Raw genomic sequence first — 72,089 nt, 5'->3', positions numbered from 1 at the left:
AAACCCACGTCTATCCGAGAACTCGTACATGGCACAATCGATAGCCAGACCTTTATCGAAAACCTATCCGACGTTGTCAAAATAAGGCCAGATTTTTCAAAGTTCGAACACTGCTTGGTGAACCTTCTACTACCTGCCCTGACTCTGCCGTCAACACTATGTACCTGAACTGGGTCCTCAATCTTAGCTAGGACCTATACCTACACGAGCATTATAATATATGTACTATGTCATTGTCACATGGGTTCAAACTGGTCTTAAAGCCGTACAGACCATGATCAAATTTGACGTATTTCGTCTAAGTTTCAACACTATCAGTTGACCTTATAGGACCTGCCATGACCTTTATGGGTATGTCAAATACTCAAACTTGATATTATTCGAAAACAAGGACCTATACCTATTTTATGATATAACATCTATATATACCGTCACAGGCATTCAACTGGGGGTTGAAAACCGTCCCAAGTATTATAAAAATTAATGTCTGTTTTGACTCAACATTCCTCCATAATTTTTAATCATATGTCTTTACCCCCCCTTCCCATATTGTATCCAGTATTCCGCAAAATTGATATAGAACAGTATGTCTATGATCCATACAAGTGCAGATCATATGTAGAAAGGGTATATTGATGACACAGATGCACGAACCAGGTCTAACTTGTTCAGGTTAGATCTAAAACTGATTTTTCATCTTTTTGCTTGTAGTTTGATTTCCATATTTTCATCTCCTTGGACCTCTAGGGTTATCCTTTCACCTTCAACCTACCTTAAAATGTAGAATATTTTTATTTAGGGTACAATATAATTACCATTTATGTGTAAAGCCGGGCTGTTTTTCCTTCTCATCAGATTAAAAATCATTCAAAAACATGCCCCGTTTTATGAATATTCCTTTACCGACACCCAAGTTTTTTCATTCCAGTCACCCATGTGCGTCGTGAAGTTTAGCAGCCTATCAGTCTAGCGGCCTAGTAGCCTATACATTATCTTTCCACTTATTAAGTCACTGGCGCAATCAAGATGTATAAAAAAATATCTGGATTTTAGATCAGCTGTGCACGACTGTTCTCTGTTTCAAATAATAATTATTTAAACATGTATAGGTTAGCTTTGTGAAACCAATCGTGATAATGGGCCGACCATTAGAACTTCTTGTAGGGGGGGGGGGGTGGGGGGGGACATTTGATATTTTTCACTGTCAATATACTCAGATAACTCACACTATTATTTCGATAATTCCAGGAAAATCATGTAATTAAAAAGTATAAAGTTTATGAATTTTCTTTATTCACTTTAACTTTCTTGTCCTTTGTTTATTCAATGAATGTTACTTAATTTTTAGGCATTGTTGTCAATACCTGCAGGAGAGGATTGGGGAGGGGGCGGGGAGGGGTGCGGTACTGGGCTGAAATATTGTGAATCATAGATGATTTCAACACTGAATAATATGGTTTTGTCGGTTACTCTGTTTCTTGTTGCAAGCTTATTTATAGTCGCCACTGATATCCCTCCAGAAACTGTTCAAAATGTTGCGGGAGATAGTGCAAGACACTTCCATTCCAGATTTATGTTTAGGCAAATTGAATGTATTTAAAATTTATATATTAATTGCTCAAATAACTCTATCTTGGCTGCACATCCGGGATTCTAGACAAACCAAATTGAGATACGCTCTAATAAAAAATATAAACGAAGAATAAAGTTTGGCCCCGTTAATTGTCGCACCACCGTTAAATCGTTTAAATCTTTTTTAAAATGTCATACTGTTCTGGAACTACATGTTTTGCTTTTCAATGGGTGCTACAACTATACATACGTTAATGATTGAATAATTGACAGGTTGAGCCTCGACGCGGTATCGCGACAGAACAAGAAATTATTTAAGGTCCTTACTACGGAGTTCTGTTCAGGTAATCGGAAATTCGCGTGTCTGCAACCCCTCGTATGTAGATGCATATGGGTTCTGAACAAAAACGAAACCCTTAGTATAAGTTAAAATACTTTCATGTCTTTTTATATGGTGGTTTGTTAGGACACATTATTTAGAATTAAGTTATCTCGAGGCACGTCGAACATAATATGTCGTGCGCACGAGATAAGATTTCGCGCGCTCGAGAAAATATGTCGTTGCTCTCCAGTAAACTGTCGTGCGATCGAAAAAAGATGTGCACTCGAGATACGATTCTGAGCGCCAGAGATAATGATGCCATATCGAGCGTCGAGATATATTTTTCTGAAAACAAATAGGTCATAGATGACTCTAGATCGATACCTGAGTTTTCACCGCTCGACAGATATTACTACATCACACATGTTACTAGCTAGTCACGGCCACCAGTGGGGTCCATCACATGTTAACAAATCATAGTTCAACAGTTTCCCTGAAATATCGTTTCGGTAAAAATTGTTTTTTGACAAGGCATTTAGAGAAAATAATAATAGCGACCAAGGTTTTTTACATATCAATGTCCTAACCCAGTCGATATATCAATTGAGCGGTCGAATGACGTTTCTCTCCTCACTGTAGATAAACTACTTCATAGCCGCTAAATGCGCAATTGCTAACTTCCGGCGATGTTCCCCCAAATTCATCACTGTGTAAAATGACATTCACGTTACCGTAAAGGGCTTCTAAGCAGGTCATTCGGGCTAACTCTTTCAGCTCGCTGATAACCAGGCTCCGCTTTGATGCTAGGTGGTAAAATTATGAATAAACAATGATCAAAGTTACCTCGGGAACGCTGTCAAATGTTTATTGCGTTACATACGTCACAAGAACGAAATGGCAGAAAGACAGCCACCATATTTTACTAGTATGTTATTGTTTATATGTTTTGTTATTAAAATACGTCGCTCCACGCAAAGCGGCAATATACGTTATATATAAAGGAGGAAGATGAGTAAAATTTAAAGAACATTTTCGGATGTGTGTCAAGGGGTGTAGAGGGGTGGCGGAGTGGTGTTATGTCTCGGTTGGTTGGTGTTGGGGTGTTTTTACGGCGGAGGTGATGGAAGACTAAGGCACAAGAAATGAATTAAATGGTCATTATGGGGAGGTTAATTTGAATTTGAGGGTTCTTGCATTGTCACTGCATAAATCTTCGTGACTAAACCCAGCCCACCTCAAGATCCGGTAGAAGCTTTTGGAACTGAACTTGGTAATAGGTTATAACAATGTATTTTTGCAGTTTCCAGTTCTTTTTAACTTCAGTAAATAGAGAACCCACCGATGACATACATTGGGGAAAGCATTTTATATAATATAATTCGAATGGCCGCCATCCGTCAAATTCAAAACATTTACCTTGCACAAAACTGAAAATCTTTGTAGTGGTGTTTATTCAAGTTCGTATTTTCTTTATGCAGTTCATTTAGATTTGGCATTCACAGTATCACAGAAACGCATGACATTCGCTCGAGATCCCTTGGCAAATTCCAATTTATAGAAACATCAGAACCATATAACACTACTGACAGCCTTAGTTTTTCATATATGGTATATCAGTTGGCTGCTTAGAAACTGAAAAAGGTGCAGTGTATTTGCAATATCATTTTCTTGAAATAACACTCACTTTGAAAAAAAATTATTAGAGAAAAGAAACACAAATAAGTATTTAACAGAACAGTTAGTAACAGCAGAATCACCACCAACAACAACACTTCAAAACTTAAAAAATGAAAAACTGTGAAACAGACAAGTGCAATATGAATATGTTTAGTTAACAAGAAACTTTGTTTTAAACATGTAAACTCATTTTAGACCTGTTGTTACATCCGTAACAGACATATATATATATATATACGATACCAAATTCAAATTACATGAACTTTCAACACACAGAATTAATAATTACCGATGCCGCTTTGTGATGTATTCGATATCTTACACTACATTATAAGGCAAGCAATAAAATCCATATCAATAGGAAAAAGTCAAGAAAAATAAGGAGACAATTAACATTCATTTGTCCGTCCTACCTAGTAAAAAATTTTAAATGTTACACGGAATGTCTGCAACATGAATTAGTGTTTCCCAATGAAAATGCTGTATTAAACATCCCTCTTACTTTATTTTTACAAATCAAATTGAACCTATCCATGTATCCACGTAATTGGAATACAAAATTTAAGCACTTAGTACTTCTCAAATTCTTCTATGAAAGAACAATCTAAATCCGGAAAGCCCTGCTCAGACTGTAAGTTCAGCTCGAGTCAGTCTGCAAACCGACTGGCCACTGTACCTTTTAATTAAGCCCTTTATGTCATAATTCACTGTTCCAGTGTAACACATTTAAACACAAAAAACTTAGACTCACTGCACCAAAAGAGATAACTTATAATAGCAGCCATAATACTTGGCTTCATAATTTATCATTTACGGTTACTTTCGAATACCACATTTATTAGATTTTTTTGAAAGATTTTTGTACTAAATAAATGTTTTTAAAGAAATATATCATGAAAATCTACACTGAATTATGAATAGCAGGTTGACGCTTTCTATATTTACATAATTTTATAGTTGAGACATTCATAGGTAACAGCATACGACCGCTGTACCATTTACATTACCTCCTTATATCCAATTCGTTTGTGCAATATATTGATCATAGTATTATCAATGATATAAGTACAAGACAACATAACTAAAAGCAATATTATAGATGTTAGATAATGTATTTTCATTTTACACAATCAAGTCCCTTTTAACTTTTAACTCACAGTTTAGTGACATCTTAAAAATATCATGTTAGTTGGTAAGGCTGAAGATGATGGAGAAAAAAAAACCTAACACAGAAGTAAACAATCTGTGACCCTTAATTGAAAGTTACACATTTGTTTTCGGTTAGAACACATAATTATAGCACAACTTTCGTTTGCTATGTTTGAAAATTGGCAAATATCATAAAACTCCAAAACTGCATATCATTGTTTAATTTATTATGCAAATTAGAACAACGTACTTCTATAACCATATTGCAATTTCAGTAATACGAAACAAATTAATATTCCTAATATAAATTACATTCAATAAGTTAAGAAAGTCACTTTAGTAAATGAGAGAGATTAGATCGTGGAAGAAGTAAAAAACTCAAATTTTACTAGATAACATGTAAATGTTGAAATTCATAAAATTGTTTTAAGACATTTTCAAATTAATATAGTACTGCCAAAACATTAAATTTGTAAGTGGATATAAAAATACATTGTATCATATTATTTGACCATAATTGGCTAAATTCAGACTAAAATTGAGTTCTCTTCTTTTAAGTATAAAGTAGTATATCTCAAGATACCGGTTAATCATTATATTTCAAGTTCATCTTTGAGGATATCATCTTGAAGTAAAACATTTATTACATGTAATACACAATTGTATCGTTTGAATATAATCCCAAATAATAATATCTGTCATGTGTCAACTAAGTCGGGATAGAAATATCCGTCCCGAGGCACCTACGCATCGGCGAGTAACGAGGCGAACCGAGTTACCGCCCAATGATGTCAGATCTTTATATTTCGAGTCCAGAGCATATCTTCAAAACCGTTTAAATATTTACTTCAAACTCTGCATATGATTAGGAGGCGATGAGAATGATGTACAGAGTCCCATGAACATGATTGTTAGGTCAAAGTTCCAATGTACAAACTCAGTTTAAAATGGCAAACTGTCCTCTTTGTATTTTGTTTCCGATCACTACTATCAAACTATTCAATGTATTGAATTTTAACTTCGGATAAGATAGGTAATAATAATACGATTTGCGCAGTGTGACAACCCACACCACTCTCCTCTCATATACATTTTTAGTCTCTCCCTCCATCTCCCCCCACACAAACAAACAAACACACCATCACCGCCCCACTCAAAACACAAACTGTCACATGCTCCCTCTCTGACTCACACAGCCCCAAAAAGTAGTCCTATGTAGTTTGTGCCCGGAGAAAAAACATTATAGTATCCAGTAGAATAACAGAGAAAAGTAGACGAAGAAAAAACCTTGCCAGTAGGGTATATACAGGTTATATTGCAGTTCTCTGTCCCTATCCTGTGTAAATATGAATCATAAACAAGCATTTAACATGACCACTGAAGCTGGATCTAAGAAATGTAAGGATAATAAGGAGATATTTCCTTTAGAACTCTTTAATTTGATGTACAGAAATTTGTGAAGTAATAATAATGTTTTACGTAAAAAATCCAATACCATGATAGTTTTTTCGTTGTTCCTTATAACATATTTCTCCCTTCAAAAAAGGGGGGCCGGGGTCAGGGGGGGGGGGGGGGGGGTAAAAAACATAACGTCTTATGCAGATTATAAAACTAAATCGGAACAATTACGTTGTTTCGGTGTTTGTAACGTCAAGACGTTACTTCCTGTTTATTGACGTAAAGTTCCAGCGCTTTGTATACGCAACTATAAGAAAAAGTGCTATAAAAAATCTGTATGAATTATTTTTATCTACTGATTGTTATGTGTAGCATGCAATAAAAAGATTCAATCACTGTTTGTATGTGAAGATTGGAATATCACGGCCTCTAAGGAACTAATATGCGGTAACTCGGCAAGAGCTCTCGTTATCGCCAGAAACATTTACCCTCGACCGGATATTCCCATCTGCACCGACTACCAGGTGAAAGAATCTTATAATATAAACAAACGGCAATGCGAAATATATTATAATAATAAAATAAAGAAAAATTAAGTTAGCAGTTAACGTGTTTAAAACGTAAAAGTTCATTGTTATCACTACCCTCCCGTTTATTCATACAAAATCCTTACCGTTTTTTATAGTGCTGTTTAAAAGGCTTTTTTTAAAACAGACTTTGAGCGGTCACGTTTTTCGGGAGACCCGGATTCTAAGTTTTTGCGATAAAGTTGGAGAAACGTCACCGTACTATCATATCTTATACCGCATTTCATTCATATCATCCGGATATGGTTTCCAGCTAAAATTGAAAATGACAGAGATTTAGCATCTATATCCACTATAATATTCACGTTATTCGAATTTTGAAAAGAAAAGATACACACACTGATAAAACGTGGAAGTTCTACCAGAGTGTTTCATAATTAAAAAGGTCAAATGCTAGCTTGCGGCTTGAACAGATTACGTCAACAGAGTGGCAAGCGATGAGATTTTGACGTCACGTTAATCTAAAACATTAAACACCTTTTTAAGTCCGCTATGGCATGTCAAACTGTTAAATTATATATGTATGTAATTATCATTGTATTATTGTTAGTGTTATTAATGTCCTTGTTCCATTCATAATCTAAAAGTCATATGTTAATCCCTATATTTCTTTATTCTTATTGTATCTTTGATATTTTATTGCATGTCGTGTCCTTCATATTCTAAATATTCCCATTAGTTAATGTACATTGTCGTTATTCTTAATGTATGTTCGATATTATTTGACAAAATCACATTGGTGTTCAATATCTGACGTTTCTATTTACAAAACGTGTCATTCTTATTTTTAAGTTATGATGATTGTATTTGTATAGCGTCGCTGTGCTATTTAAATCGCGGGGAAATCGCACATACAATAAGAATAGTCAAGCTTTTAAAAACAATAATGAATATACAACAACAAAAACGTCTTTACAATACCCAAATTGTAAAAGTTGTTAGTAAATTTAATGTTATCAATGTTTTGCCATTCTAGTGCACTAAATGCATTGGCTTCTTTTTTGAAGTTTTAATCAAGTTTTCCTAAGTACAGTGTTTTCTTTAATTTATCAATCTACCCTTACCTTTTGACCAAATTTATGTATTTGAATTAAATATCACCCTTTTTCATAAATAACTAGAGTTTAAGTAAAGAAGGGTAATTCAGCGACGTCCTGGCGGAAGCCAACGTTTACGCATCGCTACTTCGCGACATTCTACGTTCTATAAAGCTGTTGGAAAGAGCGATGCAGGAGGGCGATACACGGAATTTTGTTTTATTCTGCTGGATAATCTTGGTGTTAAGCACTAATATGCTGTGTATGTGCAAGCATTCTATATGACAATGGGTACATTTAAGAATTGTGAAAGTCATTTCTCAAAATTCATATATAATTTTAAGACAGCTGAGGTGTATAAATTTTATTTATCATTCAGATATTTTATAACAGTTGCTGTATTACATACATTCCATAGAAGTTAGCAATCGCATTGTCATAATAAACAAATGGGAAAAATTATGAAAACATTTGAAGTTTTGTGTTCTGTTTGTATTGTAGTAGAGTAATTAAATACTGACAATTTAACTGATATTGTTTTCGAAGTTCGGAACTCCTAACGGGTATACTTTGCTCAACAATTGTACTGACAACATCTCAACAAGTAACAAAAGCTGTAACTTCCAGTTGTATCCCATGTTCAAACGAAAATACTTTATGTCTGACAGGTTGAATTCTTATCCTATACATCTGTCCTGAGTTTGTATAGATGCAGAACTTTCAAAAGATAAATTATAGCAAAACACAAGTATTTGGTTGTAGTCTCACCCCGAATACGTTAAAACTTCACATGCAGAATACTATTTTTAAAATATATGCAACAAACACATTGAAGCACTTAATGAGATACATGTGACACAACTTTTAATATATTTTCGACTACTCAAGGGCCATAACTCTGTCTCCTGACTGTTAGATCAAATTAAAACATTTATTATACCTCTCTTTTGTCTACAATGATAAAATCCCCATTATCCGGTAAAACACATATTTTTACTATCAAAAACATTTTCAACCTTCCTCACTTTTGTATGACAAAAAGATAAAATCCCATTACCCGAGAAAGACATATTTTGACTATCCAAAAACATTTTCAACCTTTTGATACGTCACGCAAGCGAAAGTGACAGTCCAGGCATGTGACCGCGCTGATATTAACCCGAGGGCAGAAGTCAATCCGAGGCGAACTTATAAATACTCAAATGGAAGGTTCTGATAACAATCCTGTTTATGTTGATGACTCTTGGTCAATACTTCTGAGTATATGCCCGACACTGGGATTCAGACTGACGACAGACGACTGGTGGTCTAGGGGCAACACAAAATTACCGCCACCCAAACACAACATTGGATGGAGGGGAGGGGGGGTGCAACCTAACAAGAAATCATTTCATATTGAACATTCTCTATCAAAAGAAAATCATTACCGCCAGTTTGCCACCTTAAAATATACATAATCAACACATCTTCTTAAAATTGTCCTAACATTTTCATGCGAGAGAATAAAATTACGAATTCTATTACCGCGGAATGCTACAATCTTCTAAGTAAGAAACTTTAAAATATCCCACATATATTCACGTATGATAAAGACAACTATGAAATGTATCGTGAATTTTGTACAATTCGCAAGTATGAAAGTATGTTTCAGAAAGTATTAATTTTTTAAAAGCGGTATGGCTAAATATCTATTGCAAACAGCATTTCGCCTTATTAGTAATAATACTTTTGCGGTAACGTCAGAAAAATGCGTGAAAAATGCGTACAACGCCCAAACGCCGTCGCATAAGTCGCATTTGAGACTTTATCTTTTTTTTTCTTTTTTTTTTTTTGAGACTTCGTACTCGAAACTGGGGAGGGGGTAAAGTGTAGTCAGGACTTTAATTCTTATTTGCTGAAAATGCTTTTAAGTAATTGATTATTTTTTACCTCTATGGACCAATCAATTAATACTCCAATTTATACAAAGAACGTCACTTGCGTAGAGTTCAGATTTGGAACAACACATGCTAAGATTTATGGCTACAACTTTTATTAATCACAAAAAAAGGGTCAACTCAAACTTATCAGTTAACAAACTCGTGTGCATCAATGCCATGCTATGGGCTAAAAAATTACTGGTAAAAAAGTGTATTTTTCATGATTTGTCCAGATGATTTTCTAATGATTTTTTTTGATGTCAGAAAAAATGCAAGAAAAAAGGGATAGGGAAAATTTATGACAATACTGGCAAAAACGAAGTCGTACCCGCCTATTTTGTTTGCTCATTTTCAGAAAAAAAATAACTTTGAAAGATATTATTAGTTTCTACGTCCCATTTGCGTAAAAAGTTTGCATTTGACCTTTTCAATAAATAATTGTACATCGGGAGTAAGATCAACTTTTGTCTGTTATTTACTATGTTTTTCAACGATGCAAATTTGTTTTTTTGAAAAACAAACTCATTACACTTTCTTCATCTAATTGAGTCCTTTTTTGGCAGTATCCAAATTGGATTTTAAAATCTTAGAACATGCTTTCAGTTCCAAAATTTTTATGTTCTTTTATATGTCGAGCAAAACCATATTATCTCCGCTTTAAGTGGCACGGTATCTGTTTCTGCCTGCTCCAAGTTTGTGCGTGTACCCAGGGATATTCTTGATAGGCATTTTTACGCGTTCATGTGTTTGGCTGCGGAACGGTCCTTTTTACGACATTTTCGTGTAAGTTTGTTTGATTGACGTTACATCATTGTATTATTAAAGAAAATGAAATGAATTTTTTTTCGGTGGTCATGCGAAATGAACGACAGAATAGGATCGGCAAATCCATGTTTAATTTGCCGATCTTATCTGTCCCGTTCTTTCGAATGAACACCGAAAAAAAATCGTTTCATTTCTATATTTAACATTATAATTCATTTCCATTTTTAGACAAAAAAATTATAAACTGCACTAATTATGTGGCATTTAACATTAAAAACAGCTTCCCGGCCATTCTGTTTCACCAGACGAAACAACCGCGACGTCATCTAAGGACGTACTCACCTTACTATACGCGGACTACGATAACGAAAACGCGACAACACGATGATATAACGCGATACTACGAGTAACGGAAATGTGTGACAACGCGGACGGTACGATGGTGAAAACGCGATATCACCATCGTAGTATGAATTATCGCGTTACCATCATCGTGTTGTCGCGTTTTCGTTTATCGTATTTGATGATTTTCGCGTTTTCAACATCGTATTACCAAGTATCGCTTTTCAGAACAACACATTCAAAGGCGATGTGCCCTAACTGTAATTCACATAGTTTATTAAGAATCTAGTCGCGTGGGCTATTGTGATGTATACTAAGGTCATGAATTCAAATGCTAGAGCGCTGCTGTTAAAAGTTTTATCAATTATACCGATTTGAACATTATCTGCATTAACATCGATATGGCGAATTCATTCGTATGACAGGTTGAGCAACGCTGTGCGATAAACATCCCGTGCAGTCGTGATTTAAGTCTATGTTTTAGCGTATAGTATCTCTTGACGTGCCAATGACATCAATAAGTGTAACAAACTAATGTATAGGCGCTATGCCTCCACTCACGCTTCTATGCCGCCGGTCTGCTAAGCTGCTAGAATATCCTGTGACCTCATTATGTGTTATGTTCGTTTTTTGTAGCTACGACAATATCTGCATTATATTGTAATTATAATTATATTTTGCAGCACTGGCCTTAAAAAATATATAAACCCGACAGAATTTGAATTTTTCCCATGATTTTTGTATATATACATCAGGTCAAGGTCACTTCGTTGAGGGTCCAAATTTATTCATCACTCATTTGTTTAAAAGTTTGTGCCTAGCCTCACTAACAAATATTTTTTATACACCAAACATTAATTTTTTTCGCATTTTTTCAAAGGTTTTTTTAAATACCCACCCCACAAAACATTACCAATCCCGGCCACCTCCCCATAAATTAGTTTAGGGTAAGATATTTTATTTTTGAAGGCAGCTCCGGTCGATGAAAATAGATTAAACTCGTTTTCTGCAAGAAAAAAGAACAACAACATAAATCGGAGACAAAAAATATTTTTTTCTACAATAATCAACAAGGACACTTAATTTTAAAAAAAAAATGTCTCCGATTTTTTTCCAGGAAATCAAGTTTTAATCCCTTGATTGAGACCAGTTAAAGGTACTTGGGTGACCATATGTGTCAGGGTAGGTAGTACATGTAGGTACTGTATTGTTATAATGACACTAGGTGAGATTTTGACCGTTGTTCGAGACTCTTAATCACGGTATCTACCTATACCTTATAATGAATAGGTTGGTAGGTATCTAATCGTTTACATTTAAGCTACTTACAAGTGCATTAATGCCATCATAGCTCAGGAAGGTATCAGTAGATTAAGCCAAACTTTGTTATAATGCGGAGGGTGCCGGCAAATACTAACTTGGTCCAACCGAGGGACCGTGGAGAATTGTCCAATGGGTGTCCGTTGGACTCGTGAAGATAAGTGCCTTCCCTTGACTGCTCTAAAAAAGTTCATATTCTGAGAAAATACCGAACTTTAACCTATGACCTTGACACCTACCGACCGGTTTGAACCAACTTGGGCCTGTTTTCTCTAGGTACTGGCTTGGCCCATTGCTATATGTATCAATTATTTTTAGACCCCGGTACCATAATCCCACACCCTTGGTTCGATTCCCGAACAGCTTGGTCTGCTTTGTCGAAAATAGTTTTTATGGTGGCCATTCATGTACATTTGGGGAATCTCATACCCAAACCGGAAGACTATGCTCCCAACAATAATTAAAAACACAACAACTTTACTTCAGTTAAAAGACATCATGTAATTATTATTATTATCATTATTCATATCGGGCAAATGCCACACAGTGAAAATTTAATTACAGCACTAGCACTTGAATTGTCACTTATTTAAACAGTCATTGTCAATATGCTTATTTCAATAGATAGATCTTCTGCGGTAACCAAACAGGTGACAGATAGATCATATCACTCCGCGGTACCCATATAGGGCGACAGATAGATTCAGATCCTCCCGCAGGACCATATTGCGGACAGATAGATCAAGTCCTTAGAACACTGTTTTCAAATTCATAACGTCTGTCCCCTGGGTATTGCGTTAAAGCGTCCTAATCATTTGTCATGCAGTCCGTTGTGAGAATGTGGCCGCTAAGTAATCCGAAGTCGGCGATAGTAACACAACTAAGGCATAATCTGACTGGCGCGTATCGTAACCACAAGCTAAAGGTGTTAAGTTGACAAACAAAGAATAAAAAACTATTTTAAGCCATCCCCTGATTTGCTTGACCCAGTGTACTAATATGGAAAGTTATTAAAGTTTCCACACCACGCACGATTGGTTAAACCATGCACTACCGTGCCTACACCAAGTACGGACGCGCTACACCATGCCGCTAACGTGCACACCACGCACTAACGTGCTACACATGCACTGACGTCTACCCATGCACTAACGTTCTACACCATGCACTTACGTGCTACACCACGCACTAACGTGCCTACACACACACTAATGATTACACTCACGCAACTAAACGTGCTACACATGCACAACAGTTGGCTACACTATTATGCACCAACCGCTGCCAGGCCCCACAACATTAGCCAAACACAAGATTACTCGAGAGACAACCTCAAATATGCACGAGCGAACCTCGAGGCCCTGGGTATGATCGTTGGTGTAAATTTTGTTTTACGCAGTAACAGGGGAGGCTTAAAATACGTTCACTTTTTAACACGTTTAATGGAAAAGATTTACTAATATTATCAGTTTTAATTTAATTTCGAATAGCTTGAAAATACATCAACTCTAAACTAGAATTTCCGCCACAAAAATGTTTCTCGAAGAAAATTTCTGCCAATTCCTAGCTAGTTTTGCTCTAGCCCTTAGTTCTCTCGAAGTGCGACCGCAAAGTTTATCAAGAGAAAAAATCAAGGCCGGAGTTAGACGAATTGATTCATCTGCGCGAAATAATTCTATCGCTTTATAAGAAATTTCCAATTTTGAGAATCCTGTTACGACTGTTCTGACTATTCCGTATGCCCTATTCCATTTGTACGCGAAATTTATCAAAGGACACGTGAAACGATCACAAGGAGAGGACCATTGTGGTAACCAAGGAAGCATGTGGGAGCATGTGTAACCTGACAGTTTCGAATTGAATGAATTAGAGTAATAACATGCCATCATAACCGTCAACTAGGAATTAGGAATACTTCCATAGGCAAAACCTTGTTTCACGCACTTAAACTGAACCGGCAGAAACACAGTGTAAACCAACACACGAGTTACATACTTTAGGCACAACTTCACATCATATACCACAACACGGGTTTACATAACTTTACACCGTAAACCACCACACAGGTTGACATACACTTTACACACCTTTTACACCTAAAACCAATCACAACGGTTAACATAACATTACACCTTAAACCTAGTTTTCCCAACACCGCGAGTTTACAAAAACCTACCGCGTAAACCAACACACTGATATACTTAACTACATACACTACGACATGTACACTTTTATACCAACTGACATATGCCCTGACACGCCGAGGATATATTCATGTACACGCCCAGAACTGTAACTTTCTTGGATACATTATTACTTAACGGACAATTCTTGCATTTAAAATTGACAAAATGATGCAAGTATATACACAGGACGACACGTCCCTGATTACTGACACGAGACATACTGTCATTGTATACCGCGCAATTACACATACCAACTGACATTGTAATACAATATTACTTACAAGGACAATCTTGCCACTTAACATACCAACAGATGCTAGAAAAAACACGGACACTGACGCTCCCTGATTACGTGACACTGACATTCTGGCATTTGTATACCGCACAACTTACACATACCAACAGACATTTGTTTACATTCTTACTTAACGTACAAGTTTGCACTAAAACAGACAAACAGATGCAAGTATAACACGGTGCACGCCCTGATCACTGACACGGACAAGCTGTCATTAGTTTATCCGGCCCAACTTACACATACCAACCGATTTGGTATACATATTACTTACACTGACAAGTTAGCACACAAACAGACAAACCTGATGGTATAAATAAACACGGAACGGACACGCCCTCTGATTACGGACACGGACACACCCTGATTACTGACACGTACATTCAGGCATTTGTATACCGCACAACTTTGCACATACCAACCGACATATGTGTACAGAATTAAACTTTTTTTTTTACACGGACAATTCCTGCACTTAAACGGACAAAATGATGCCTAGTATAATCACGGAACCCGGACCCGCCCTGATTTTTCTTACACGACATGCTGCATTTGCATACCACACAACTTACACATACCAACAGACGTGTGTGTACATAATACATACACGGACAATTTTGGCACTAGACGACAAAATTTGGAACTGATGTATACACGGGCACGGACACGCCCTGGTTACTTACACGACATACGGCATTTGTATACCGCACCACTTACACATACCAACAGGAGCCTTTGTATACTTTATAGACTTACACGGACAAGCTTGCGTTTGACTGACCTTTAATTTACTACTTTGATATAAACATTGGCAATTGAATATACAGACTGCGGGTACTTCCTTCGGCGGGATGAAGGCGTTTGAGTACGATAATTACTACGGACAATCTTGACGTCCTACCTCTACGACAAACTGCGGTTGTACATACCGATAAATCAACCAAGGCAACTGACTTCTACTGAATGTGTAAATCCTTACTGTACATAAATAACAACCATACACCCGTGAGAAATCCAATCCCGTCCAACGCAAGCATATAATATTCAGTCTATAAAATTAACTAATTAAATTATCAACATATGCGCCGCCCGCTTATCCGTTTTTTCATCTTTGCCACTACGATAACATTTCAAATTATTCACCCGAAAATTCAAGATCCAAATAGCTAACGATCCGAAATTGATGAACGACTAACCAAATATCATTGCTTCAAACCTTAAATATTGTTACCGTGTAGATATTTTAAATACTAAGTATCGGTTATTGTGTCAAGTAAGTCCATTTGAATGGGAATAAATGTTAATCTTTGATCGACTTGATTGATTTCTTTATGTTTTATGTCATGCCAAAATGACTGTCCTCCGAATGATCACATCTTCACAATAAGACCATTATTTGGTCCAAAAGCTTAGATGACATATATTATTGGACAAAAACCACCAGCCACATAAAAGTCAGGTATTTCATTGGTGGCTGCTGCCACCAGTGTCAAAAAGAATACTCAGTTTGAGAAATCTTGTCAGTTCTTAAGACCATCCTAACAACACAACCAAAAATAGTTCACGTGTATGAATACAAATATGCAAATTTATGGTCACGTGAATAAACGATGACCTCATGTCACCTGAACTGGAGCGATGATATTGATTAGCTATTGCATAGTACTGCCCCAGAGGTCACGTAGTTTATAACGTAGAAAAGGTAGCTTATATATATAGAAACCTAGCCTTGGAATCCAGACTGACAATTCAAAAATGTTTCCTAACCGCAGTGTCACATGTATAACTCCCGAAAATTAAGGCTTTATTTGATAAAGATCAATGACTTCTGCTAGCAATAATCCGCGGCTAAAAATAGAAACGGAATTTCAACGGAAAAGTTTCCAAACATTTCCGGTCCATAGTCTAGACACCTCTGATAGTAGACTCTTCCACGCGTTAAATACTACATATTAACTGTATTCGATAAGACAGATCAGTGTAACAGACTACTCTGATAGCTTTTCCAGCAAGTTGTAACACTTTTCAAATATGTCAGAACAATTTTAAATGTTCGTCATAGCTATTAAATTGTAAAATATTATATTAATGCAACCCTAGTGATCTAAGAATGTTACTGAATTTTCGACTGCATTGTCTCGTTTTCGTTTCAAGCACGCAAAAATATGACCCCATGTTAATTAGGCTATTTATAGAAAATCGATAATCACCAGTGATATGGATTTCCTCAGGCGTTGATACTGCTAATTAACACTAATTAGCGCGAATTTAGTGAGATGATTTATGAACAGGACAATAATTTATGGATATAACTTGAACGTGTACAGTTCATCGTTATATCAAGAACAAAATATACTAAAACAAGCTTAGCAATACGAGAGTGAACAAAAATAAAAGAACATTCAGTTAAAATTCATTCGATATTGTTTGCAATGTGACCTGCCGTGATAATCAGTCTCGCAGAGCTAATTACGGTCTGCAAAGATCCCAGCTCTTGACGGGAAGAAGAAGAAGAAGAATCAAAGACATGTATGTTTTCTAAATAATATTCCCTCACGGATAATCTTCCTTCAGCAAATGTACAATATAAGATACTATATGTATGCATAGATACACATGTATTCGGTACAATTTCGTCTGACAAAACACGAATTATCAACGTGGAAACCCACAGGCTGCCCAAGCTGACAAATGTTGCAAGCTCGCTTCGACTAAGTCGTACTACTGCATCACGATTTCGTCAACTTGTAAGCCCGTGAAAGTGGGCGCAGCGATGATACTAATACTCGCCTTTTTGAAACGGCAATCTGTCAGACGGTAGCAAGTCGTCGGATAACAGATTTGACCAACTTAAAAATTGAATTGTTCCAAGACAGATTCTGCTCACTTCAGCTAAATTCATTCGAGTCGCACCATGAGAAAAACAACATAGTGCATTTGTGACCAGCATGGAACCAGATCAAACACTCTGGTCAGGATCCTTGCTGTTCGCTAACGGTTTCTGTAGTTGCAACAGGTTTTGAAAGCTAACAGCATGGATTCTGACCAGACTGCGCGGATGCACAGGCTGGTCTGGATCAATGCTGGTCGCAAACGAACTATGTTGGTTTTCTGATGGTGCGTCTCAATATATCTGGATTGATACAAATATATGTAAAAAAATTAAAACGGTTCGTTTCGCCAGTTACATATTTTTCGACGTTTTTTCCGGTCTGACTAAAGTTGTAAGTTTGTCTGACTTAATGTCCAGCATTTTGCGAAGTCTGCTGGTATGTCTAGCGAACTTTTGAGTATAACAGATGGAGGATAATTAATGCACCTCTAAAATACACTGGCTGCAGAACTGACATTCTGAGATGCATTTGTGGTGCATGTTTGTCTTGTTTTCGTTCACAAAAGTCCCATGAAATACGGATAACTGATACGGACTAAATCAGTGTGTATAATAATTCATGACAGACACTGCCCAAAAGCTTTAAAAAGAAATCTTAAAAGCTGAATGATTTGGAGAAAACGCTTGTATTATTTATTCATAGTAATACATCTTTGATGTAATTTATGTTGTAGTTTTCGTCACAAATAATCAAAACGGATCAAAACTATTCGTTAAAGACTGAATCAGTGTGTATGTAAACCATGACTGGCAGTGAAAAAGGATTAATTTTGAAAACAAAGCCGAATATTAAAAAAAAAATGCAAAAAAAGTTCTTATGGTTTATATTAACAACTCCTCAGTTGTCGCTTTCATTGTAATATTTTAAACATTGATTAGCAGCCACCATCAGCGCTTTGAGCGCTTTGATTTTTTATAAGTTGTAGCTCCATCAAATTACTGCAAAATGTTGTGTAGAAACTGGTTCGTCTTTCATTTTATTATTATTATTATATAATCGGAAGTGGCCTTGCAATAATTCCAGTGAAGGATTCTGGATATTGATTTTAATTTGAAAAATAATCCATACGTACAATGTCGAGTTTATTAAAATACATTTCGAAAAATATGCGATAAGGATAAGCTGGTGCGGGATGCGCGACACTGATCACCCAAATTTCTAATTATGGAAATACATCGAGTGCTGCGCCCTCAGTTTGGAAAGAAATTCAATTTTAAGGGGCATTCTTTATATACCTTTTAAAAACTTTAAGAGCACTTAAGTTTATAGCACTACGATGCAAGGTACAAATTGCTTTCGAGCTAAAATTTTTTTCTAATACTGTATTTAATATCCCCTTTTCCTTTTTTAAGTGGTGTTTTTGTTGCTGCGGTGCGGGCGGTCGACCATAAAAAAAAAACTTGCTTTAATGAACTGAATCGTATCTAATCATAGTACAAAGCCCATAGCTGAAAAATTTTTCACAAAAGGAGCTGTCACTTATTTTAGGTCAACATTTAAAATAGTCCCGTAAAAATCTAATTGAGGGACTTTGGTCTTTCGATAAGATTTAAAGCACAATGAAGTTTTAAGGGGGGAAAAGGAAAATTTCCGAATAGAACTTTATTAAAATGCTTGTTTTTGGTTTTTAAACCCTTAAGTCATGGTTTAGCACTTCGCACACCTGAAGAAAGACAAACCCTCTGAGTATATTACATTTTGCTTTTTCCATTGCGATGTCACAGCTTTTTTTCTACGTTGGCGCATACCAGACTGAATAACAGTGAAAAGTAAAGCAAAATTTAAGGCCCAAATATATAGCCTTAAATCTATTTCTATAATTATATTTTTTCAAAGGGTTTTAACATCAAAATTTCAACATTTGAAAGCAAAAATTTTTTGAAGGATATATTTATAACTATTTTTTGTCTTTTTCTTTTGTGAGCACCGAGATAAACGAACGAGATTTTACATTGTGCTAAAAGCTCTAAGCAATAGGTTCAATTTCATAATTTTTTAAAAAAAAACTAACGTTTTTTTCTATAGGTTTTATGCAGAAAAATGCGAAGAAATTTCTGTTCACGAGATATGAAACCCCCAACAAAAATTTAAAATCTATTTTTTTTCCTAAGAGCAATTTTTTTTGGGAATTCAGTTTATTTTAATGTAATCACTAATTAATTAGAAACGCCTTTTTTTTTTTCGACGTGGCTAATCAGACTGAAATGAAAGTGTTAAAATTTGAAAATGTTACATAATTTTTTGGCCCAATCCATTTGATAAATAATTAATTATCCCCCCTTTATTTTTATCTGTTTCATTTGTTGTTTGTATGCTTGTAAAAAATACAATAAATTTTATTAAACAGATTCATCAAATTTACAAAAGACATTTGGATTGGGAATTTTTAAGGTTACAAATCATCGCCTCACGTCCAAAAAAAATTTTTTCTTTAAACTATTTTTTGGCCCATAACTTAACTGACGCTTTTTTATTCTTGAGGTCCCGTCCATTAAGTTATGGCAAAACCCCTTGGTTAACTAACCATATAAAACCCGCAACATCTCGCACACTTCTTGTGAGAAAGGGATGACGTCATGCAACGTTCAGAGCACGTGTTATTTTGAAATAAAATTTCAAATTTCACTTATTAATCATTTTTTTAATCTAAAAAAACCAATTTCGATAAAAATTCATTAAACATATCCTAGAAATTTAAATTCTCAGAAATTGTCAATAAATAAAATTCTATCCAATATTGGTTTTCAAATGAAGGGGTACCCAGATCAGGGGACAACTGCAATGGGGACACAATATTGCAGACAGGGGTACCAAAATTTTAAACTTTTGTGTATAACTTGGTTCAAATTATTTTTCATGGTTTATTTTACCAGATCAAAAAAAAATTTAATTTGAAAATTTTAAAACAAAAGGTGAGTTCTTGGTTTCATTTGAGAAATTTAGCGGACGACTTTTTGGCACGATTCCTTTTTTTTTTAAATACGGATTCGTTTCACGCAGAGATCCATAAAAGCATATAAACACTCGACTAAAATTTTTTTGGGCCCAAAACCTTGAAACATTAAACACTTCCTTTCCCCATACTTACATGCAGCAAAATTTAAATTTAAAGCATGACCACAGCCAATACGATTTTTAAAATTTCCACCCCCCATATTTGGAGTTTTTGTTTACAGTATTGTTCTTGTATAGTCAGTCGTCTGAAGGGGATTTCTTAGGTTTGATACCCGCTTTAACCGGGAAAAAAGCAAAATAGGGATCTGTTTCCACAAAGGCAGACTCACCACAAAATGACTTCTTACTTGGGAAATATCTTGGTTTTATTTACAAAAATCAAAATCTATAACGTTGCAATCAACATTTCCTGTATGCACCGAATCTTGTGTAACGAACTATCTGCCCATGTTCAGCTAAAACTTCAGAACTTTCTGTCGGACTGGCCTCATCCGTCTTCGATCATTTGCTCTGAGAAGTATTAGGCACTTGTTTATCTTTTGGGCCCGTTCTTTTCTAGCAAGTTTCCCTCCCCATTTCAGCGATTAAATGGGATAAAGGTTTTGTCAGAATTTTGCTAGTCAGGCATTGGCTTCCTCGTGAAAAGAGGTGCTTTTACGTCAGTATTGATAATGACGACAAATTCGGTAATCATCGGCAGTTTCCGCCGTATTCGCTAAAGCGGGAGTGCTATTCTTATAGTAAATTATATTTCATTTATTTATGTACTTATTTATTTATTTAACTTCTGTACGATTAATTATATCTAAACAAAACGAATATCCGCCTTTAATAAACCTGGTTATTTTTTAGCAATAACCCTAATTATTTATTAAAATAGGACATCAGGTTATGAAGATATGACTCCTCTGACAAGGCCAATCCCTATATTTAATATATGAAAAAGTATGCATATTTTCACGAAAAATGGTACATGTTTAGACTGTCCCCCGACGAAACCGTAGTTTGTCAAAATATACAAATTACATGTCTGTTTAGACAATATTTACATTTAATTTATAGAAGTTATTTCATAAAAATATCTCGTGTTTGGACATTTTAGAATTATTTGAAGTTAACACTTACCCTGCTAAATTTCTATAATGAACTTGTCCATCCTTCAATTTGGACAGAAACCATTAACTGTTACAAAGGGTGCAAATCCAAAAAGATACTTACTGAATGGCGAACAGTGCAGATCATGATCAAACTGCACGGATATGCAGGCTGATCATGATCTACACTGATCGTAAAGGCAGAATCAATCTTGTCCAGCAGGTTAAAGGTTATTGAAAAACACGGCTTTTTTCCGCACGGAAAAGTACGGAAATACAGCTGATATCCTAAATTACGTACAGACGAAGGAACAGATAATATTGTCTTTTTGACACAGACTTTCAGATAATGTCATTTTCTATAAAAAAAAGTTTTATTTGCAGTTATTTACCCCAAATAAATATTTCATAAGCACTTTTTCCTTATTGTACGGCTAATATTTTAAGCAAAAATTGCAAAGTTCAGCAATTTTTTCCGATGGCGTGTAGAAAATTGTTTTCATACTCGTTTTTAGTCAATATTTCGTCGGCATTCAATGGGACACTAACCGGATTCCGTAGTTTCCCTTTGTCAACGGTGTAGCAGAAAATTTCACCAACGGTGCTGTAGTGAGAAATAATCCCTATCACCGGGCGACAAAGCGACAATGCGACAATGCGAGATTTTACTAATTCTCGTAACTATGTATATTGGATTTCAATTTCACGATGCGAGGTTTAAAAAAGACAAGCGACAATTAAGACGATAATTGTCGCCCTCTTAACCTCGCGAGGATTGTTAAATCTCGCATGTAAGTATGTTTTCGGACAAGGCGACAAGGCGATAATTATCGCGTTGTCGCGTGTTGGCGAGGCGACAATTTAAGTGGCACGAACAGGATTCCGTAGAATATGGTGATGTGGTTTAGAAATGCCACAGGTACTGCTTATCAGGCGGCGCAGAAAGGTCTACCAACTGCGATGGTGCGACAACAAAAATTCAAAGAGCCAATAAGGGACTCCATCACTTTCAAGGTCGTTTTAGGCTTACGCAATAAGTCTTTTATTATCCCCTCCGCCGGATATAGTTTTTACGTTGTCCGTCCGTCTTTCCGTCCGTCCGTCCGTTCGTCCGAAGCCATATCTAGGAAGTGGTTGGGAATATTTAAATAAAACTTCATATACATGTTCACCACCATAGGGAAATGCAGCCTGTCAAGTTTCAGTCAGATTGCCCAAGTAACACTAGAGTTATGACCGTTAGAAGTTTCTAGTGTTAACTATATAGGGTACTATAAATATGGCAATTTCTGCTTCATTACTTGTGACATATACGACCTAGAACTATGAAACTTAATTTTTATTTAGATCACCATAATGTGGTAGTGCACACACAATTTCGTCAGGATCTCTTTAAAAACTTAAGAGTTATTGTCCTTTAATTGTTTAAAAACATAACAAACTAACCAACTGGTAGAATTTCATTAAACTTCTTTCATTTTTTTTCCATTAACATTTATTATCAACATGTGAAGTTTTGTACTCTCATCCGGTCACCCCCCATCCCCCCCCCCCCCCCCCCCCCCCCCCGCACACACACACACAATTTTTTTCCATTCCTTTTTAAAAACTTTTTTCAAACCTTCCATGAATATTTATCAACATGTAAAGTTGTAACCACACGAATACCCACCCCTCCACTCCGCCATCACCTACTTCCAGATTTCTTACTTGATTGCGCTCTCTTAAGGACATCTGTTCTTTTAAGTTCAAATGTACATGTTAAACAGTGGCACTTGGTGTCAAACTACTCGAATACAATATTTCGTCCTAGTTACATTTCAAGCTCACATTTCAAATAACTCCATATAATTCTAAAAGCTAAGCTTATTACAGAAACATATTCCATTCAAAATGATTTTATTAGTCAGGATCAACGTAACATACATTTATTATGTACACTTTAAACATTCGTTTTCTGTTAAATTGATCCTGACGAATGAAATTATTTGCTTCTTAGTAACATCCTTAACTTTTTGACGGATATATTTCTTTGCCATTCCTCACCACAAACCCATTCGGCAGGGGATACCAATTCATCGAATTTGCTTGTTTTACATATAACTTGTGTAAAATTGTTTTAGAATTTGGCCTGCTGTTTCTGACAAGAACGTTTTAAAGTCTCAAATATATACATATAAGGATACAAGATTGCCAGAATGTCACAATATACGCCCGTCATAGCTAATTTCTTTACACTAGCACCTGTATTTGCATATGGATTTTTTTGGCAAATTATAAAAAAAAGTTATAAGTTATTTATAGTAACAACAAAGGGAAGTTAATCCTAAAAAAAAATCTATATAATATAAGTCCACACAAAACTCCTTACCATGTAAAGATAGGTCAAAATACACCTAAAATTGAATGTAACATGAATGTTGTACCAGAGAAAAGTGGTCTTGATTTTTCCCTACGGCCAGTAATAAATATTTAAAGTAACAACAAAGGGAAGTAATTCTAAAAACAAGGGTGCCTCATGGTGGTGAACATTTGTGCCAAACTACGTCAAAATCCCTCCATGCATGAAGAAGAAATGCTCTGGACAAAGTCATTCTTGTATCTCTCCTTTGACCTCTAAGTGTGACCTTGACCTTAGACCTAGGGACCTGGTTCTTGCGCGTGACACTCCGTCTCATGGTGGTGAACATTTCTGCCAAGTTACATTAAACTCCCTCCATGCATGAAGATGAAATGCTCCGGACAAAGTCATTCTTGAATTTGACCTTTGACCTCTAATTTCATTAAACTTCTTTCATTTTTTTTCCATTAACATTTATTATCAACATGTGAAGTTTTGTACTCTCATCCGGTCACCCCCATCCCCCCCCCCCCCCCCCCGCACACACACACACAATTTTTTTCCATTCCTTTTTAAAAACTTTTTTCAAACCTTCCATGAATATTTATCAACATGTGAAGTTGTAACCACACCCATACCCACCCCTCCACCCCGCCATCACCTACTTCCAGATTTCTTACTTGATTGCGCTCTCTTAAGGACATCTGTTCTTTTAAGTTCAAATGTACATGTTAAACAGTGGCACTTGGTGTCAAACTACTCGAATACAATATTTCGTCCTAGTTACATTTCAAGCTCACATTTCAAATAACTCCATATAATTCTAAAAGCTAAGCTTATTACAGAAACATATTCCATTCAAAATGATTTTATTAGTCAGGATCAACGTAACATACATTTATTATGTACACTTTAAACATTCGTTTTCTGTTAAATTGATCCTGACGAATGAAATTATTTGCTTCTTAGTAACATCCTTAACTTTTTGACGGATATATTTCTTTGCCATTCCTCACCACAAACCCATTCGGCAGGGGATACCAATTCATCGAATTTGCTTGTTTTACTTATAAACTTTTAAAATCGGTATTCTGACCAACATTTCAACTGAATCAAGTTCGAGGCCTAAATATACGAGAACCTCTACCGGGCCCACAATTTTGTCCTCAGCCAATGGAACCTGCATTCATTGTCTGTTTGAATGACTGTAAGACCAAAGCAAAAAGTTCAGTGTTTCTTGCCCCACCGAGGAAATCATCTAAATAGTGTATCTTTTTCTGCTGATTTCATTTTTGATTTGGGCCAAAATTTCAAACACCTAGCAAAACGTTCGAAAGTGATGCAATTTACAGAAGCTCCGAAAGGCAAAGATCTATCGAAATACAGGAATTTTTTAAAACGGAAGTCTAGCAGTTCAAAGTCAGCAGGAGAAACCGGTATCAAACGAAAAGCACTTTTTATGTTTACCTTAAATAACTTGCAATGCCTACCCAAACGTTGTACTACTTTGACAGCCTCGTTGAAATTCGTATATTGAACTGAGCACAACTTAGGATCGATGAAATCATTGACGCTTTGATGTTTTGGGTACGAAAGATGGTGAATCATTCTGAACTCGCCTGAGGTTTTCTTAAGCACGAGGCCGATCGGTGAAACAATAAAATTTTGAAAAGGTGGCTCCTTGAAAGGGCCTGCAACCCTGCCATTTCGGTATTTATCTGTTTTTGTATAATATTTGGATTTAGGTTTGAAGACTTAAGATTAGGTGAATCCCTAGCTTGACGAAGACCGCTATATTGCAGAGAAAATCCGTTTTTGAAATCTTCAATTAAAGATGCTGCTTCAGTTCGATCGAACGTTTTTAGACCTTTTTCTAAAGCTGAAACATTAATTGGCGAAACGCTAACTGTACACATCTAAATTGTGTGGCACCTGCGCAATTTTATTTTGAAGGTTGACCTCGGCCTTGACCCCTGAAAGGACGGAAGTATGGACGGGTACGAAATGGTTGGTTTAAAGTTGTTTGACTATTCCCTTGTGGTATATTTTGTGACTGCTTCTTAGGACAGGTCATCGCAGGGTGAGGCTCATTACACAGCTACATGTATGTGCAAACCTGCAATTTGGCCACATGAAAGAACCTTGATTTAAATCGTTGCATTTGAAACTGAAGGAGGTCGAAGGCCTGGAGCTGTTCCGCACTTGTACACAACACCACCAGAGGTCGTTGTTAAAAACTGTTAATAACTGACCAAGGGGAAGACATGACAGCTTCACGGAGACGAAACTGCTCGTCATAGGTCCTCCAAGCGTAAACCCCCCTGACGCGTAGCACACTCACGAAGTGTGAACATGAAATGAAGGAGCTCATAGATTTTGTCCGAGTGAGAGGACAAATAAATGGACACATAGATAATGAAGGCATCATTCCCATCTTTCGACTGATTTTAACTTTCTCTTACATTTCCTTTCTTGAAGATTTGATATGACCGTCGGGCCCCGGCCAATTTTAGAACAATACCACTACATAATTCTGATAGTTCAACAGCAAATTTCAAATACGTACTCTCTTACGAGTTATTTTTGGAAATAAAGGGGACGTTTGTGGAGTTACAACCGGCGTCGGCCCGGGAGAAAGACTGATTTTGCCGATGTGCAACAGAGCTCCCACCGCCCACTTCAGGTGGTAACACCCCAGAACCATTATAGGATATCAAAATCAATAAAACGAAAACCTACCCGAGTCCGGCTGCAGCAGGACGTTACTATCCTCATCAAGGTCATCCGCAGTCCTTTTCTGGCCACGAGAGTCCTCCAGTGGAAGTGGTTCCGTCTGCATTTGAGCGTTTTGAACAGCAACTTCTGCCTCTCCATCGTTGTCCAGCGTCTCCAAACCTACGTTCGCAGCGGCATTTACGTCGGCAGCTTGCCGGTCCCGACGACGCAGTCTTCCGTTTTCAACGTTGTCCTGGCGAGCATTACGGTCCAAATTTGCAGCATTTATGTCGGCAGCTGGCCGGTCCGACGACGCAACCTCATGTTTGCTTCAATCTCCTGGTATGCATTTAGCCTATTTCCTCTCCAGCAAAATCATCCTTGACCACGTGGCATAGTGTGCAAAACTTTATAAAAAAATTTACGAGTGCGTAAGCTAGATATGTTGTGTTCAGGTAAACGGTATAGAACCAAGTGGCAGTTGCACGAATGCCATGGTAATTATATGACTTTAGGTTGATTCCCGGCCAAGCGGTGTTAGATGATAAGATATAGAATGCTTGATTGGAACCAGACTTTTGGCTTAACGATACGTATCGAGGGTAACCAAATGCATAGCAACGCATCAGAAATGAGTCTTCTGAGAAAAATAAATGAAATTATTTATGAATAGAATAATTTGTATTATTTAGCCTGTTTAATTTTAGGCTAAACGTAAAGTGAAATACCAAGCAAAATATGATGATTGCCATTGATTACAGTCGGGAGATGAAACAAGAGGGTCATTGACTCTAAAGCGCTCACCTGTGTAAAAGGCTTCGGGATCATTGATTTCAACTCATTTAGATTCGAAGATTGAATACTGCTTAAGCCGGTGCTAGGGGGCGTGGGCAGTGTTGCATTTTCCATTACTGCTCATGAACAGACTCAATCAAACCGAGTCTGAAATTTTCACTGTTTGCCTTGTTCTCGGTGCTTCCGAGGGATCTACATTCCAGATTTTATTTACTTCACAACAGCGGGTGTTAAGTGCTGTGTGGTGGCCGTAAAAAGTCGCCCCGACTTCATCTCAGTGTTGTTATATTTTCTGGTCCTTCGGGATCATTGATTTCAACTCATTTAGATTCGAAGATTGAATACTGCTTAAGCCGGTGCTAGGGGGCGTGGGCAGTGTTGCATTTTCCATTACTGCTCATGAACAGACTCAATCAAACCGAGTCTGCAATTTTCACTGTTTGCCTTGTTCTCGGTGCTTCCGAGGGATCTACTTTCCAGATTTTATTCAAGTGTGTTTGTATAACATAATGGTACTAGTACAGAGTTAGGTTTATATAAATATCAAGGCTCTAGCTACTGTGGATTCAGAGAAGAAGATATTCAAAGTTTCTTTTACATTAGCATATATTATATATATGTCACATACATGGGCATGGCCATATTTGAACCTTTGGCAATAATTTGAACAATTACCCCGATATCACCGGTAAATATCCAAGAAACATTTGTGTAAAATTGTTTTAGAATTTGGCCTGCTGTTTCTGACAAGAACGTTTTAAAGTCTCAAATATATACATATAAGGATACAAGATTGCCAGAATGTCACAATATACGCCCGTCATAGCTAATTTCTTTACACTAGCACCTGTATTTGCATATGGATTTTTTTGGCAAATTATAAAAAAAAAGTTATAAGTTATTTATAGTAACAACAAAGGGAAGTTAATCCTAAAAAAAAAATCTATATAATATAAGTCCACACAAAACTCCTTACCATGTAAAGATAGGTCAAAATACACCTAAAATTGAATGTAACATGAATGTTGTACCAGAGAAAAGTGGTCTTGATTTTTCCCTACGGCCAGTAATAAATATTTAAAGTAACAACAAAGGGAAGTAATTCTAAAAACAAGGGTGCCTCATGGTGGTGAACATTTGTGCCAAACTACGTCAAAATCCCTCCATGCATGAAGAAGAAATGCTCTGGACAAAGTCATTCTTGTATCTCTCCTTTGACCTCTAAGTGTGACCTTGACCTTAGACCTAGGGACCTGGTTCTTGCGCGTGACACTCCGTCTCATGGTGGTGAACATTTCTGCCAAGTTACATTAAACTCCCTCCATGCATGAAGATGAAATGCTCCGGACAAAGTCATTCTTGAATTTGACCTTTGACCTCTAAGTGAGACCTTGACCTTAGGTCTAGGGACCTGGATCTTGCCCATGACACTCCGTCTCATGATGGAAAGCATTTGTGCCAAGTTACATCAAAATCCCTCCATGCATAAAGAAGAAATTCTCCGGACAAAGTTTGTGAACGCACAGGGGCAGTAACTCTGGAACCAATAGTGAGATATGGCTGGTGCAAAAATGGAACCAAGATCTTATGGTGACATAAATTGTGTGCAAGTTTTGTTAAAATCAAATCACAAATGAAACCACTATCGTGCAGACAAGACCAAAATAGCCAATGTTTGCCTTTTCAGGAACCCATGTGGGATATGGCTGGTTCAAGACAGGAACCGAGATCTTATGGTGATACAAGTTGTGTGCAAGTTTGGTTAAAATCAAATCATAAATGAAACCACTATCGTGCAAACAAGACAAATAGCCATTTTTTGCCCTTTCAAGGGCTGTAACTCTGGAACCCATGTGGGTTATGGCTGATTCAAAAATAGAACCAAGATCTTATGGTGATACAAGTTGTGTGCAAGTTTGGTTAAAATCAAATCATAAATGAAACCATTATCGTGCAGACAAGAACTTGTTGACAGACACACGACGGACAAGGATATCAAGTGATCACAAAAGCTCACCTTGCGCCTTTGGCTCAGATGAGCTAAAAATGCATCTAGGATCTTTTCTTACTTCTACACGAGTCCTCCAAATTCTGCATTATTTCGTCTGTAGTAGAATCAGCTGTAGCAGTAATCAGAACCTTGTCTAAAGGTATTGCATTCTGAAAGAGAAAACTTACTGATAAGCTTGGTCGTCTTCAGAACCAACATGACTTGAAAGAATTTGCAAAAGGATCACTAAAGAAACATTTATGTGAAAATTTTCAAAATCTGCCAAATATTTTCTAAGGTGTTTAGCTTACTATTTAGAAATATTAGTACAAGAGGGCCACGATGGCCCTATATACCGCTCACCTGAGTACCATTCTTTTTTAAATCACACATGTAAGTTAACTTGTCCAGGAAAGAATTTCTCTATTTTTTTTTGTAATAAACCCTTTTCTACGCTACACTTATATATGATATATTCCCTCAGAGCACATGTATCACATTCAATTTTCATATAATCCAATAATTAAACGTTTCTCCATATGTGGGTCAAAAGTTCATTTAATCCATGTATCTCTAATACACATGATGTGTAATGAAATGATGGAATTTTGGCAAAGTTGAATGTTAAACATGTGGTTCCAGGTTGTGTCATATTTTATAAATGTCCAATATACAATTCTACAAGAATTCTACACAAACGATCGAAGCATTAGCACTTACAGGTTCTGACAAGAACATTTTCAAAGTGTAATATTTTACACAAATAAGACCCCAAGGGCTTGGCCAATTTTGACCCATTGGTAGAGGTTAACTAGACTATGCTACAAACTAAATACATGTATCTAGGCTCTTGGCTTTATAGTTGTTGACAATGAGCGTCTTAAAGTTTCCTTATACATGTATAATTTACATATTATTTGATCTCAACAGACTTTGTAAGTCTAGCTATATGGCACCTATTATTTTGTTACAGACACTAAAACACATGTTCTGTAAAATTTGAGTCTTGCCAAATCTATCTTTATCCGATTATATCATTTCTGATGTTTTCAATTTAATTGATGAAGAAGTCGATGAAAGCTCTTTGGAGTAATCAAGAGGACAAGCAGCATCTCCACTGTCTCCTAGTATCATTATTGTGGTCACCATCACATGACTTAACCCTATTAAAGTATTAACGAAACTCAACAAAATCCAGGGCGTACCTGGGCAATTCACAATTCGACACCGGGAAAATAAACAATCTTGAAATGCTAAAGTGCAATAAAATGCAAAGCCTAACGGGGTTAGGCGGCTATTTAAAGTTCTTCATCTGCACGTTATCATCTGAATGAGATTTTATCAAAATCGTTTTTGAAATATAAAATTCATTTGCTTTTGCAACTATCGTGTAAATGTAAGGGAAGTTTTCCTGAGAGCATAGTGCCTAGCAAATAGTCAGAGCCGCATATCACCAAATATTCCTGCCATAAATAGAAACACACTCACACACACACGTGCGCGCGCACGCGCACGCACGCACTGAGCGAGAACAAAACGAATCCACCTAGGAACGGCCAGGTAGGCAAAACATTCGAACGATACATCTATTTGTATTTTTCTTTGTTCTAAATCATATATTGCTTACAAGATGAAAGCTGACCATATTGTGTTTCATTTCTGTATATTTGCAATTTCGTCAATTTTCATCAGTTAATTATTGATTATTGTACCCTATAATTGTATGTAAGTAACTGATGTCGATCGTATGATGTAAATAAATCTAAATATTGTATATTCTTAATTTAACTTGTAAAGACAACCATGTCATATGATTTTGTTTTACAAATGTGTATGTAGGGTTTCCGATATGTCTCACAAGAAGCAAAATTTCTGGCTCCCTCAGTAGAAACATTCGAACAATAAAACTAAACAAGTGAATGAAGTATTGCCATGCAATACAAAGTCCCCTACTGGAATGCACCTACTTTTCCCTACTACAGTATAACATAATGAACTGATATCTGTCAATGATGTATAAACAATATTGTATTATATATACAGTATGTTATAACAAAACAGTTGGATTAAAATTTATATATATAAAAACCTACAGTTGTTTTCATATGGCATTTTTTGGCTGATTATCAAAAAAAGGTGTCATAAGTTATTTATAGTAACAACAAAGGGAAATAAATCCTTAAAAAAAACTATATAACATAAGTCCACAAGAAACTCTTTACCAGGTAGAGATAGGTCAAAATGCTCCTAAAAATTGGATGTAACATGCATGTTGTACCACAGAAAACTGGTCTCGATTTTTCCTTACGGCCAGTAATAAATAAGTTACAATATAATCTATTTATAGTAAAACAAAGGGACGTAATTCTAACATCAAGGGTGCCTCACGGTGATGAACATTTGTGCCAAGTTACATCAAAATCACTCCATGCATTAAGAAGAAATGCTCTGAACAAAGTCATTCTTGTATCTGACCTTTGGCTTCTATGTGTGACCTTGACCTTAGACCTAGGGACCAGGTTCTTGCGCATGACACTCCGACACTCCGTCTCAAGGTGGTGAACATTTGCGCCAAGTAATGTTAAAATCCCTTTAAGGATTGTTGAATTACAGACTGGACAGGAAAAAGCCCTTTTGGCCTTTGACTTCAAAGTGTGACATTGACCTTGCAACTAAGGGCTCGGGTGTTGTGCACAACATTGTCTCATCCAGGAGAATAATTTTGCAAACTGATATTTAAATCCTGTTTTGCATGACAAAGTTATAGACCGGACAGGAAAAAGTCCCATTGACATTTGATCTCAAAGTGTGACCTTGACCGTTAAGCTAGGGTTCTGGGTGTTGCGCATGACACGTCGCCTTATCATGGGGAACATTTATGCTAAGTAATATTAAAATCCCTTCATGGATGGCAGAGTTTTGGACCGGACAGGAAAAAAGCCCTGTTGACCTTTGACCTCCAATTGTGACCTTGACCTTTGAGCCAGGGGTCCGGGATTTGCACATGACACGTCGTCTCATCATGGGAAACATTTGTGCCAAGTAATATTAAAATCCCTTCATGGATGGCAGAGTTTTGGACCGGACAGGAAAAATGCCCTGTTGACCTTTGACCTCCAATTGTGACCTTGACCTTTAAACTAGGGGTCCGGGATTTGCACATGACACGTCGTCTCATCATGGGAAACATTTGTGCCAAGTGATATTAAAATCCCTTCATGGATGGCAGAGTTCTGGACCGGACAGGAAAAAAACCCTATTAACATTTGACCTCCAATTGTGACCTTGACCTTTAAGCTAGGGGTCCGAGTTTTGCACATGACACGTCATCTCATCATGGGGAACATTTGTGCCAAGTAATATTAAAATCCCTTCATGGATGGCAGAGTTTTGGACCGGACAGGAAAAAAGCCCTGTTGACCTTTGACCTCCAATTGTGACCTTGACCTTTGAGCCAGGGGTCCGGGATTTGCACATGACACGTCGTCTCATCATGGGAAACATCTGTGCCAAGTGATATTAAAATCCCTTAATGAATGACGGAGTTATGTACCGGACACGAAACAGACCCTGTTCATGCTATGTAAATATTTGACTGCAAAGTGTGACCTTGACCTTTGAGCTAGGAGTCTAAAAGTTGTTAATAACACATCGTCTTATTATGAGGTACATTTGTGCCAAGTAATATTAAATTCCCTTCATGGATGGCATAGTTATGGACCGAAAAAAAGCCCTGTTGACCTTTGACCTCCAATTGTGACCTTGACCTTTAAACTAGGGGTCCGGGTTTTGCGCATGACACGTCGTCTCATTATGAGGAACATTTATGCAAGGTAATATTTAAATCCCTTCATGGATGACAGAGTAATGGACCGGCCACGAAATTGCGGACGGACGGACGGACGGAATGACGGAATGACAGAATGACGGACGGAAAAGCGCATTCCTATAGTCCCCGAAACTGGTTTTCTACCAGTAGGGGACTAATAAAATGTTTAAATGCCATGGAAAAGATGCAGGTTAACCCCGAAACGTTCAGGAATTCTTAGATATAATTTAAGGCATTTAACTTTAGCTTCTGATATTGCCTAGATTTTAAACTCTTTTCATTGTACTACATACTGTTTATGTCACTAAGGATTAATTTCTTCATAATGCGTAATTTAATTCATGTCTTTCACTTCACTGTCTATGTTACATACCAAGTATAGAATTTTAAATGATGTGATAGAAGATCATATTTTAGAGTGGTTATAGCCAAATATGTTATCCTCTTTAAATAAAGTTATTATTTTATTATTATTATTATTATTATTATTATTAGCATCATTATCATTATTATTGAAATATTTATACTATAGTCTAGTATAAAATGATTAATTAAAAGTTGCAATATTTCACAAGTATTTTCCTTTGGACATAATTTTAGGTATGATCTGGTACCTGGATAAAATCAGCCAGCATGATGGTTGACACGCATTAAGTATAGGTTTCGAATATACATAGATACGAGTGGACACAAGCTACATTTGGCCACATGAAAGAACCTTGATTTAAATCGTTGCATTTGAAACTGAAGGAGGTCGAAGGCCTGGAGCTGTTCCGCACTTGTACACAACACCACCAGAGGTCGTTGTTAAAAACTGTTAATAACTGACCAAGAGGAAGACATGACAGCTTCATGAGACGAAACTGCTCGTCATAGGTCCTCCAAGCGTAACCCCACCCCCTTCTGACGCGTAGCACACTCACGAAGTGTGAACATGTAATGAAGGAGCTCATAGACTTTGTCCGAGTGAGAGGACAAATAAATGGACACATAGATAATGAAGGCATCAGTCCATCTTTCGACTGAGTTAACTTTCTCCTTACATTCCTTTCTTGAAGATTTGATATGACCATCGGGACCGACCAATCTTAGAACAATACCACTACATAATTCTGATAGTTCAACAGCAAATTTCAAATACGTACTCTCTTACGAGTTACTTTGGAATAAAGGGACGTTTGTGGAGTTACAACCTGCGTCGGCCGGAGATAAGAGCTGATTTTGCCGATGTGCAACAGAGCTCCCACCGCCCACTTCAGGTGGTAACACCCCAGAATCCATTATAGGAGTATCAAAATCAATAAAACGAGACCTACCCGAGTCCGGCTGCAGCAGGACGTTACTATCCTCATCAAGGTCATCCGCAGTCCTTTTCTGGCCACGAGAGTCCTCCAGTGGAAGTGGTTCCGTCTGCATTTGAGCGTTTTGAACAGCAACTTCTGCCTCTCCATCGTTGTCCAGGGTCTCCAAACCTACGTTCGCAGCGGCATTTACGTCGGCAGCTTGCCGGTCCCGACGACGCAGTCTTCCGTTTTCAACGTTGTCCTGGCGAGCATTACGGCCCAAATTTGCAGCATTTATGTCGGCAGCTGGCCGGTCCGACGACACAACCTCATGTTTGCTTCAATCTCCTGGTATGCATTTAGCCTATTTCCTCTCCAGCAAAATCATCCTTGACCACGTGGCATAGTGTGCAAAACTTTATAAAAAAATTTACGAGTGCGTAAGCTAGATTTGTTGTGTTCAGGTAAACGGTATAGAACCAAGTGGCAGTTGCACGAATGCCATGGTAATTATATGACTTTAGGTTGATTCCCGGCCAAGCGGTGTTAGATGATAAGATATAGAATGCTTGATTGGAACCAGACTTTGGCTTAACGATACGTATCGAGGGTAACCAAATGCATAGCAACGCATCAGAAATGAGTCTTCTGAGAAAAATAAATGAAATTATTTATGAATAGAATAATTTGTATTATTTAGCCTGTTTAATTTTAGGCTAAACGTAAAGTGAAATACCAAGCAAAATATGATGATTGCCATTGATTACAGTCGGGAGATGAAACAAGAGGGTCATTGACTCTAAAGCGCTCACCTGTGTAAAAGGCTTCGGGATCATTGATTTCAACTCATTTAGATTCGAAGATTGAATACTGCTTAAGCCGGTGCTAGGGGGCGTGGGCAGTGTTGCATTTTCCATTACTGCTCATGAACAGACTCAATCAAACCGAGTCTGCAATTTTCACTGTTTGCCTTGTTCTCGGTGCTTCCGAGGGATCTACTTTCCAGATTTTATTTACTTCACAACAGCGGGTGTTAAGTGCTGTGTGGCGGCCGTAAAAAGTCGCCCCGACTTCATCTCAGTGTTGTTATATTTTCTGGTCCTTCGGGATCATTGATTTCAACTCATTTAAGATTCGAAGATTGAATACTGCTTAAGCCGGTGCTAGGGGGCGTGGGCAGTTTTGCATTTTCCATTACTGCTCATGAACAGACTCAATCAAACCGAGTCTGCAATTTTCACTGTTTGCCTTGTTCTCGGTGCTTCCGAGGGATCTACTTTCCAGATTTTATTCAAGTGTGTTTGTATAACATAATGGTACTAGTACAGAGTTAGGTTTATATAAATATCAAGGCTCTAGCTACTGTGGATTCAGAGAAGAAGATATTCAAAGTTTCTTTTACATTAGCATATATTATATATATGTCACATACATGGGCATGGCCATATTTGAACCTTTGGCAATAATTTGAACAATTACCCCGATATCACCGGTAAATATCCAAGAAACATTTGTGTAAAATTGTTTTAGAATTTGGCCTGCTGTTTCTGACAAGAACGTTTTAAAGTCTCAAATATATACATATAAGGATACAAGATTGCCAGAATGTCACAATATACGCCCGTCATAGCTAATTTCTTTACACTAGCACCTGTATTTGCATATGGATTTTTTTGGCAAATTATAAAAAAAAAGTTATAAGTTATTTATAGTAACAACAAAGGGAAGTTAATCCTAAAATAAATCTATATAATATAAGTCTACACAAAACTCCTTACCATGTAAAGATAGGTCAAAATACACCTAAAATTGAATGTAACATGAATGTTGTACCAGAGAAAAGTGGTCTTGATTTTTCCCTACGGCCAGTAATAAATATTTAAAGTAACAACAAAGGGAAGTAATTCTAAAAACAAGGGTGCCTCATGGTGGTGAACATTTGTGCCAAACTACGTCAAAATCCCTCCATGCATGAAGAAGAAATGCTCTGGACAAAGTCATTCTTGTATCTCACATTTGACCTCTAAGTGTGACCTTGACCTTAGACCTAGGGACCTGGTTCTTGCGCGTGACACTCCGTCCCATGGTGGTGAACATTTCTGCCAAGTTACATCAAACTCCCTCCATGCATGAAGAGGAGATGCTCCGGACAAAGTCATTCTTGAATTTGACCTTTGACCTCTAAGTGAGACCTTGACCTTAGGTCTAGGGACCTGGATCTTGCCCATGACACTCCGTCTCATGATGGAAAGCATTTGTGCCAAGTTACATCAAAATCCCTCCATGCATGAAGAAGAAATTCTCCGGACAAAGTTTGTGAACGCACAGGGGCAGTAACTCTGGAACCAATAGTGAGATATGGCTGGTGCAAAAAAGGAACCAAGATCTTATGGTGACATAAATTGTGTGCAAGTTTTGTTAAAATCAAATCACAAATGAAACCACTATCGTGCAGACAAGACCAAAATAGCCAATGTTTGCCTTTTCAGGAACCCATGTGGGATATGGCTGGTTCAAGACAGGAACCGAGATCTTATGGTGATACCAGTTGTGTGCAAGTTTGGTTAAAATCAAATCATATATGAAACCACTATCGTGCAGACAAGACAAATAGCCAATTTTTGCCCTTTCAGGGGCTGTTACTCTGGAACCCATGTGGGTTATGGCTGATTCAAAAATGGAACCAAGATCTTATGGTGATACAAGTTGTGTGCAAGTTTGGTTAAAATCAAATCATAAATGAAACCATTATCGTGCAGACAAGAACTTGTTGACAGACACACGACGGACAAGGATATCAAGTGATCACAAAAGCTCACCTTGAGCCTTTGGCTGAGATGAGCTAAAAATGCATCTAGGATCTTTTCTTACTTCTACACGAGTCCTCCAAATTCTGCATTATTTCGTCTGTAGTAGAATCAGCTGTAGCAGTAATCAGAACCTTGTCTAAAGGTATTGCATTCTGAAAGAGAAAACTTACTGATAAGCTTGGTCGTCTTCAGAACCAACATGACTTGAAAGAATTTGCAAAAGGATCACTAAAGAAACATTTATGTGAAAAATTTCAAAATCTGCCAAATATTTTCTAAGGTGTTTAGCTTACTATTTAGAAATATTAGTACAAGAGGGCCACGATGGCCCTATATACCGCTCACCTGAGTACCATTCTTTTTTAAATCACACATGTAAGTTAACTTGTCCAGGAAAGAATTTCTCTATTTTTTTTTGTAATAAACCCTTTTCTACGCTACACTTATATATGATATATTCCCTCAGAGCACATGTATCACATTCAATTTTCATATAATCCAATAATTAAACGTTTCTCCATATGTGGGTCAAAAGTTCATTTAATCCATGTATCTTTAATACACATGATGTGTAATGAAATGATGGAATTTTGGCACAGTTGAATGTTAAACAAGTGGTTCCAGGTTGTGTCATATTTTATAAATGTCCAATATACAATTCTACACACAAACAATCGAAGCATTAGCACTTACAGGTTCTGACAAGAACATTTTCAAAGTGTAATATTTTACACAAATAAGACCCCAAGGGCTTGGCCAATTTTGACCTATTGATAGAGGTTAACTAGACTATGCTACAAACTAAATACATGTATCTAGGCTCTTGGCTTTATAGTTGTTGACAATGAGCGTCTTAAAGTTTCCTTATACATGTATAATTTACATATTATTTGATCTCAACAGACTTTGTAAGTCTAGCTATATGGCACCTATTATTTTGTTACAGACACTAAAACACATGTTCTGTAAAATTTGAGTCTTGCCAAATCTATCTTTATCCGATTATATCATTTCTGATGTTTTCAATTTAATTGATGAAGAAGTCGATGAAATTTGGCAAAGCTCTTTGGAGTAATCAAGAGGGACAAGCAGCATCTCCACTGTCTCCTAGTATCATTATTGTGGTCACCATCACATGACTTAACCCTATTAAAGTATTAACGAAACTCAACAAAATCCAGGGGCGTACCTGGGCAATTCACAATTCGACACCGGGAAAATAAACAATCTTGAAATGCTAAAGTGCAATAAAATGCAAAGCCGAACGGGGTTAGGCGGCTATTTAAAGTTCTTCATCTGCACGTTATCATCTGAATGAGATTTTATCAAAATCGTTTTTGAAATATAAAATTCATTTGCTTTTGCAACTATCGTGTAAATGTAAGGGAAGTTTTCCTGAGAGCATAGTGCCTAGCAAATAGTCAGAGCCGCATATCACCAAATATTCCTGCCATAAATAGGAACACACTCACACACACACGTGCGCGCGCACGCGCACGCACGCACTGAGCGAGAACAAAACGAATCCACCTAGGAACGGCCAGGTAGGCAAAACATTCGAACGATACATCTATTTGTATTTTTCTTTGTTCTAAATCATATATTGCTTACAAGATGAAAGCTGACCATATTGTGTTTCATTTCTGTATATTTGCAATTTCGTCAATTTTCATCAGTGAATTATTGATTATTGTACCCTATAATTGTATATAAGTAACTGATGTCGATCGTATGATGTAAATAAATCTAAATATTGTATATTCTTAATTTAACTTGTAAAGACAACCATGTCATATGATTTTGTTTACAAATGTGTATGTAGGGTTTCCGTTTACTTTCCTGTAGAAGAATGTTTACTTAGATATGTCTCACAAGAAGCAAAAATGCTGGCTCCCTCAGTAGAAACATTCGAACAATAAAACTAAACAAGTGAATGAAGTATTGCCATGCAATACAAAGTCCCCTACTGGAATGCACCTAATTTTCCCTACTACAGTATAACATAATGAACTGATATCTGTCAATGATGTATAAACAATATTGTATTATATATACAGTATGTTATAACAAAACACTTGGATTAAAATTTATATATATAAAAACCTACAGTTGTTTTCATATGGCATTTTTTGGCCGATTATCAAAAAAAGGTGTCATAAGTTATTTATAGTAACAACAAAGGGAAATAACCCTTAAAAAAATCTATATAACATAAGTCCACAAGAAACTCTTTACCAGGTAGAGATAGGTCAAAATGCTCCTAAAAATTGGATGTAACATGCATGTTGTACCACAGAAAACTGGTCTCGATTTTTCCTTACGGCCAGTAATAAATAAGTTACAATATAATCTATCTATAGTAAAACAAAGGGACGTAATTCTAACAACAAGGGTGCCTCACGGTGATGAACATTTGTGCCAAGTTACATCAAAATCACTCCATGCATTAAGAAGAAATGCTCTGAACAAAGTCATTCTTGTATCTGACCTTTGGCTTCTATGTGTGACCTTGACCTTAGACCTAGGGACCAGGTTCTTGCGCATGACACTCCGACACTCCGTCTCAAGGTGGTGAACATTTGTGCCAAGTAATATTAAAATCCCTTTAAGGATTGTTGAATTACAGACTGGACAGGAAAAAGCCCTTTTGGCCTTTGACTTCCAAGTGTGACATTGACCTTGCAACTAAGGGCTCGGGTGTTGTGCACAACATTGTCTCATCCAGGAGAATAATTTTGCAAACTGATATTTAAATCCTGTTTTGCATGACAAAGTTATAGACCGGACAGGAAAAAGTCCCATTGACATTTGATCTCAAAGTGTGACCTTGACCGTTAAGCTAGGGTTCTGGGTGTTGTGCATGACACGTCGCCTTATCATGGGGAACATTTATGCCAAGTAATATTAAAATCCCTTAATGGATGACAGAGTTCTGGGCCGGACAGGAAAAAAAACCTATTAACATTTGACCTCCAATTGTGACCTTGACCTTTAAGCTAGGGGTCCGAGTTTTGCACATGACACGTCATCTCATCATGGGGAACATTTGTGCCAAGTAATATTAAAATCCCTTCATGGATGGCAGAGTTTTGGACCGGACAGGAAAAAAGCCCTGTTGACCTTTGACCTCCAATTGTGACCTTGACCTTTGAGCCAGGGGTCCGGGATTTGCGCATGACACGTCGTCTCATCATGGGAAACATCTGTGCCAAGTGATATTAAAATCCCTTAATGAATGACGGAGTTATGGACCGGACACGAAACAGACCCTGTTCATGCTATGTAAATATTTGACTGCAAAGTGTGACCTTGACCTTTGAGCTAGGAGTCTAAAAGTTGTTAATAACACATCGTCTTATTATGAGGTACATTTGTGCCAAGTAATATTAAATTCCCTTCATGGATGGCATAGTTATGGACCGGACAGAGAAAAAGCCCTGTTGACTTTGACCTCCAATTGTGACATTGACCTTTAAACTAGGGGTCCGGGTTTTGTGCATGACACGTCGTCTCATTATGAGGAACATTTATGCAAGGTAATATTTAAATCCCTTCATGGATGGTAGAGTAATGGACCGGCCACGAAATTGCGGACGGACGGACGGAATGACGGAATGACAGAATGACGGACGGAAAGGCGCATTCCTATAGTCCCCGAAACTGGTTTTCTACAAGTAGGGGACTAATAAAATGTTTAAATGCCATGGAAAAGATGCAGGTAAACCCCGAAACGTTCAGGAATTCTTAGATATAATTTAAGGCATTTAACTTTAGCTTCTGATATTGCCTAGATTTTAAACTCTTTTCATTGTACTACATACTGTTTATGTAACTAAGGATTAATTTCTTCATAATGCGTAATTTAATTCATGTCTTTCACTTCACTGTCTATGTTACATACCAAGTATAGAATTTTAAATGATGTGATAGAAGATCATATTTTAGAGTGGTTATAGCCAAATATGTTATCCTCTTTAAATAAAGTTATTATTTTATTATTATTATTATTATTATTATTAGCATCATTATCATTATTATTGAAATATTTATACTATAGTCTAGTATAAAATGATTAATTAAAAGTTGCAATATTTCACAAGTATTTTCCTTTGGACATAATTTTATGTATGATCTGGTACCTGGATAAAATCAGCCAGCATGATGGTTTACACGCATTAAGAATAGGTTTCGAATATACATAGATACGAGTGGACACAAGCTACATACCTTATATTAAAGATATACCTGATCCAAATCTCACATTAAAAAATATGAACAATTTCTTCATATAGTTTATGTAAACATGAAATTAACAAGTTTGTCTGTATTAGCATTTCCATGCATTAAGTAGAACACACTTTGTGCAAACTTACAGCTAAACACAGCATGTGTACAAAAACTTAACAAACGGTTGCTACTGTATGACATTTCTCTACGAATGTAGCTCTACATAACACAATTAATTTATATATTTGATATAAAGTTAGATACAGTTGATTAGAAGTAAATATTACAGTGAAAGATAGGCATTGGGTGTCTTGCAGCAGTTATATTTTATATCGATCATTTGAAATTGTACTTACATAAACTTATTATTATATTTGATTAGAAATTGTATTTTGAACGACTGAACTGAAGATGTCTAGCCGATGATTTATTTGTTATACTAGTATTTAATTGGTACTAAAAAGACAAAAATGGTAAGGGTAGATTTCCTCAAGCACAGTCATAGAGCTATGGATCGTAAAAAAGGCCAGCAACAAAAAGAAACTGTAACGGGTTGCTTCAAAAATCCAACAACAAGTACATTTTAATTATATGCAAAATACAAGATAAAAGGGTGGGGTGTTGGGGGTGGGGGTGGGGGGGGAGGTGAAATGAAAAAAGCAAGGATGAATATTCAACAGGGAAAGCCACGTTCCTAAAACGCAATCTCCCTACACCGTAAATCACCTGAGCGCAAACAAGCACGTGCACAAGACAAATACGCACGCGCACACGCATACACACGCACGCGCACACGCATACACACGCACACACACCCGTACACACATACACACAACTAACAGACACAGATAAGCAAACAGCAAACAAGCAAGAGAAAACAACACAGTGTTGCACCGCCCAAGGACGGCCGGTGGCCAAAAGGATGATAGGCACGATACCTCACTCATTGTAAAATGACAGGGGACACAAAGGCAATATTCATGGTCGTTACTCAAATTCACACCTAATTCAAACTAGAGTAAGTATCGCTCTAGTGGGCCTTGAGTAGACCTTTCAGGAGTGTGAGTCAAGTTCGAATGTCATATTCATTACTCCCACTCTACCTTACGATAACTCAAGTAAAGGTTTTATTGTACACAATGAATGTAGCAGATTATAACGGTATATATGCCAATGAATCATAGATACGTAAAAGCGCTAAGATGTATCTGCCAAGTCGAAAGATGTCATCTCATATCTTGTTTGTATGTCCATCTATCCGCCCGTCTGTTTGTTTTATAATACGTACGTCCGTTCTTCCGTCCACTAGTCAGTATACTCATCTGTATTAGTAGAATGAAAATTTTACTTCAAACTACATGGGTTTTTTTTTCACTGAAACTGAATTTATTTTTACAGCTGGTTTATACTTATGCCATTAATCACTGATGTTTCACAAAAGCCCGCATATATTTCAATTATTTCAAATATATTATTCATAAAATAAAGTGTTTTATATATACAGGCATTTCTTAAAGACGCGTTAAATTTTGGGAAATTTGTATTTTTCAGTACGAATTTACTGATATCAAAGCTTGGTAAATGTTTGTTACAAAGGCTTGTGTTTCTGAAAGTGACGGATGAGCCCCGTCAGGCTAGTTTCGTAAATCTATAGTTATTTCATTGTCTATATCTATCTCTAGATATGTAGCATGAAGTTATTGAAAAAGTACACAATAACATTATTTCCAAAATACCAAACGCAAATCAAATACATACAGAACGTTGTTATCTTGCCTTCATGTGAATTCATGTAAATTCATTATCTAAACTTGTAATATATCATTTGAGAAACACTAATGTGTCCTCATGACCTACCAAAACATTCGCTCCCTATCAGGAGTTAACTCTACTGTCACTCACCCTTATGAATACAAATCGAATCTTTCCTGAGAAGAAGTGTGACCGAAAGACAATTGAAAGAGTTCAGTTGCAGAAATGCCTATGAATTTAATCTCAGCGTATCGGTACATGTAAACAAATTATTGTTTTAGATTAAGAGCATCAGTTGTAAATTTATAAAGACTTTAAATGTTGTCTTATTTTCTTTCCCTTAGAGTATTTCATTTCAGAGAATCTCTGCTACTTTCTGCAGAATGCTGGGGTCAGCTAGGGTTAGTATGTATTTCAGCATCTCTAGGATCTAGGCTATCTAGCTGGCAAGGCTAATGCTATAATTTATGAGATAATATTCCATATTTGGGGGATAGCTTTCAGTATTTCATAACTGGTATAAAAGGGGTTATTTTCATGTTTTCTGGGTTTTTCTATAAGATAATTGAGGTTAAGAAGTTGCAAATATGTGAGAGAAAGAGAACTTATCATTTCGAAAGAACTGCTGTATATATAGAGATGGTACCTAAAAATTCAAATTGCGTCTGATATTACTTTCTGTTGAAATCTTAATACCGGAGTACCTCAATTATATAATGGTTTAACTTTCATACTTCATTTTTCATGCTGAAAGGCAATATTTAATCCGAAAAATTTGGTCCTACTTGGAAAAGTGAAGCCAGTCACAGATAACTCTTCTAGGACTATTTAGTTATCTGAACAAAGTATGCATAGATTCGGATGTGTTTCCCAAAACTATAGTTTACTTCAAGATCTATGAAACAAAAATGTTGAGCATTATCTTTCATTTTCAAACGAACTAATTCAAAGACATTTTTTTTTTATTTATTACTGCCGATAATTTACAGGTATGGTATGATCATAGGAAAGAAAACATTATTCGCGAGAAAAAATATAAATAGACTATATGAATTTTACGACATCGAATCCCTCAACATTTTAAAAAATTCGTTTGCTAAGAAAAATCAAGGCCTCATAATGTATGAGTTAAAAACAGAGCGATATAAAAATGTATATTCTATCCGATGGTCACACCAAAACCATACCAAAAACTGTGCCGAAAGAAGTTAGTTCACTTTTTATGACACGCACAAAATTTGCATATTGACCGAGGAATCGCATTTACCTTGAGGAATCTACCGTTACAGAAATTTCTGTTAATATAATGCAGACGTTCTGTAGTATAAATAAAATGGTTGTGTTAGTTAAAAAGAAATGACAATCACCTTTCTTTAGCTAATCCACCAAAACAACAAAGCCGATGTCGCTGTCAAAAGTTCCCGTATTTAATGCACGGTGCTATGTTAAAATATTGCTAGTGTGAGATAAGCGATATGCACTTCAGTTTTGCAGTTGATTTGTAGTTGTTGTCGTTGAATACGTAGCCTTAGGTACCATCTCTAGAATATATTCATTCTAACATGACTGTAGTGTAGATTAAAGATATAATTGGAGTTTAACTTTGTGTCTTGTATATCTACAAATTTATTAGTAGAGTGATCCCTACACCAAAAGGGGAAAATTTTACTTACAATACACCCCTAGTAAGAAAGGGGTTGCCCTAAGTATAACACTTTTAACGTGAATACCAAATACTTTATCAATAGATACAATTTAATCTATTTATTTATATACGGATTGGGATATTGAAAATGTCATTTAGTATTTTACGCAGTTTGAATTAGCTTTTGCTAAAATTAGATGTTGTTTAAGATGACTAGAAAAAAATATTACGTTTCGCATGGGAAAGATATCATATCAATGATTATTTCTAAAACCTTGAAACATTTGCAATATATAGGTAGACGCATTTGTAGAAAACCTGTCAAAATGAAGATGCAGAAGTCATGCATTAAATTAAACATTAACGATGATTTCATAAACGATAACAACAAAAATATAGTATATACTTAATGTGTTGGTAAACGCTCCATTCATTGCCTATGCACGTAGAAGAAGCTTTGCACATGACTTGAATATGCGATGTTGCGATAAGCTAAGATTGTACATGCAGTTACCCCAGCTGACACAGCTCTGTCGGTACATACCATTTCTGCGCGGGTGTTGTGAGTTGCCCAATAAAATATATCATAGATCTCGAAGTAAATTTTGACTCAGTATTTTGAAATTTACAAAAACTTGACGTTTATGGTTGAGTATAGATTGAGTGCAGCAATTGAAATATAGGAAGAGAACGCATCTTTTGCCGATTAATTATTTTTTAGGGAAGGCCCTACAATCCCAAACCGCCAGGATATAGAGACCCCTCTCTCACATCTTCCCCAGACACGCAGCATGTAGAATTTACTTCATTATTTAATGAATGTTCTTCGTAACACAAATGCCTTTTGTTTGATTGAGTCTAATATTCAGGCTATTCATGAGAAAATGCAGTCTAATATAAAAGTTTACATTATTATCTTGTTATGAAATACTTAATTTAGAGTGTTAATGTTGCGAATGCATCATACATTGAGATTAGGGAAAAAATTATACTTTTAGAATGATTTAAAAGCTTCAGAGATTCTCTGACATACGAAGCATATCAAAGTTATAATGTAATATGATTTTAACTTTTGATATCATTTGTTGTAAAACCTGTTTTAAAGATATATTCTAAGGAGGATAAGTAAGGCCATGATCTGACGTTTCAGGTGTTACTGCAATGAAAATTTAAGGATAATCACTGATTTGTTGTACAATAAGGCAATTCCATTTGCAAACAAAGTTTATATCGCTACATTCCCTAAAATAAACTTTATAATAATGGCTCTATCATCGGATCAGATATCTCCTAGTTTGAAAGTGTCATTGCACAGAATGGTGGCATAATAAATATTTAAAAATCTTCGTATTAACACTCAATAACAGGCGTCAAATGATCCTGCAGTGGGAGAAAACTCTTACCTTGAAATCACGACCTTATAACAATGTTGTTTAAATTCATTTTAAATCAGATCTAAAGTTGTATGACAATATTAAAAAACCTTAGTTGATTGAAATACCTTTTTATTTTTATTTTTGCTGTCATCTAAAATAATTCATATGCAAAGTATTTTTGCAGAGAACGTTTTAAAGTCTGGTACTCCTTCGTTTCAATATGAAAGGTGTAAATAAGTATATCTGCAGAAACAAACATAACAAAATATTCCGTAGACATTCGTAATTGTGTTTACAACAATCCTATATCAAAATAAAACGCATTACTATAAATAAGAACCTTGTATATCAATTTTTATTACTTTGCCATGTATGCTTTTGAAAAAAATACTGACTGTCAAAAGATTCCTTATACTTTTACCTTCTAATTTTCTGTAGCTACGATTCAGCTGGTCTGAAAAGTCAGAAATGTAATGATAATATGCAATGCAACACAGATTGTTATCTTGGATGTTAATATATATATGCAGCAAAAATATATCGGTTTATGTTCGTTACATAATCTGACAGATGCTTGTTGTTCATTGTTTGACACAGCGATTTTACCATTTTAGCACTATTCAGGCTATGTATCAAGAATCAGTTAACTGAACCAATGTAATCTGACATACAACTTCCCCACAAAATTAGGTCGAGAATGAATTTGCTTGTTGTTCATTGAAATTTGATAATGTTTTTAGTTTAAACTAAATATTAATCTTTCTTACAAACTAAGAAAGATGTTCATGAAAAAGAATTCTGGTTCTCAAAAAAGAAAAAAACTTGTTTTGTACAGTTTACTTTATGTAAATGACATATTTGTATTTTCATTTTTTTATTAATATATATTTCAATCCAATTCTTTATTGTATGATATACATGGGCTTCAACAACAAAAGCTTTATTAAGGAAACCTCGGTGTCATTTTTGTTTACTTTCTCCAATATTAGTACAGAACAAGTGATTTGATTTTATCATAGTTAGTCTGAAATATTATTCCTTATAACTAATGTCAAAGACCTCAGTATAGTCAATCTTAACTTCAACATGAATCAGATAATCTACCTAACAGGGGCTATTTGGTCTGAAAGCAGTTTATTGTATGTTGATCATCTCAAACGTTAAAATAAATGTTTCTTGTAATCAAGTCTACCCAATGCTATACCATTTTTGAAATGCATTTACATTACTTGATCAGAAAATATAATATGTTTATATCATACAATCATGACACAATCAGTTGCGTTTACATAAATAACATACATCTCTCTCAATGTATGTCCGAATCATTTACCATAAACCTAACTGTTAAAAATAGGCACAGGGACTGATGTGTGAATGTACAATATACCTAACCGAATTATAGGGTAATTTGACTAACATCATTTTTGCAACTTGCTGAATTAGAAGATTATTTGGAAGCATAGAATACAACAAAACTATATATATATATATTGAATTGATTCCAGGGTCTAAAATGACCAGAAAGAATACAGAAACCATCTTTTGTCCATAAGATATATTTCATTAAGTACTTTACTCGACCAAAAAGAGAATGTCTTTTATGACCAAGGCATAAAATAGATTGATAATAGTAAGGCAATACGATTTATCAAAGATAATTGTCATTGTCTTGTATAAAAATGTTGAAAAAAAATTCTCCAAGGCCATAAAAACATTTAGGGGTGGGACAAAAATTTAGGGTAGGTCGGGATACCGGAAACAAACAATTTGTTTAGGCCTTATCAGATTTCATGGTATAAGTTACTCAGCTGCGACAGAGTATTCGTATTTGAACATTTTGTGTTCACTTGGATAGCCGATTGTGAAAAGAGAGGATATTTGTAAACTGCACTAGCAGAAAAATACAAGTAAGTTGTATTCAGTGTTTTATCGAAGAAAATATATTTGAAAAAATATAAGAGTAATTTTAATGTTTAAAAACAACACTGTATTAAAACTTCAAATAAGATAACCTTAAAGTTTTGCAATAGAATTATATAAAACTTAGTCCTGCATAAACATGAATACGCTTAATAAATATCTGTATGTTTCTCTCTAATCCTTTACGGAGTTGCAAAATAGATCGATAAGGTTTGCTCTTAAAACAAATGATGCTCAAGCTTAGCTTTATCACAGCTTTTGAACGGATGGTTGTTGGCTAGTGGCTAGTCCGCTTAATTCGTACACGTTTAGAACCAGAGCTAATAATAATAATGAAAATTCAAAAGACATTGTGTCATGAACTGCTTGTATGATTATAAATATAATTCAAATAGTTCTGACGGGAGATTGCATTCTTTTCCTGGATTGTTTGCAGATAGGTAGAAAATGTTAAGCTTGATATTAGACGTCGTCGTGTATAGTGTGCATTTTGCATGTCATTTATGCGACAAATTGTCACTAACTAAACATGATACATTTGAACATTTGTAAACTTTTTAAAATGACATTACTGAAAAATCTGTATTTTGGGTTTCATCACGGGCTTTTTTCTATACAACTCTTTATTCTCGTGGTGTTTGGGTGCTTTGGAATTTTGGTTGCCATGACAACATAAGTAATGTTTATTTGTAAAATAATGTAAAGTTTGATTTGCCTGAGGTAACTGAATTACAAAATACTAGTTTCTAGTTTCTACATGAACATTAAGAAAACACTAATTTTCGTGTGTTTATCATGCAATAATTATATCATGTCACTTATAAAGGTTTTCACATGGAACGGTTCATACTATAAATGTTTGTTAATGATGTTTAAAACGTAAGAAATGATCGATTATCAACTGCATCGTCAACTTTATTGTTTCAGACGCCAATTTTGACCGCTATCTTGAATACCGCGCATGCATCATTCCGAGCAAAGATGCCAGAATGGCATTTCACAAATTTGAATGGGATATGGTTTAGCCTTCTTAAAACAAGCTTAACATTTTCTATTTACCCGCGAACAAGGTGACATGAACTCTTTTCAGGACTAAAAGAAATGTTTCAAGGTTAAATCATTTATACTTGTCAAAATTCATTGCCTTTAAGGGGAGTGATCAAGTTTTGCTATAAGTAAGTATTGAGAACTTTAAATGTTTTCATTTCAAAAAATCTTCTACTGGCCCGATTTGAGGAGAATTTGATTCGATAACAATACTGTTAAAATAATTCCGAATGTTTAAATATATCACCACTAGATGGGTTGGCTGCTATTTACTATTTGTAAAAAACGCAAACTTTAAGAATGGTCTATGAGAAACTGTTGCATTGATTTTGAAAAACAATCCCACAATCATTCCTTACGTGAACGGCTAAAGTGTTTGTTCAAAGCAACATTTCATCGAAGGGCGCTGTCACTTTTCCTACATGCATATTAGTATAGTAGCAACTTTACAAAATCTTGTTGTCCGAAACCGCTGACCCAGTTTCAAATAATTCCGCGTAAAAATTCCTTGTGTAACTCTCTAGCAAATCTTGTCAAGTCCTCTTAATTGTCGAAATCAATTTTGCTATGGAGCGAAGCTACTGATCTATATGAGTATTGAAAAATATGTGGACAAAAGTCCAAAAGGTAAAGCCATTTTTTAAAGATTATAACCGCGTAAACAGCATCTACCATGGTTTAGAGGTGCGTGAAACTTTGAAAGCTGCTCTTCTAAATTCACAGACCTATGACAGTACTGCCATACAGTTGAAAATGACATTTAGTTAATATAAACAAATTAATAATCAATTGTGAAATAATTGTAAACAAACATAAAACTACTCCTGTGATATATCTTTAAAGAACAAACACCCTCCATAAATCATTACAGTGCATAAACTTCGAACTTCTCGTGCAGGTCTCTCACAAGTTAGCTTTTAAAGTGCTCAACCTCTCATGTGAACGTAATTTCTGGATGCTAAGGTAATTTGCATCATCCACTTTACACCTGTATCGATACCCGTTATATACATTAGAGTAATTAACTGTATAACTATTTAATTTAAAGTTCCATTAGGCTTAAAATTTTCAATTTAAAAACAGATAAAGCAGCTGCCAAAATAGATGTTGTGCATACTTAGATGGCTAGAAAAGCACTAATTTCGATAAATCACATGAAGGTTTACTGCTAGAACTATAAAGGCAGGTTATCAAAACATCAAATTGAGTAATACTTTCTACTATGCTAACCCATATTCAAGCCTTTGACACTTATATGAGAAAACAATGATCGAAAATAAGATTTAAAAAGAAATTAAAGTATTTCTTGTTTACAACATAGAATGTGGATCAAAGGCATTATGAGCCTTTAAAGATGTCCAATTTGACATCTTTCACTAAAATATTTTATCTTTAGATATTTTCTTTGAATATGTAAACCATCAAATGTATTAAACTTCACTAAATATATAAATTAATTTGCATACAGAGCTACATTCATAGTTAAATTTCATGCAGAAAAAGTTAATTGTTAACAAAAAACAAAACAAAAAAACAAAACACAAAAAACCCAGCTTTTAATGGAAGGACACATTAATGCTACGTTTATCTATACATGTGTACAGTGTGTACTATTTCAAACCTCATGTATAGTATTGTTAATACATATAAAGTTGCTAATTCTATGTTAAGATATTGTTCATGTTTTTAAATATGAAATTTGGATCTAATATACCTTAAAAGTTATATCTACTGCTTTGGAAGTGTGAATGCCATTTAAAAACAAGATGGCCATGATTGCCCTATTAGTTTTTAAATCCTACCAGGACTGAACTGTTTTGATATCTGTCTTCTGGCCTGTTTCGTTGGGCCCTTAAGGGTGTTTCTCTTGTTGCTCTGTCTTCTGAAAAGGCATTGAGTACATACGTTTTTGGTTCTAAAGGTTTGCTTTTTATATATTTATACACGAGCATTTTTATGTTTTACATGCCATCCCTTTTTGTTTCCGTTACGTGTGTTAGAGATTCACCTGGAGGGGATTACTTTTATTTACACTGTCCCGTGTCTTTGGAACATGGTGGGGGTAAGAGTGAGGTTGGGTGCGCACCATAAACCGGTTTAAGCTCCCCAGTGGTGTTTTTGCCACTGACCGTTCCAAGGCGGTACCCCACTGTGTTCCTTTATTCGTTTTGTCCTCATGTGTTGGCTTTGTGTGTGTGCGCGCGTGTGTGTGTGTGTGTGTGTGTGTGTGTGTGTGTGTGTGTGTGTTTGTGGTGTGCACGTCTGCGTGCTGTAGGTTTCGTTTTGGGGAGGCTGCGATTTTGGTACGTGGCGTTCCCTGTTTGATATTTGTCTTTGTTTTCTATATCGCTCACCTGAGTTTAGTTGCTTGCTTAAACAAATTCAAAAACAAAAAAACTAGATCAGTAGGTCATGTTTAAGATTATTCAAGATAACTACTGAAATATGTTAACAAAATATACAAGTGGTCCAAATCTCTTTGCTGTAGCTTCAAAAATAAGAAAGTAGGTTAGTAGGTCAGGGTTAAGAATATTAAAGATGTGTATTGAAATCTGTATCAAACGTTATACACGTAGTCCAAATTTCTATGCTGTACCTTCAGAAACAAGACAGTAGGTCAGTAGGTCATGATTAAGACTATTCAAGATGAGTATTGAAATCTGTATCAAAATTATACACGTGGTCCAAATGTCTATGTTGAATCTTCAGAAACAAGAAAGTAGGTCAGTTGGTCTTGATTAAGATTATTTAAGATGAGTATTGCAATCTGTATCAAATATTATACAGGTGATCCAAACTTCTATGCCGAAACTTCAAAAACAAGAAAGTAGGTCAGTAGGTCACGATTAAGATTATTCAAGACGTGTATTGAAATATGTATCAAACATTATACAGGTGGTCCAAATCGCTTTGCTGTAGCTTAAAAAAAGAAAGTAGGTCAATGGGTCAGGGTTACGAAGGTTAAAGATAAGTATTGAAATCTGTATCAAAAGTTATAAACGTGGTCCAGATTTCTATGCAGTACCTTCAAAAACAAGGAAGTAGGTCAGTAGGTCATGATTAAGACTATTCAAGATGAGTATTGAAATCTGTATCAGAAATTAGACATGTGGTTCAAATTTCTATGCTTAAACTTCAAAAACGAAAAAGTAAGTCAGTATGTCACGATTAAGACTATTCAAGATGAGTATTGAAATATTTATCAAACATTACACTTATGGTCCAAATTTTTTTGCCATTGCTTCAAAAAACAAATATGTCTATGTAAAACAAGGGACCACCCGGGCGTGGCTATATTGACCCCAGGGTCATGATTTGAACAATCTTGGTAAAGAAACAATAGAGCATGCCACATACCAAATACCTAAGCCCTGGGCCTTATGGTTTTAGGAAAAAATCATTTAAAGGTTTTTACCTATAAAAGCTAATGTAAAAACTATTGACCCCGGGGCGCAGTCAATTTTGACCCAAGGGTCATGATTTGATCAGTCAAATTTGATAGTTGACCACTAGACAATATCAAATACCAAATACCTAAGATATGGGTCTTATGTTTATTACATATTCCAGAGTAACTATGGAAAAACTGCGGACAAATGCAAAACTTCCATGGAAAGTGGAGATTTTCCATAGCCATTTCTGGAAATCACTCCAGATGGAAATCTTTCAAAATGTTCATGGAGTGTTCACTGACACTGCGGAAATGAAGCACTTAGAAATATTTCTAGTTGTTTAACTCTGGAAAATAACTCTGTTATCTTCTGAGGGATTTCAAACACATCAGAAAACAATTAGCTTCAGACTGGGAATACCATGTGATCAAGTTCAGCCAATTAGATCAACTGATCTTAAAAAGAATTTTCAAAATGTGTAACTAGAAGTCTGATGTTAACAAGTTGTGTAGAAATTAGTGAAACTTTATTATGAGTGGTAATACAATTCATAGTTAATCTTTGGGATTCTATAAATTGCTCAAGTAAGTTTGTTTACATAACTGACCAATGAAACAATGCATTAATTTCTAATTATGCTTATTAAACACATGCATGTGCTTTTGTGTATTATTCATTACATAGCATAAAACAGTGAATGCTAAAGTAACCAAAGGCTTCACAAATATTTTATAAATAATATGCATATATTTAAAACAGATGACTTTAGGTACTTTTATTTGAATGATTTCATCATTATTTTTGTATAATTGATCTTTGTTCACAAGTGTATATGTTTAAAATATATTCCGGTCACCCACATTCTGGCAAATGTTTATTAAAAACCATACATTTTCCTTGTTCATACATATCATTATAGTGTTTGAAACTGCAATGCGATCGCATGCAATAAAATCATATTGCTTGTAAGTGTTATTGCTCACTATACAGGACCCACAAAAAAGTCTCATAAATATCACATATATTGCTATTGAATAATACTGTCAGTAGCACTTCCTGGACAACTGCGGTAAATTGTCCATGCACGTCCGTGGAATCACTCCGGAAAAATTGTCCATGAAATCCCTGGACATTTTTCCACAGTTTTGTGCAGTATTTCATATCCAACTCCGGAAAGTCTGTCCGAATACTCCAGAGTCTGGACTTCCATGGAAATTCACAGTTATTCCATGGAAACCTCTGGAATTTTCTCAGCCGAGTAAATTAAAGGTAATATATGCCTGACATTCTAGATAAGAGGAGGAGGAAGTAAAATTAAAAAAAAAAAAATAGGAGTGGGGATGGAGGAGGAGGATGTCATGTGGCAGTGTCGGGGGTGGGGGAGCTGGGGAATAGCGGCAGTGGTGATGGAATAATAAGGCAAAATAAACTGAAAAACTGAATAGAGAAGAGGGGGTGGGGGAGGAGGAATTGTTGCAGTTCATGTGCTCTGCTCATCGTCTCATTGTTGCCATTTACAGTAAAACACCGCTCGCTCGAAACCGCAAGGGGATGAACAAAATGCTCGAGTTATACATGGTTTCGAGCGACCCGAACATTGACCAACATAAGAAGAAAATTGAAGTTTGTTTTACCAAAATCAATTGTCATCGCGACCATTTGCAGAGTAAACGGTGATGCGTAATAATAACATACTTGTGACATTTTCAAAAAGAAAACGTATTACAAACGTTATCTATGATAGACATTTCAATACGTAATTTGTAAATGGGACTTGTGAAGAAACAACAAGGACTATTTATTTTTATTTATCAACAAGTGCATATCAAAATTATCTTCTCAATTTTATGAAAAGGCTATATTATTTCCTTCATTTGCATGCAAACAGTACTAAGATCTCATGACAATCTTCTCGATCCAGCAGAAGAGAAGATTTAAGTAAGCAGTCATTCATCTCTGATCAATAAAACTTTTCTTCAACCTTTTATCAATAATTATTCTCATTATCAGATCAAATATACCGACAAACAAACATTTAGGATAGTCGTGGAGTAGACTACGCAATTCTAACGGTGTGTTAAAATTTTTAATTAACCGATATATTCTGACAACCGAAGGTGTGAAAATTTTCGATACCTCTGCTCGAGTTTGCCAGAAGCAACAAAGAGTAAATTAATACACAGGGGCCAGATGTTATGCTCGAGCGATCGAGTTATCGATGCTCGACCCAGCCATGGTAATTTCACATAGAAAATAGAAGGAAATTGGCCGGGACCCCACGAAATGCTCGAGCGAGCCCGTGTACTCGAGTCATCGATGCTCGAGCGAGCGGTGTTTCACTGTACCTGCATGCCTAGTTCAAAGTCAATAGTATTACCTTGAATGGTTATTCAGTGATGATCTGGACAAAATATATGATGACCTAGTTCATGCGCTCTAGATTTTTGTTATAAAGGACAGATTTGAATTCAATTTGTGACCTTGATCTTTGACCTACAGACCAAGTTCATGCACTCCACGTATTGTCTCACCATCACCTACCTACATGTATATGCCAAGTTTGAAGTCAATACCTTGAATGGTTATCAAGTTATGCTCTGTACACAAAATATGACAGACAGATCTGACCTTGCTGTGACCTTGACCTCTGACCTACATACCAGGTTCAAGCACTCTGCAAATCTCATTATTACCGACCTATATGCCAAATTTAAAGTCAATACCGTAAACAGTTATCAAGTCATGTGTTATGGACACAAAATATGAGGGTCAAATTTGACCTTTAAGCTCCATTTGTGACCTTGACCTTTGACCTACCAACCTGGTCTATGTGATCATCTTATTGCAATCTACTAATGTGCCAAGTTTAAAGTCCATAACTTGAATGGTTATTGAGTGATGCTTCAGACATGAATATGATAGGCGGATTGAACATTTACGGACGGACATGCATGACTCAAATATAGCATCCATACACTTTGTACCTGTACGTATGACTAAAAGACATCCAAGAGACATCATAGAGATATATCAGAACCTAGAACATCTAACATGTGGATTGGTAGTCTTAGTACAGTGTCGTTGTATTTTCTATGGAAAAGAATGGAAAGCACTTAAATAAAAGGATACTCCACAAAACAAAAGCCACACGGTGTTTTCCTGACTTTGTCAAGCCTTAAGATAATTTCTTTTTACATCGCCGCATCAACTAAACAGTTCATGAATCTGCTCTTCTGTTGTGTAGATTGACAATTTTCCAATATACAATGTACTGCTCTGTTTTAGAAGTCTCTCTTGTTCAGATCTACTTCCCTGTAAGAAAACATTTATTTAAGTAAATAACCTACATATAATCTATAAATATATTTATGACTCTATAGGTAAAAGGTAAAATATCTGCAGACTAATTTAACCTCTTGCAGTGTTTTGCAAACTCTTCTGCAGGCAAATTGCATTAAATATGCTTGCAGACATAACAACCTGTCACCTATGACACGTTAAACAAGAGGGCCCTGAATCGCTCACCTGACATAGTTTTTACCTCAGATAACCTAGTATCTAATTTGGCCTAGATTTCATAAAAACAAACAATATGAGAAAGAAGATCAAACAGAAAATGTGGCCTCTAGAGTGTTAAGTTTTTTTTCTAAAATTTTACCTAGTGACCTAGTTCTTGACATGACATAACAAGGTTTATATTTATCGTAGACTTCATAGAGAGAAACATTCTGACAAAATTTTTATGAAGAAATTATGGCCTCTAGAGTGTTAACAAGTTTTTTTTATGATTCAACCTAGTGACCTAGTTTTTGACCTCTGGTAACCTAGTTTTAAACTTGACCTAGATTTGATGGAGGCAAACAATGAATATCAAACAGAATATGTGGCCTCTAGAATGTTAAACTTGACCTCAATTTCAAAGAGACAAACATTCTTACAAAGTTTCATAAAGATGAGGTAGGAAATGTGGCCTATAGAGTGTTAACAAGGTCCTATTAATTGACCTAGTGACCTAGTTTTTGACCCTAGATGACCCAAAAACAAACTCGCCTAAGATTTTAATGAGGGTGATATTCTGACCAAGTTTTATTAAAATTTGTCTCAAATTGTGACCTCTAGAGTGTCAACAGTCAAATTGTTGACAACACACAACAGACACAGGGTGATCACAATGGCTCACCTTGACAAACGGGTGGACAGTTCAATCGCTGTATGACCGGCGCCATAACAAGATTACATTGCTTTTGAGGATATACGTTTGATAGGAAATGGAAAATAGTTGCCAGATGGTGCTCACAGATAAAAGAACAAAGGCAGGTCACAGTGACATATATGCCTACTCATTAAGGATGTGACTGTCCTGAAACATACAGTAAACAGGTAAAGCTCTGAAATATGCAAGTCACACCAAAATTGTCACATGTGTAGTTAAATAAATTTAAACAAATAAGTTTGTGGCTTAAACTGAATGGCAGCCAGTTATTCTTATCTTTTCCGACTCGCTTTCTGTTTTACAGTCATCATAACCGAAATATGGAAAATACTTTCATTCAAAATATTATTCTCAGGGTTCATGAACTATCTTTAAAATGTCCATTATATTTTGTTGGATTCCTAGTCATGTTTGTATTCATAGAAACGAGGATGCTGATACTGCAGCAAAGAAATCCCTTTCATTATCACAATCTAATTTGAAATTACCACATACCAATTTTAGGCCAAATATAAACAAATACATTTTATCTAAATGGCAATTGTCACGGAACAATGCTTCATTCAATAAACTTCATGATATTAAATCTACTCTAGAGATATGGCACCAAGGGAACAGATCTGTTCGCAGGGAGGATGTTGTTCTTTCTCGTTGTCGAATAGGTCATACCCGTTTGACTCATTCTTATCATATGAATAAAGAAGATCAACCCTAATGTGTACCATGTCAAACACCGCTAACTATTAAACATGTTTTAATCGACTGTGTGGACTTTGCTCCACAGCGCATGCAGTACATACTATGACGTTCAGTCTTTGAAAGAGTTATTTGAAAAAGTTTCAGTAGGAAATATTTTATCTTTTTTAAAGCAGATAGGGATTTATAAAAAAATCTGAACATTTCATATTTTATTCACATCTTTTGCAATATTATTATGTTTGCAGCTGATATTTTTAACAAATACGTATATACATTTTTACATAAATGATTTTAGATATGCTTTACATTTTTACATAAATGATTTTAGATATGCTTTACAATTTGCGTTTTTAATATAACTTCTTCTCGGCGATATATGACCTTTTTGTGTCGATTCACCGTAAAACCCAACTCACTCACTCAGTCCATATGAAACAAGAGCTGTCGGAGGACAGCTACGCTCGACTATTCAACAGCCTTGCCAATTGAATGAATATTAAAGTCGAAAAAGGGACATAATTTTGTAAAATTGCAGAACAAGGTTATGGAACCTGTACAATGCATATCGGGTCATGACAATGGACAATTGTGTGAATTTTCAATCCATTCCAATTAGTGGGTACTGAGATACCAGCTTACTTACAAAAACTTAACCGAAAAACTGCTAAGTCGAAAAAGGGGCATAATTTTGTAAAAAAGCAAAATAGAGTTATGGAACCTGTGCAAAATTTGTCAGTTTATCACAGTGAATAAGTGTGTAAAGTTTCAATCCATTCCCACAAGTGGTTACTGAGATATCAGCTTACATACAAAAACTTAACCAAATCGGGACGCCGAAGCGGACGCCGAAGCGGACGCCGACGCCGACGCATGGGTGAGTCCAATAGCTCTACCTATTCTTTGAATAGTCTAGCTAAAAACTGAATACCGGTATTTGCTATGTACCATGTTTTTAACATAACTCAGTTCTCTGTAACATTGCTGGTGTGCATGTGCGTGCTCTCATGTGGATCTTTAGAATTTAAAACCGCACAGTCTTTGTATCTACATCTACATGGTACTCTTCATAATCATTTTAATTAGGAAGTGTCTAGCTGTCCTTTTACTCGGCACCTAATAAATCTGCATTCTAGTTGTCCAGTAACTGGACGCCTAGCCTGTCCTCTACGGGTTTTCTAGCCATCCGGTTTGTTCATAAATGAAGTATTTTTCAATGAAAGTATTTACACTTAACATAATAACTTGCTAAACTGCATTTATTGCACATATTGACAAACAGAAGTTTCAAAGATGAAATGTTATGTCAAAGGATATGTTGCACAGGAAGTAGAGCAATTTTAGTAATTCATCTTAGTTTAATTTTATAACATGAACGTGATCATAAAAATAAGACTTTTTAAAATGTCTTTAAACATCTTCGACAAGATATATATTATTCAGAAATTGTGTACACTCTGCCTACAAAAGTTTATTTAACTTGTATAAATGTAGTGTTAATTACATGTATGTTTAAACATTCACTTCGCAGAAAGGTTTTTAAACTTTGGCAACTTATTTCTTCGTTTTACTCTTTTCTGCATTATAAAATTTTGTTACACTTCCGTTTTTACCCATTGACAGCTAGATACATGATTAAAATGTTTGAATTCAGCCTAGCATTTGTTTACAGGTAAATATTACTATCTATGGCAAACAAAAAATGATCAATTTAATTAATTCATTACACTCTGCCTACAGATTTGGTGTCTGGTTTGATCTTTATGAAGAAACGCTTTCTTAGATAGTAACAAATAGTTACTAAATATTCATCCTCAAAAAAACCTTTAATATATTTACCCTGAAACCTGAAAATTTTAAATATTTTAAATCCAAAATTTCGGGTGTATTTTATTTAGGAAAGATGTTCCCACTTTGAAATGTAATGTTGTTTTTTTTAAAAACTAACATGACTATCAAGTCGTCTTTTGATCTGGATTTCAACGGTGCCCATGCAAGTTATTACAACATGACGTTGTCCACAATTTAATTTGGTATTTACATCATTTGTAAAATTTTGTTTTGGTCAACCAGGCCCATTCAGGGAGGACATTTACGGTCACCTGTCTAACTGAATTCATTTGGCGGTTAGGTTTAACGCGTTTTTATACTAGCTAGTATGATACACCTGTAGGCACTGGTTTAGTGTAAGCTTTTTTTCCACAAATCGAGGACCAAAATCCTGTCACAGTATCATATATCATTATCCCTAGTGATTTCAAACAGGGAACATGTCCGCTAACCGGAATAGATAGTTTAGTGGTCAGATTGTTTTATATTTGTGACGGGCAATCTAACCGTCAAAACTTCGAAGGACCAAAATAATGGAGGATTATTGGTTTTATTGCTTGCGCATATTGCCGTGTAGATGCGGTAAACGGTAATCGTGTTCAGTACATACATAGGTTTAAATCACCAGAAAATTCGTAATTTTGGAAATTTTATGATAATTTTTACATACATCAATGAGGGATTGAATCCCCTTTTGATGCATGTAAGTTTTATTTGAATTTATATCATATTCGCAACAAAATCAGCATTTAAACCCAAATCGGTAGCGATGACAGTTTCAGTTTCCTCTACTATTTTGAATATTTCCTAGGATCGCGTCAAATTAGTTGGACTAGAGTAGATAACTGAAACATTTCATCTGTAGAGACTTTTTCTGTATATTTTTAAGTAATTTATGGGGTCAGTCTTATATTCAGGGAAGCTTTTGAATGTTTCGAAAGGGCGATAGTGCATGAAGAGGTTGCAAGTGTATAAACTCCGATTTTGGCATGTTCTACAAAAGTATACCTGAGTAATATTCCATAGCATTATGCTTGCGTTGTTCACCTTGTCAGTGTATATGATACTGTGACCACATTTTTGGTTGTTGATTTGTTTTTTCATTTGACTAGTTACCGTATATTAACGTATTAACAGTACATTTGTGTGGGAAAAAAAGGATTTTTGAAAAAAATGTTTACACTAGACCAGTGCCTCTGGTGACTGACAGTGGTCTGATAGGCACGACTGAGGCACTTTATTTTGGCCAATACACCAACTTTGCCCAATGTGCACTCATTTCAGTTGGTTAAGTAGCACGCGCATTATTTCGGTACACCGGCGGGACATGCATAGTCTGATAGAAACATTTCGGCACATGTCTGTCTACTGATTACATGGTCAGGATAGCCCGGTGTGGTATGAATCGATCCCACCTATTTTCAGACCTCTATGCTTAATTTTAAGTGCTATTTTTAATCACAGAAAAGTATCAGCTACACTAAGTAAACAGAAGATTTAAGATGTTTTATTGTCTTAAAGTAAGCCCTAACGATAAGCCAAATTAGTAATGTTAACTAGGGAAGTATGAATATGAAGTGTCTGTGTACAAATCCATACGTCTAGACAATCCTGCAAGGGATTGTCTAGGAGTATATACCTCCCTTTACCAGATACATCAATAATTTTGTTGCAAAGTATATATCAAATAAAATTTAAAATAAATATTCACCTAAACTTGAAACTAAATGGTTCATGTATACCACTGCCCATTCTTTTCAATTGAATTTTTACATAATCTTTCGAAACGCAAATAACTGAGGAACCAAAATAAATCATGTGAAATAAGATAGGCTCAAATAGATCAGACAAAATGATGTTAAATTATAACAAACCTTTTTTGGTTTTTAATAATATTTGGGGCATTATTTGTGACTGAAAGTTTCCACATGTTAGATGACCATAACATGATACAAGGGAATATTTCACAAACAATTTTCTGCTCATGATGATTAACTGATTATCAAAAAACCCCTGTCCATACTGAGTAGTTTATTGTAAAAACACTTTTGATAAATATTAATTAGGATATCAAACCCTTTAATGAAAAATATTTGAAATTCAGCAGGAAACCTCGTCCCAGAAACCCAAATAAGTTGATAAACACAAAATTAATAACAAGAAAATTAAGGCACATGCACCCATTTATGTTGTTATTTTATCAAAATACCAAAGATCATATATTTACTTTCAATCTGTGGAATTTTATTTCTAAAAGTAAACATAGATATTTTATCTCCTTCAATATATATGATGTTTTGTAATTTGAGGAAAAGTTTATCTAATACATGTATAATGGACCAATATTTGCAAATCATTTGTGGATTATTGACAGCGATGAAAAAACAGTAAATTTTCAGCTGCTGTATAATGCATTAAGATTCCCCTCTACAAATATATTTGAAGTTTTAGAAGACTTGATGATCCTGAATGAACAAAGCATTGTGTACGGTTAGTTTCCGTTATTACTACTGATTCACAAACAAACAGGAAGTGACGTTACGACAATAATCTGCTATAGCACTGCTATTGATTTAGGATTTCTAAGAAATGGCTTGAAATAGCCACATTCATGGAGGTCAATTTACTTGTATGTTTGCCATGACAAGATTGATGTATCTCATCAAACAAGTATATAAGTATATTGTTTATGTTTTCCTTTTACCCTTATCGTTGCTAAACACTGTTGAACAGTCATAATCTATTTATTTTAAATATAACATGCATCATGTTCATATTGAATCTGCATAAAGTAAATCTCTTCTTTCAGTTTTAATATAAAAGTTACTTTCACAAAATTGAAATAAGCTGATTCAGTAGGTAAGCCATATCTATAATCTTACAATGGTGAGCTTTTGTGACCGCTCCATGTCCGTGGGACGTGCGTCCGTCAACAATTTCTAAAAAAAAATTTCTTCTTCAAAACCAATGGGCAGATTTACACCAAACTTCACAGGAATGATCTTTGGGTGGCCCCCTTTCAAAACTGTTCAAAGACTTGAGTTCCACACAGCACTCTGGTTGCCATGGCAACCGAAAGGAAAAACTTAAAAAATCTTCTTGTCCAAAACAACAAGGCCTAGAGCCTCGATATTTAGCATGTGACATTACCTAATGGTCCTCTACCAAAATTGTTCAAATTATGTCCCTGGGTGAAAAGAGGCCCCGCCCCGGGGGTCCCAATTTTTACATAGACATATAAAGGAACAAAAAATAAAAATCTTCTTGTCTGAAACCACAAGACCTAGGCCTTTGGTATTTGGTATGTAGCATTGCCTTGTAGTTCTCTACCGAGATTGTTCAAATTATTACCCTGGGTTGAAAAGAGGCCCCGTCCCGGGCGTCCCAAGTTTTGCATAGACTTATATAGGGAAACACTTTAAAAATCTTCTTGTCTGCAACTGCAAGGCCTAGGCTTTTGATATTTGGTATGTTGCATTGCATAGTGGTCCTCTACCAAGACTATTCAAATTATACCCTTGAGGTGAAAAGTGGCCCCACCCAGGGGGTCCCAAGTTTTACATAGACTTTTATATAGGAAAAATATTTAAAAATCTTCTTGTCTGAAACTGCAAGGCCTAGCTTTTTGATATTTGGTATGTTGCAATGCTGAGTGGTCGTCTACCAAAATTATTCAAATTATGCCCCTGAGGCGAAAAGAGGCCCCACCCAGGGGATCCCTAATTGTACATAGACTTATATAGGAAAAAACTTTAAAAATCTTCTTGTCTGGAAGTTCAAGGTCTAGGCCTTTGATATTTGGTTTGTAGCATTGCCTTGTAGTTCTCTAACAAGATTATTCAAATTATGCCCCTGAGGTGAATAGAGGCCCCGCCCCGGGGGTCCCTTGTATATGGGTTATATAGGAAAAAAATACTTCAAAAATTATCTGATCATATTTCCTAGACTGTTAAATTATAATTACCTGATGACCCCAAGTAATTAAGGGTCACTTGACTGTGACCTTGATCTACTGTCTTGTTTTTTAAGATACAGCCTTGAAATTTGGATGACATATTCAGTTTTGCACACCGATCTTAAAACTGACTTTCAGTGACCATGTATGTAACCTACTGACCTACTTTCTTAATATTTTAGAATCAGTTTGACATTTGAAACATGTAGCTCATATTACTCAGGTGAGTGATCCAGGGTCATCATGACCCTCTTGTTTTACTGTTGTTGGTCAGTTTTTCAGATGGTCCGCTGTTAGACCGTTTGGTTTCAAAATCAATATTAAAGTAGAAAACTCAGGGGCCTACAGTAATCAGACTTCATAGCATGATAATTTGTGGTCAGTACTGATGACCTCTAATGGTTTGGGTTTCTGTAAGTCAACTCACATCCAGTAACTGCAGAGTTCTGAGGTGTACGACCATCATGTTTAGTTGGGTGAATGTGTACAGAAGGTCAATATTTTAAAAGTCAAACTCACAGTGACTTTGGAACTGAAAACTATTTCAATTAATAACTGGAGAATGCTTAGGCCAATAGCCATGAAACTTGATACGGTGATTGCCTGTGGTCAGTAAATGGCTCATTCGTGTTATGGAGGTTTAAATGAGGAGGTCAAAAGTCAAGATCACAATGATCTTGAGAGTGGAAACTGTTTGATCAGTACTGGAGAACAACTGGGTCTACAGCCTCCAAACATCATAGGATGACTGTCATTTGCCTAAGGTCAGTAAATTATCCCTTTTGTTTCAGGGTCATTAGGTAAACAGGGTAACAGGTAGGGTAACAGCTTTCTTGAAACTATAAAATTCATACCTGGTTTCCTCCAAATAGGTATCATAGGGAACATTATGTGGTTTACAAACAGCTAGTGTTATGTTACTTTTTCATTTGGTTGAATTACCATGAAGCATATCTTCTGCAGAACTGGGGTTATGGTACTGGTTGTAATTGACTACAGTTCCATATGTAATTTTGAGTCATCAGTAATCAACTAATTTCTGATTACAGGGAATTGTAATTCAATTGATTTCATTGTAAAATAAGCTGTAATCTTGATAACATTATGATTACAGTTGAATTACATTGCCATCAACTTTTATTAATGTTGATATATATTGAAAATAGAAAAGATAAACTTTTATACAGGTATATTTATTTGAAATTCTTTTAGAACAGAATGTCAGATTTTAAATATTAAGTACACAATCTGCTTTGTGTTACAATTATACGATGCTTACTAACACAATTTATTGTTTATTACAGTTTTGTACAGTTGTACTGCTGAAGTATGTCGTCTGTGTGGACCATACTGTTACTCCTACGACTTTGTTGGTCAGTGTTACCACAGAGTGGGTATATACATCCTGATGAATTCTTCCAGGCAGTAGAAGTTGTTGCTGGTAAGTAGCCTTGGAAACAAGTCTGACAATCTTTAGCTTTTAAACCTTTTTCCTGCCAGCAGGTTGGCATCTGTAATTATCAGAATTTGAATCAACACCAGGAAACACTTATCAGTACTGATTAAGCAGTGTGTTTACCAGGATTGGATTGAGTACTCAAGTGCTATGAGTACAAGTACTATTTTTTCCAGTACTCACTAGTACTAAGTACTGATGAAAAATATTGGTACTCGTTCTCAGTACTCATGAATATTTTGTTCAGTACTAACATGTGAATATTTTTTAGTTTTTAAAAGTACTAAAATTTTGGCATATTGTATTTGGTTTTGTGAATTTTTGTTTTGATTTTTTACAATAAATCATTGTTAATATTACTGTAGCATATATAAAGTGTGTAGAAACAACAATTATGTCATATCAACATATTAACAGATTAACATTTTGTTGAGATTGAACACGTTTCAATCAACATTCACACTTAAATCACAGGTTCAGGGCAATTAAAGTAACCTAGTATTTAGTGTCATATTTCGACACTGGAACATGTCAAAATAATCAGAACATCAACATTTTGACATACCTAATGGTATAGTTGGTGATGTGATTGAAGGAACTTTTAAAAATATTACCCATCTGATCTTACAGTCTGTTCGTACTTTTAGGACACAAAATGGGATCTTAGAGCAGTGTACTGTAGTTAACTTTTGAAAGCTCTCAAGGTATCAATAATAAAATTTTTGAACCAGAACACTTGAACTTGCAAGTTTTGGACAAAGTGCCCGTTGTGAAATTTGACCAAGACGGAAATCCTCTTTTCATTTTGTTAAACAGGAACTTAAAAAGCAATAATCAACAGAAATTTAAAAGTAACAATTTTAAAGATACTAGTTATCAACTGCAAAACAGATGAAATTGAAATTTGTAAACTTGCACTGGTGTGCTGATAAGAAATTATCAGAAGAAATGGATTAATTAATATTAAAGAGTAAAATGTGTAGAACAGGATGAGGAAGAAGTATAATATGATTGCTACCATTTATTTAGTGAATTTGAATCTATGCCGTGGTACTAATGGAATACTCAGGAGTATTGGGAGTCATAAGTACTCAAGTAATACTCGAGTATTTTAGCAATGTAAGTACTCAAGACTCACATGAGTAAGTACCAAGTTGTCCAGTACTTCAGTTAGAACTAGAGTACTGACACCCAATACTCAACCCAACCCTGGTGTTTATGGGTATGATTTGTTTGGACAAAGTATGAATTCTTAACAATTTCTTAGGCTAGCTGGTCAGCTATTCAATATGTTTTCTTCTATAGTACTAACAAAATGTGATTAATGAAATATTAGAGAGGAAGCAAGAAAAGGTTCTAAGTTCTTTCGTAATCATATATCATTCAGACTCCTACTCTTATACATCTGGAGAAGATTTTAGTTTTTGCAGAAAACATGCAAGTACTTCAATCATTTGTAAGCAAGCTGTATATGTAAGGAAATGCATAGTACACATACTTTATTTGGTGATGACATTATTATTTGTGCCTTTGATTGAGAATATTTTAATGTGTTCACTATATTTTTTCAGGTGATGCTTTGAATATTAGTGTGATACGAACCTGGGAGTTTACCTCTACTTACCCTCTGCGTAATGTTGTGCTGCCTCAGATCATCTTCCAGCCAGTTTTCCATCTTCTGAAGTACGCAGATGATATTTTAAGATTCCATATGACAGGATACCACCTTGTGGCTAGCTATCGTCTGCTTATGACGTTATTGAGTCTATGGATAGATTATTGTGTATACAAGATCTGCAAGGTCATAGGAGTTCAAGGTCACACAGCAAACATATTGTTAGCCAGCTCTTATGTGACACTGACCTTTCAAACTCACACTTTTTCAAATTCATTTGAAACATTATTGTTTATTACTTTGGTATTATTGATTTTAATGTGTATAAAAAAAGATGAGGTAAGTAAAAGAAAAAGAGTGGCAAATCGATTCTGTTCAGAAGTTGATACATTGAGAGATTTTTTCTCCGATTTGTCCAGACCACTAGAAGATAGGGAGGATAGTGAAGTGGACGAGGAAGATTTAGATTCATCCTTCAATGATTTGCATAAAAATGCATTTAATTTAAGGAAAAGAAATCAAGAAATTGATCGCGAAATTAAACAACCTAAAAGAGGTAAACAAGATGAGAAAGCAAAAGTAAGATATCATTTTGGAAGAGATTCAGAAAATTCCAAAACACAGACACAGAAAAGGCAACAACAGCGTTATAAAAATGAATCTATAGAGCAGAATAGTTTATACATGTATATAGCTGTCATGGCAGTAACAGTTACTTTTGGTGTATTTAATCGTCCAACGTTTGTAATCTTTGCTGCTATACCATTTCTTTGGTGGAGTGACAAGCATCCCTCTGGAGAAAAATATGTTTTTAAGAGGGCAGCTGTGTTCATTATCATTGGCGTGATTCTCTCTTTCATCTTTGTTACCCTGGATACAGTTTATTTCTCTGGCATGGAAATTTCTTCTTTACTCACACTGAATGGTTGGAGAAAAGTGCCAGAGAACTATGTGATTACACCACTAAATTTTATCCTGTACAACATTATGGCAACAAATTTAGCCACACATGGATATCATCCATTTTACGTCCATTTGCTTGTGAACATGCCACTTTTATTTGGACCAATGTTTATATATTTGACTAGACATGTGATAAAAGAATTTTTGATTTTATTGAATGTTTTAAGAAAGGACAACGAGGGATTCCAAGAAAACAAATCAACAGCAGAACTGACTATTCCAGTAGAAGTTAAACTCAGAAATGATTTTAAAGGCATGCTATGGCTTTTTATTTTCTTTCCTGCTATAGTACTCTCTTGTTTTCCACATCAGGAAGCCAGATTTCTTATTCCACTCCTCCCACTTGTTGTTATAAGTGTTGTTATTTTTAGTAAGAAACTTGGAAAAATATTTTGGGCCATTTTTATAATTTTCAATGTTTTATTTAGTGTTGTATTTGGCGTTCTTCACCAGGGAGGTGTTATTCCTAGCTTAATGAGGTTGCAACAGTTAACCGAGACAGAATTTAAGAAAAATGAGAATATTTCAATAAGTTTGATATTTTCAAATACATATATGCCTCCGAAACATGTGCTTCTGACTCAGAATTCAAACTTAGAATTAAAAGATTTAAAGGGGAGTAATTTTCAAACAGTTTTTGCAGAAATAGAAAAGCATAAAAAACTAAATAGCTTTACAAGCTCCGATAAAAGCATCAATGGGAAAAAGATTTTTATTGTATTGCCTGGGACGTTAGTTACAGAATTTAAAGCGAGGTGTGATGAACTAATAAGCATAAAATCAGAAACAAGGTTCTTCCCACATTTGTCTTTTGAAGATCCACCGATCACAGGATTAATTGACAGCTTTAAAACTTTTGTTGATATGATGTCTCTTTATTTGATAGAAATTGAATAACATATTTTAAGAGAATTGTATTTGTGTTATCACAGGCAGGTCCAGTTGTTATAGAAGTTGAAGTTTAAATATATCTGCATATTAGAAGAAAAGTTCTACTGTTTGACTCCCCTAATCCGTAATAGGGTGTTTCATGAGTTGCAGTCTTATTTAGTAAAATTCAGATATATACTATTCATCATTCTAAAGGTCTCTGAGGTTGGTAGCAGGATCTTCTAAAATTTCAAATATATCTCTAAGAATCTCAGTTTTAAGGCCAAAGATGTAGTTTTTCTATTGTAAAAATCAGACAAAATCACAGTTTCGAAAACAGTTTTTTGAAATTTTACATTATTTTTGCTTTTGAGCTAACTAAGATATCCTGAAAGTTTTATGATAACCCATCTACAAATATAGCCAAAATTTAAAACTTGGTGTCAAGAATGGCCACAATTTACAATAGAAAATACTCCTACCCACTAAAATAGTTTTTATTGATGAATTCAGAATTAAGATATTTTGAAAAACAAAAATGTTCCTACCACCAGTCTCCGAGTTATTTGAATTATGTGAACTATCAATGGTAATGTCTTAAACTTAATGATACATGAAGGAAAACGCTTATTACTGAATATATGGATCAATTTAGTACACATAGTCGTAATTGTATGCTGAAAATTGTTTGACTTACAACATGTAAATCTTAAAGCATTTTACACTTTAGAGCCAGGTTTTACATTTTGAACCTGTATGGCTAAATCAGTGGAAAATAGCAATGTTCTTAAATTTGACAGGCATACTTGAAAAAGGGGCAAAATCCTAGCAGCATGTTAACAAATTTGAATGAAATGTCAATCTGTCAATGGTATTATAAACCTCTCTATGTCAATGATATTATATAATATTGGTTTTATGTCCCCGAAGGTGGGCATATCAAAACTGCAATGTCCGTACGTCCGTGTGTGGGTTCGTGTAAATTCTTGACCGGGCTGTCACTCTGGCAATCCATAATAAGGATTTGAAATACACATTTCATAATATTCACCATACAGAGACACGTGTCCAACCATACTCAGACACCTAGTTCAAAGGTCAAGGTCACACTAGAGGTCAATTTCACAGGTCTGTTTTCGTGTCCGGTCCTAACAACTCACTGCCATTCATCAAGGGATTGTGAAATTACTTGACATAAAATGCTCCCATACCCCGGTGAACCCCCTCATTACAGAATTGAGTGATGATAAAATTGGCAAAAACTGGGCGCAGCCACCAACAACCAAAAACAAGCGACAACCGTCTGCAGGAAACCAGATAATAGCGCTATAAAACGCCCAAAAAAGTGAAAACCGAGTGCAGAAAATGCTGACCAACACCAGATATCATTTATAAAAACTCTGAACAGCTTAAAGGATTTAAACCTAAAAGAGAAACAGAGATACAGCTCAGTCATTTTTGGAAAAAGCGGGGGGGGCGGAAATAAACTCAAGGACAGATAAGCTGGCAGATTCACATCAGACTGGTCAAAGATAAACTTCCTGAGCATAAAGCTTTTGCGAAACCCCATTTATGTATCTGAGGATTTTACACGCATCAAACTCCAAGTGTTAATGTGCATTAACTAAAATGGCCGACGAGGTAGACAAATGCTGGTCGCTAAATGGGAACTATATTTCAAAAAAAACAAAATGGACACGTGCACCGAGTACAGAGCAGAGAATACGCCACGGCTGAACTTACCTTGGCCAAAAAGTGAATAAACTTAAATGAATCCCATGTCTATAGCTTAACTTAGATGAAATACAGAATTGGCAAATATTATTTATTAATATGTATAAAGTATTATGCAAGAATACATTTATAGTTAAAGATTGACACATATTCAACGAGTGTATTATCTGAACCATTAACTTTTAAATTTTAAAGCCGTCTTTTTTTCTGAAACATAAAATAAGAATTACATTACATTGCTCTTTTTTTAGATATCTGAACATAGGTCATCTTTCTCTTGGGCATAAACCAGTCATGCATTTTACATCTCTCGCGTGATCTCTAATCTTTCTTTCCGAAATTTGCATGCTTTGGCAAGTATAAGCAATTATACTTTCGGCCGATGCAAAACTTTAATACACAAGGTCGGGAATGGAAAATATTACCTTGCAGATGTATTATTACAGTTTTTGAGAGATCTTTTGTGTTCACCGAATCTGTTTAAATAAACCACGTGTTTTTGAAATATCTGACAAATTCAGTGAAGGGGTATGCGTAGGAAAAACTCACTTTTTTTAATATTTGCATAAAATCCTTTTCACCACTTTTTAAGACTTGAACATTTGATAAATTAATATAAATTTTTTTTTTGACTGATCTTTTTTTTGAGAGTTCTATGCCAGCTGGGGTTGTGCAGGCATCTAACTAAATATGCGCAAACACTATATTTGTGTGAATACATGTATTGATGTTATACTTGTATATATTAGTGTGGTGTATAGTTTGTGGGTAGGGTTTATATGAAAAATACGGCAGTAGAGGTTTTTTAACCCTGTCATGAAATTTTTTTATGCGATGTTGTACATCATGTGGTGTGATTTTTTTTTTGTTGTGTTTTGTTTTAGATGAAATGTTCTCTTTATTTCGTTTTAAAAGAGACCCAAAAAACTTTTTAAAAAATAAAACAAATAATCTTAATACGTATATAAAACCCAAATTTAAATTTTTTTAAAAAAAATAAAGTCCCTTTTAAAAAATTACAACTTCAACAACACAAAATAGACTCTCTTAATAAAATGTAGGCTTGATTTTTAAAAATTTGAGAAACTGTTTGTTGAATGACCGTTCCTTCTTAAATTTTTTCGTTTGGGAAAAAAGGATCGGTTATTTTTTTCATCTCTTTTTTTTTCTAAAGAATAGAGGTATTTGGGAAAAAAACACAAAAATTCTAAAAATAAAAAAACCTAAAGCTGTTCGTATGGGTTTCAACTATTTAAAACTACGTTTCTTTTTTTACGTGGGAAAAAAGTTACAACTGGTTTTTTTTTGGGGTTTAGTTGTTTTTTTTTTTTGTTTTTTTTTTTTTTTTTGTGCACGGAATTTTCTATAAAAAGGGGATTTGCGTATCCGTCGTAAGGAACGCTTTGGATAGTTTAAAAAATACTCAAAAACTTTCTTTTTAAAAACCTTATACACTCTTCTTGCAACTTTAATAAGAACTATATTTATTATACACTGACCGCTTAGCAAAGATTTTATCAAACAAACTGTCTTTTAATATTAGAAATGACGAGTTTTTCTTTTACTCTTTAAACTTAAATTGATGCAAAAGAAACCTAATTTAAATTTTAAAAAAGTACAACTTGTGATAAGCAAAAAATTCTGAAAGATTTCAGCTTACTCTACGTCCAAGAACTTATTTAACATAATTTTGTAAATGTAATGGGTTTTAACATAAAAAAAAAAATAAAGGTTAATTAAGACGCTTTGTTAAATTTTTAAAATTAACAAATACTTTGTAGAAATACTTAAATTGTTGTGAAATTAAACAATTTAGGTATAATTTTTTTTTACATTTGGAAAAAAGTATCATCCCCTTTTCCTTATATGCATTAAATTTGAATATCGGGGGGTTTAACTTCCAATCTACCTTTTACCCTTAATACAATGGGGTTTTATTTTGGGTAACTGCCTTATCTATAAAAAGATTATACGAGATAAACTAAGCATTGAAAAGGGGGCACTACCCGTACCTACTCAAAAATACCTTTTCAAGATTCTCCCTTCCTTTTTTAGATTGATTTTTTCCTTTTTTAAAATAATTTTAATCCCATTCTTTGGTCTATCAGGCAACATCTATA

At 35.4% G+C, this 72,089-nt stretch overlaps 1 protein-coding gene across 1 annotated transcript; it reads left to right on the top strand.

Moving 5' to 3' along the window:
• The first annotated feature begins 48,124 nt into the window (after positions 1-48,124).
• On the top strand, positions 48,125-69,219 carry LOC123553931 (GPI mannosyltransferase 4-like). Its single transcript, XM_045343679.2, has 3 exons — positions 48,125-48,185; positions 64,636-64,772; positions 66,359-69,219. The coding sequence occupies exons 2-3, from the start codon at positions 64,661-64,663 to the stop codon at positions 68,260-68,262; spliced, it is 2,016 nt and encodes a 671-aa protein (XP_045199614.2). The 5' UTR covers positions 48,125-48,185; positions 64,636-64,660; the 3' UTR covers positions 68,263-69,219.
• Positions 69,220-72,089: the final 2,870 nt, after the last annotated feature.

The sequence above is a fragment of the Mercenaria mercenaria genome, chromosome 7 (assembly GCF_021730395.1).
Source record: "Mercenaria mercenaria strain notata chromosome 7, MADL_Memer_1, whole genome shotgun sequence".
NCBI classification, from domain to species: Eukaryota; Metazoa; Mollusca; class Bivalvia; order Venerida; family Veneridae; genus Mercenaria; species Mercenaria mercenaria.
Note: the sequence above shows the minus strand (reverse complement) of the source record. Positions and strands in the feature narration are given on the sequence as shown.

Bases quoted from the DNA above. Each gene is read 5' to 3' on its own strand.
- LOC123553931 (XM_045343679.2), top strand. From the start codon at position 64,661: ATGTCGTCTGTGTGGACCATACTGTTACTCCTACGACTTTGTTGGTCA. The intron at 64,773-66,358 runs GTAAGTAGCCTT...ATATTTTTTCAG, and splicing joins GGCAGTAGAAGTTGTTGCTG to GTGATGCTTTGAATATTAGT.